The 72,089-nt window shown below is 42.7% G+C and overlaps 1 protein-coding gene across 2 annotated transcripts; it reads right to left on the reverse strand.

Moving 5' to 3' along the window:
* Positions 1 to 591: 591 nt before the first annotated feature.
* Positions 592 to 42,846, reverse strand: snx7 (sorting nexin 7). 2 transcript variants are annotated; one of them, XM_070852851.1, is made up of 9 exons: positions 42,700 to 42,846; positions 36,177 to 36,365; positions 34,893 to 35,003; positions 32,048 to 32,206; positions 31,663 to 31,858; positions 29,942 to 30,141; positions 28,624 to 28,710; positions 22,989 to 23,141; positions 592 to 2,079 (listed from the first exon to the last, which is right to left on the reverse strand). In XM_070852851.1, exons 1-9 carry the CDS (start codon positions 42,781 to 42,783, stop codon positions 1,999 to 2,001), a joined length of 1,260 nt encoding a protein of 419 aa, XP_070708952.1. In that variant the 5' UTR covers positions 42,784 to 42,846; the 3' UTR covers positions 592 to 1,998. The 2 variants fall into 2 exon arrangements, with proteins under 2 accessions (XP_070708952.1, XP_070708951.1); XM_070852850.1 differs by having other exon boundaries at positions 31,663 to 31,861; positions 42,700 to 42,845.
* Between the last annotated feature and the right edge of the window lie 29,243 nt (positions 42,847 to 72,089).

Genomic DNA, 72,089 nt, shown 5'->3' on the forward strand with positions numbered 1-72,089 from the left:
CCAAAGCAATTTAGAAATGTTTTTTCTCAAATAGTTTGGAAAACTTTTAAAAACTGCATTTAGTTAAAAAAAAAAGCTGAAGGTAGTTTATTAAGTGAGATATTGAATGATATAAGGAGAGAAGTCTGCTGACACAAACCCAACAGTAGTTGTGGAAATTGCTTCAGCAAATCTTTTCTTGAGCTGCTCTTGAAGTTTTAGATCCTAATCATTATAGGAGACAACTGTTGTGCTCCTGAAAGACTGATCAGCTTAAACTCTGTGTGTGGAGCTCAGCTCCAACACAGCAATTTATTGATTTATTTCAACAGCTTAAATGTTTTTAAAGGACAAAGACCTGGAGCAATAATCATTGTGAGCACTTCTCACAAACAAACATCAAACATTTTGGCTCAAATCGATATGCCGTCATGAAGACGGAATAATGGCAGAGAGCTGAACATCGCTGCTTCATTCACCCTGCCAAACTACGGTAAGACACTTTGACACTGGAGAAGACAAAATTGTTTGCTGTGGTTAAACAGAAAAAAAAAAAACATCACTTCTGCTTCTTTTTCTGCCTTTACAGTCTACAAATAGAATCCAAAACAGTTTACAATGTGAAATCTGTCTTTATTAATGTCTCAAAATCAATTTATTCATTTCTTTTTTTTTACAAATTCAAGAATGATAAAAGCATAAAAGAAGAAAAAGATGATATCAGTATAAAAAGGTGTTTTTAAGCATTCTGTTACAAAGACATTGCAGATAGTGTAGCTCGTCATTATCAAACATGTAAACGTGAAATCTCTATTGGCACAAACAACCAAACATTCTTAAGGGAATTTCATGAAGCATTTAAGGCATCTCTGTTTAAACGGATTAAAAGTACTGTGCATTATTAACACTACTCTGATCTCACATGTTAGCCTGAAAGCAAAACTCGAACTAAAGGTGGATGAAAGGTGTCATCTAAACGTGATGGTTAAAGCATTTTTGGAGTTTCTTTGTGATTAATGCTATAATTGTGGTTTTTGGTGTACACTCTTTGCATAAATCTGCCCTGGCTGATTCCTCCTCAGTAACTGAATGAGAAAATGGATAATAGATACATGGTCAGTTAAAGGTGGCATTTCAATGGAAGGTTTGATCATTTACAGACTAGACAATATTTTAGATGGCCACGGTTTCAGATTAGGAGATTAAAAATTGTTGCTGTGACTTGGCTGACAGACATAGCAGACTTCAAGTGGTGTTATCATTTATACAGAACAGAGACCATGGAACTATTCAGAGGGTGACGTCACACCCACAGATGTGATTATTTGATATAACGCTCCTGACCGCAGGGTGATAGTGAAAAGTTCAAATGGTTCACTAAAAAGGAATTTATTCACCTCTCTCTTCAGGTCACTGGATGTTCAGAGAAGATTGTTTGTCAAACTATTATTGTAAATTTCAAGAATGAAGCAAGAAACATGTCGCTAACTGAGCACCGTGAAAATTGTTTGGTTAAAATTTGAGAAACAAATGGTGGTCATGGCTAAACTGTTATGTCATATAGTAGTATAGTATAATAATATAATAGTATATTAAGGACTGGAATAGATTATGGTCAGTGACACAGGTCCACGTCATTACTCAGTGGTACCACTAGCTATCTATTCAGGAGTATCTGTTGAAGTCTGCATTTTAGAATGAATACATAAGGGCTGTTCATTTTTCAAAGATACAACCCTAGTTTTGGCTTCTGTGACTTTGGGGGTGTATACACTGATTTATGAATATTTGGATCACAGTTTTGGTTTTAGTGATGCACAGTCATCACTGGAATGGTGAAACTGGGATTAACCTCTTTGGTCAGACAGAAAGAAAAAGAATCAGAGAGACAGAGTGTGCTGGCTTTGTACATGATGCATGTTTGCGTAAGTGGACATTGGTCTATATTTGGATGCGTTGGACAGACAACAGTGGGTGTGACAGAGCAGTTGATCTCCACGTTTGCATTATCTCCACAATTTAAGAGGCAGCTTCCCCATCTCTCTGCTCGCTGGGCTCCACTCTCTGAGACAGCAGGAACGACTCCCACACAGCCAGGCACTGAAACAGAAGACACAGCATCATCAGCACCATTTCCATAATATAGCTCCTCGTAATGCGCCTTTGAAAATGAAGACCTCTGTATGCTTTAGATAAAGTGGTTGTTTGTCGGTTGTCTAAAACTGTCCTAAGACCATGTTGCAATGACAACAATAAAATCTGAAAGGTGGTGGCTGTCTCAGATTTCTGCCCTACACATATGACCTGCATTCCTTCTGACGGCTTTAGACACTGAAGAGGCTGAGAGCGCACCTTCTCCTCTCTCCATCAGTCAAAACAGTTTAGACACCAACAACGCTGCTGTTGTTCATGTGTATTCCTTTTCCCATTTAACAAAACTTTGTTTTAGAGACATGACTAATCATTATTTTGTGATCTTGAACTCGAGAGTTGCCGATGCCTTGATAAATTAAAGGTGATCAGAAGTATCACATGGATACAGTGGCCAGACATTAAGCAGTAGACATTAGATTGGGGTATGTGTTATATTTAGCTGGAGACAACAGTCCTGTTACCTTGTGTGACTGTACTCCAGCAGCCTCCCACTCAAACTAGCTGTCCATAAGGAGCAACAGTCACCAGCATCATGAAGCTGTTTACCACGCTGACACTGAGCATTCATGTATCTTATGTGCCTCAGATCTCAGTCTGAAGGATTTTGAATGACATAACTGGCTGATTTGCAGTAGTTTCTCTTATTCCCACCACAGGGGGTGCATAGCCTGGTTTGGTCTATCCTATTCTTGGCAAGACAGCAAACAAGTTCATCCTCCAAACTGGCAAAGTAAAAGAGTGTTATTGTTGCACATAAAATTCCTGAGTAACGTGTTATGTTACTGAGTATGGCATTACTATCCAACACAAGGGGCATGGAAAAGAGACCCGACATCCCCATAAGACATAAAAACTTAAGGGGGTTCTTGAAAAACTGCTAAATTATCAACCATATTTTTATTAAGATGTCCTTTGTCCCTGCCAATGGTAGGGTGGGCGTAAGGGATATCTAAAGTTAGGTAGACACTGCATCGAGTACTGAAGTTATGACAGAAGAGATGTGAGGTGGTCTGGAGGATTCAACAGCAAAGCTTTGAACAACATGAGGTGCCTGTTTCTTCTTGTCTATAAGGAAGTCCATCCAACCTTCTGGTACAGAGAGCAGTGATGAGTCCTGAATTTGTGATAAAGTGTAATGCACTGTGATACACAGGTTTAACTGCTGAAGAGTTGATGGGGCTGAAGGACAATACAGAATATCGCCATAGTACAGAACAGACATAAAGGTTTGCACAATAGTTTTACGGTTGGATGGTGACAGACAACCTTCAGTCCTATACAGGAAACCCAGTTTGATTTTTTTTTTTGAGTTCGGGTCAAATGTTGAATGCAAGTCTTGAATAAGTATTTGTATGACTCAATAAGACTGCCCTTTAAAGTTTTAATGGTAAGATAGTCAGAGTCACTGATGGAGGTGGAGAATACCATGTGCTTTCTTTTCTGCATTCAAAAGCAGTTTATGATTAAAAAGTGCTGCTTGGAAAGAATCAAATGCAGACTGAAGACGAGTCAGGGCCTGGGCAGGGGTGAAGCCTGGGGCATATAAAATGGTATCATCAGCAGAAAATTGGACATTGAAGTATTGGTTCAGAAGAATTATGTTATTTAGAAATAATGTGAACAGAAGATCAAGGACAGACCCCTGTGGCACCCCCTTTCTGATGGTATGAAGGCTTGACTGTGAACTATTGGCAACAACAGCCTGAGTCCTTTATGTCAGGTACGAGAGGAACCAGTTAAGTGAAGCTTCATCAAGACCTATAGACTGCAGATTTGGAACAGGATATCAGAAATATCGACTCATTCCCCCATTTTCAAATCCAGACCCCAGTCTGGGGAGGATTCATGTATCAAGCCTTGAATATGGTCCATTTTTGGGAGCAGGCTTTTTGATATTCAAATGTAAAAGTCCAAGGCCAAGGTGTAATTCAAAGCCTTGAGATGTTTCTAGTGTGACATGTTCATTATAGGTAGCAACCAGTGGAGAGGGTTGAAGGGTGTCAATTTTAAAAAGCTGGGGTCTGTTTAAGACGGTGGTGAAGTTGTCCACAAAGGGGATGTCTCTGCTACTGCAGTAACGCTTCAGCCAGTTATGACTTTAGTTATGAACTTTATGTCACCAAAACAAGGGGCGGGGAGCGGATCAGAATTAAGTCCCTGCTTTCCGGTGTCCAGCTGACTGTTCACAAGGCACACAAGTCCTCTTTGAGAGTCTCTGACAGCTGCTTTTGACCAGGATAATGACAGAAGAAGCGAAATTGAGCTCCTGAGAGAGTTGCAGAGTAGAACCTGCTTGTCTTTCGCAGACTCCTCGGTAGCAGAAGATCTGGCCATCGCGCACCACCATGTGCCAGACCAAAGAGGTGCCAACAACAAGCACAGAGGGTGGGCACTCCTGATCTCCTGGGGAGCAGGAGAGGTGTGGCCAGCATGCTCTGTCGATGCCCAGTAAAGCACACCTGGCCTCCCTGGACTGTGGGCGTGGGCGACAGCAGGCGGTCCACAGCAGTGGAGGAGCCACCAGGTGGCTCGGAAACGGAGGCTCGGGCAGACGATGGGTGGTTGCCTGACACGTACAGCACTGGAGAGTATAGACCTACTCCACTTTCCAGGGCCTGAAATGTATTACTCAGCTGCAGAATATTCGATGCGCTTTCCCAAACACTTATCCCAGCACTTGTCTCACCTCTCTCTTTTTATCTGTCTCAAACTCCCTCGCCATCTCATCAGTGAAGGCATGTTACTGCACCAACATTGAGAGAGTCCCATTGTGGATGTGGTGTGTGTTGCAGGGGACGTGACAAAGGAAATCATATTTTTATGGCATAAAAGCAGTTATCTAGATAGCAGGGAGGGAGGAAGCCCTTCAACCAGAGAGTGAAAATGACAAGCACACACCAACAGGCACCCTCAACTGCCAATCTGTGAACTTGGGTTCCACTCTGTCAGCACACATCAATAAAGAGCAGTCACTTTTTCTGTTTGTTTAGAAGCAGCAATAAGTCAGAGCCTTAGCGTGTCATCCCTCCATTTAACAGCCAATTTCGTACAGACTGCACCTTGATAGCGCTGTGGCAGTGCAGGCTGGAGTTTTGTCAGAGAAATTATTTCAGAAGGCAGAAATGTCATTTGTCAAGTGAGACCATGGGGGAAAGAGCCAACAAGTCCAGTGGAAAAGTGAGCGGTTAAGACAGAAAGCTCGGCTTAGAGTTCACGCCAGGAACAAATGATGACTAATCTTACTTCTTATACTGACTTACTTAGAATTTAGCATCACTTCAACATCAAAAAAATCAAAAGGTTCTTGAATGAACATGATCTCTCACTAGCTTCCCACCTGTTAGCACTGACAATTGCTGGGTGTACTGCAGCCAGGTTTTAACAGTGTTTTCCGATGGTGCAGTTTTAATTCACATGGTTTGAAGACCTACTACTAGTCAACCAACTGCCTCTCTTCACAACAGTCTGTAAGGTTTGCCCAACCTGTAAAAAGCTCCTGCCCTACATCTAACCACCTCCCTTCACTTTTTGCTCAAAGCCTAAACTACATTGCTCAACACAAAAATGCCAGCAAAGTTATTTTAAAAATATTTTCCACTGTAGTAAAAATGGATCTTTGCTGGCTTCATTTAGTGTGAACAGTAGCTTTACAAATTATCATTAGCTTACCAATGCAAATGTGAAGGTATTTTTGCTGAAATAACACTATCAACAACTCCATGTGATTTATATGATATTGATTTAAACGTGATTTTCTTCCTCTAGATTTACAGAATGAAAAACAGGGAGAGATTCACAAGCCATTCAGATCTCGGATCTGCTAGTTCTGCCTCAGCCTGTTAGAGATTTAAAGAATAGAGGTGCTTCACAGCAGGCTGTGGTGGGAAACAAACAACAAGAGAACCTGTACATTTATTCAACTGATCTAACAACTTTGTCACCAGCTGACACTGTGCTCCTCATTAACATTATATCCCATCACAACAACAACCTCCAAGATACAGAGGTTATTATCATCAGCTGCACTGGAGGTGACATTATGGTGTGACGTCAGCACTCTTACTGAGCACGCCACACTGGCTACTTTCAGCTTTAGTAAACTCTTGAATTTAGAGAGCATTTAGATTTCAACACATATCAGCTGTAAGCAATGTGATTAAAGTTAGTACCAATTGTTGTCTTTGCTGCATCATTTTAAAAGAATTGCTGCTACTGGCTGCAGGGGCAGATAGAGTGTTTCGAACAGGGCCGATTCCGATGTTCCAGTGGAGCACTAAATCTGTCCAAGCAGCCCGGATTTTACAGGCTGACGACTCAGCACTGCCTGCTTTAAGGAGGACTGCTGAGAAAGCCAAGACAAACAAATTGTAGCACATTAATCTGACAACAACAGAAAGTGCTGCTAGAAAAGGAAAGAGTTGATTCATTTCCAGTTCACACACAGAGGAACGATTCAGGGTGTTGCATTGAGGCCTCAGACTAGGTGGAGTCTGGATTTCTTTCAGCTCTCTGGATACCCTAGTGAAATATGTAGCATGTTTGACCAAGGGCGCTGCCAGACTGAGCTGAATTCTGACCATGCACAGAGATGTCTACTACATACACATCGAAGGATGTTGAAGATGGCGCGATGGGTCAAGCACACTTCCGAAATCTCAACAATCCCTGTGAGGGCATCAAGCAAGCTGATTAGTAGATCCAGCTCTGGTGAGGAGTTTTGCAAGTAGTCAAAGTATAAAAGAAACAGCAGCTCCAGCCATTGGTTCTATCAGGTGTTATGTGGCTAGACTCAGCAAGTTACAGTCTGAGATATGGGAACACAGTGACAATGCTAAACTGCAGTGTAACAGGGTGAGAAACAAGCAGTCAGACAGGCTTGTTGCCCCCCCCCCTCAGTGGACCTGTTTTCAGAGATAAAGCCATGTTCTGAGAACATTGTTCTCACCAAAGTAACTACAATCAGACAAACAAATCTCCAGGTTACCTAAACTTATTTGAAACACATAACAAAATTCCCCAAACTCCCAAGCTGTCCGTTATAAATGTATTTATTATTTAAAGTACCTTTTGTACTTACTGCAGTGTGTACACACTCAGTTGCAATAAGGAATTATTAGCAGCATGATGGCTGCACTCACTTTGAACATGGCTTAGGTCATGAGGATAAACTGTTTCCTGCTGGTCTGGTCTGCTGCTGCAGCACAAATGCTGATGTCACTGTATTCCAGATGTCAATTACTTTGATTTGAGTACCACATTATCATACGTGAAAGAAATGTTGGATTTATCTGGATTTCTCCTTTAAGCGAGTAGGAGTGCGGTAAGTAGTAACAAAAATACATGCACTTATTAATTAAATACACCAAGACACAGCAGCATGTACACCGAGGGTTAAAGCTCTAATTACATGGCTCATTAGGAAAGCTGAGGCCTGATCAGCCAACAACTATCCTCCAGGGGCCACTGGTGCTGAACAGGTAAACACAGAATCAGGACAAACATGCACACACACACACACACACACACACACACACACACAAAATAAAGGTAGACCACCTTTTTCATGGCAGCAACACAAAGTCCTGTCTGAACCAAGTTCATCAGCACCAGCAGGTATGATCCAAAGTCTGCCAGCTGATCTTCAGAGCAACAGGAGCACAGCAGGAAGTTAGCACTGAGCTGCTAACTATCAAGAAACAAAGTCTACGACCAGATTCCTCCAGCCTGCAACCAGGACAGCAAGGACAAAGAACCAGAACCTTCTTCCAGCCTGGTTCATCAACAGGCTGAGAAAGCAGCACACTGAAGGACCTTCTTCTTCCCTTTGAGGACTGGGAACAAACTCTAACTGGGCATATATAGCAGAGCATTACTGTATACATGGCTAAGCAATGGTTTAACCTTGTTAATGTGTTGGTATTGATTTGCTTTAATGTTCACAGAGTTTGATTATTGTGATGATGTTGATTTCCTTCCCGAAGAAGGAGGGTCATAAAGGGCAGGTGATGCCTCGGACTGATCCACCGGACTGATCCATTGGCCTCATTAGATTGTTTGTTCGCTTACACTTGTTTATTTCAGTGAACTTTGTAAAGCACTGTGAGACACTCTGTTGTGATATTGGGCTATACAAATAAATTGAATTGAATTGATGTGTTGTAGTTTACTATGCAGCAATAAAGTTTAGTTGATGTTAGTTTGCTCACACAGACACAGAGTCTACAGACTAACCATCCTCTCCTAACCTGGTACCTTTATCTACACACTCACACATACAGTTTTTACAATAGGCCTCGACATCCATCAATCCATCCATTGTCTATACCGCTCATCCTTAAGGGGTAAGCAGGGAGGGTAGAGCCAATCCCAGCTGTCATTGGCGAGAGGCAGGCTACATCCTGGACTGGTCACCAGTCAATCACAGGGCAAAATCAGAAACACATGGATAATAATAACCAATTAATGGACTTCAGGATTCATATTGACCTGCCAGAGACGACCAATATGTTCAGACCACATACAACAAGGGGCGGTTGTGGCTCGGGGGTAGTGGGTCAGGACGTGGGTTGGATTGTCCCTGGGTGTGGCCAGTGGGTTGTCCATCAATCAGCTCCAGTGTCCAAGAAACTGAACCTCTTGCTCTTGAAGCATAGCTTCAGTGTGAAAGACTAGTCTCAGAAAGGGGGAATGAGGATGTAATGTAAAAGCGTTTTGAGTGGTCCCATTGACTAGAAAAGCACAATACAAATAGTGTTTTTTTTACTGTAAGGCTACCTTGAGTGCCTTGAAAGGCGCCTATAAATAAAAAGTATTATTACTATTATTATCAGACCATTTACAATGACATAAAGTACGGTCATACACTGGACAGGGGAACAGCAACAGTGGACATTACATATTACTACATAGATGGTGGAGTTAGGATGATGGGGGCAGAAGATCAGCCGACTCCCTGCTCCCCTGCTCCTCCAGTCTACGTGTCCTTGCAACTTGCTTGCAACAGCTAGTCCGATGTCATGGCGACAACAAAAATAATTCAGATTTGTTGATCTGAAATAAAAGCAACATCCCTGTATTTATATCAGTCTCATTCTCCAGCAGAGTCTCTGTTGCTATGAGGTAACCATGGCAATGCTGACAGAGCGCTCCCTTTGTCAGCCATCAGCTCATCACAAACCTGCATCTGACTAATAATCAATAACTGCTGGATTTGAGGAACGAAAGCTTCATGAGGTTTGGAAACCTGGCAGCTGATAATCAGTTCTTTGGTTTAAAGCTAATTATTCATCACAAAGTTCACTGATTCATGTGCATTATATTCTAGTTCATCCTTGTTGGTCAGGGCTTCTGTTTAAATTTCATGCATGACAACAAGAATCATGTCATGTCTGTTCTTCCACTGTGCTGATTCTGCTTTGAACTTGGACTTCGTCTGTACTGTCTAACAACATGAGCAATAACCTCACAAGACGTTACTGAATCAATCATTAATTCGGGCTTTAAAATATACATTTACTGAGATTATAATCTGAGTGGGCTGAATGTTTGCCTGACAGGCATTGCTGGTTATTTCTGGTGTTAATGATGGACGGTGACTTGTCTCCACATGACAATATGCCGACTGTGCAAAAGGAACAACTGGGATGCAGACGAGCTAATAGAATTGCAAATATCAGTGCATCCTCATTCTGCTGCGCCCACACACAGCAATCTGATCGCAGCTCGGTTTAGACCTAATATACAGTGTCACATGTATTTCTACCAGCTAGTGTATACTGACACATTACAGCAGCAGATGGTTGTTGTTCCTGACATTACAGATAAGTCATCAAATTGTCAGCAGGTTTGTCACATCCATGCTTGTGAATGCTCCAGAAACACAGCAGAAAAGCTGCAATTTCATAAAATTCACCCCCAAGATTGACATATGGCAGCTACTGCATCATTAAAAGTTCAGTAGGTAACTTTTCTAAAAATAGCTTTTTATCATATTTGCTGAAACTGTCACTATATTCTGACAGTTGTACAACAGACAGGTAATCTGTGAAAAACAACAGGCTCCTTTGGCTCCTCCTCGTGCTCCTAATGGCATTGGCAAGAATCCCCTGCACCTGAATGAAAACAACCAGTGAGGTCTCCAACGCAGCGTCTGTCACTGCTGATGCAGGTGCTGAGCAGCTCCTCTCCAGCTTGCACGCTCAAAATCTTCAGCATGCAGCTTCAGGAGGAGCAATACATGTAAATAAACTGCTAATTTACAGTCTGACCATATATTTTGTTGCAGCAGCAAAAGTGCTAGCTAATGTTAGCGAAGACAAAAAAGTCAATATGAAGCAAGGGAGGGTGGGTCAGTGATGTCCTGGAACACACATGCTGCATGCTCTCATGTACACCGCAACTGCCTAATATAAGATCTGATCAGAATCAGAATCAGAATCAGAATTCTTTTATTGTCATTGTGCAAGAAGCACAACGAAACTGAAATGAGAAATGCTGCTCATGCTGCTCATGCTGCTTAAATCTTTAATGCTAAAAAGCACACTGAGAGGCCAGAGAAGAGGCATTCATGGACTGAAGAGGCAGAAAGAGAAAGAGAAGAGTTTTTTTGACAGTCCACTGATGCAGCAGCCTACTGGTGTTTGTCCGGGTCTGCCAGATGGCCACTACAGCACTGATATGAAGGTAACGTTAATGCAAGTTCAGAAACACTAATGTTACAGTTGCACAAAGTCAGACTGCTTATTTGAAAATAATTAGATAATGAAATGAGAACCAAGTATCCAGCTATATAATAAAGCCAGACTACAGTCATTTCTTGCTGTGTATAGTTCATCTTCCATTTGTACTGACGTGATTTGTGTGCTTACTAGCCTGCACGTCTCCACAGCAGGGAGGGGTAGGACCTGGAGGTTGTACTCTTTCAAATTTTCCACTCTCTTTTCAATGTTAGTAAGTGCAGCTTTAATAACTGGTTCAACATTTTTTGTAATTAAGCTTTCTTACTGAGAGTAAGATGAGAAGATGGACACCACTATCATGTTTGTGTGACAGGTATGGAGATGATATGAAGTTGATGAATGAATATGAAGGATGCTGAATAAAGCATCCTCGATGTACTGGCACCAGATATCAGATGCAGTAGAAAGGAAGGTCAGAGTGGTCTGACCAAAATGTTCCATGTACTAGTTAGCCTCAGTGGGGGAGATGGGTGACCCATGGCTGTTTCTGTTTCATCGAATATCTAATGTGTTGTGGTACAAAGCAAATGCAACAACAACAAAAGAAAATGGTTGTGTAAGGTGAGGGTAAGTTTGTCCTGCCATCCACTCCTCGCTCCTCCCCTGCCTGCTCCTCTGTCACTCTGTGTTAATGATGCATGCATGTCATATGGGAGTAACTGTCACAAGGACTTGACAGTTAAATGACTTTATGGTGTCTAAGTGTTGATCAATGTCTAAATCCCTCAAGATGTAATGACCAGAGTTCTTTGTAGACGGAAGTTTTGTCCATAACCATTTTCATCATCCAGTAGTGTTTTAATCTTTCAAAATTCTATAAAGCTATAAAGTCTATGAAATGACAGAAAATATGACCATCACAGTGTTCCGAATCCTCACATTTGACAAAATGTTGAACAGATGATAGAAGATAGATGTCGCAAGGATGAGCTGCTGATTATTGCTGACCACTTCAATATCACAGTCTCCAGACAGTCACTGAACTTATGGCTCAAGTTGTAGACAGACTAGAAATGGGGGTTCTTGATTTATTGGCCTCTGCCTCCTGAATATGATGTACAGGACCGCAGCACCCTCAGTGGGGTAGCTGTAACCCTGTCGGGGTAGAAACACCCAGTGTTCCTGCTGCTGCACACTCAAGCTAAGTGATTTACATCAAGATAGATGAGCAGGTTAAAACTCTGGTCACTTTACCGCGATTTGATCCCTTGTCATCGCTCTCTTTAGGATCTTGTGATGGAAGTACAACTTGAGGCTCAAGAAAAAGCACAGGTCTGACAAGCGCAGATACATTTCCAGCAACAAGTTAAAAGAATGGAAACTAAAGCGGACCCCATAGCTTGATCAACTTTAGTAAACACATATCATTGGTGCCAATATTTAGAGAGACTGAAGTGGACTTCTATTTTGGTGCCTTTGAATGCATTGCCATGGCCAGATGTGTGGGCTGTGTTGCTGCACTGTAAGATCCATTGCACGGCTCAAGAGGCAGTCTCAGCACTTCCCTTAGAGGACAGTTTACAATGTGACACAGTAAAAGCAGCAATCCTGCATGCCTATGAATTAGTTTAAATGCTTAAATGAGCAGAAAGTCTAAATTCTCCGTGTTGCTGCTGTGTTAGCTGATGAATATGTGCTAACGCATAAGACCTCATTCCCTATCTCTGCCGCTGTAAAACTCCACTCCTTAGCCATTACACAGAGCAGTGCTCCCAAAGTGCCAGCTCCCCACATGGAGGAGAGGGGAAAGCTTTTATTGCCACAAGACTGGGCACATTGTTGCAGACTGTCTGTCAGGAGCAACAACAACCACCACCTAGTATACTGCAGCCCAAAGGCATAGGTTTAATTCAGTCTAGATCACATGAAGTTCCACTTTGCCAGAGTGAACTTGAGACCGTGGTATCGTTGATGGGTAACCCAAATGATCAGCGACCAGTGCACATTTTGCATGACAGGCGGATCCCAATCTGTCACTTTCAAAAACCTTGTCATTTTCTGAGCAGTTCACCTTAGGCTTAGTGCTCAGTGGCCTTGAAACAGGTTATATGCCACATCCATGTACAATCTAAACTAGTTACTGGATTTTTCCTATTGCCGTTTGCCCTGCATTGCTCATTCATGATATTGCTTTTCTAATGGGAAACAATATTGTGGGTGGTAAGTGGCTCGGGCACAAAAACGAGCAGGAGGTAAGTTTATCTAACAGTGTCCAGTGTCCAGTGCTTCTGGGCAGTGGTGAGTGAAGATAAAATCAAAAAAACAGAACTGTATGCTACTTTGTCGATCACGGCGTGTTGATGCGCAAATGGACACCATCCACAAGTAGTCCACCAGATCATTGTACCTGCACAACCACCTGTTGCCTCCAGCTTAGGTTTGATGTCTTCTGATAAATATGTCCTTGATTATGTCAGCCTGTTCTGCCAATGTTTGCAGCACGCTTGGTCCTTGGCGAAAGATGCGCTTGCTAGCTTCCAGTCATATATGAAACGCCAGTTTGACCTCTGCTCCGTTCACAGTCAATATGAAGTTGGTGATTAAGTGCTAGCTCTTTTCTCATGCTTTACTGAACCCACAGATTACACAGTCAGTACACATGAAAGTGCAAAACTCGTGTCCATCACATTGACATGTTGAGGATGTACACCTCATGCGACAACACTGCCCAATCACTGACGAAAGATGAGGGCACCCTGCTGCTCTGCTTTGAATGTAGCCGAGACCAGCACTGACTGTGAGGGTCGTCTGACTGTTCAGCATCCCACTCAGAGCTATTGACAAAAAAATGTTAAAAGTCCTGCCATCCTAACGTGATCATTTGAGTAACACACAAAGACACCATATCAAAGACTTAGTGGCCCAATTCCCATGTCTTTTTGCCGATATCTCCTCACAAACTAGTGTGCTAAAGCATGAAATTGACTTGAATAATGCCAAAAACAACATCCATACCGCATCAGTCTGATTAAAAGAGAGCTTATGAGGAAGGGGACTGAGTATCTGTTATAACGTGATTTGGCCAAACCCAACTCTAACGCCTGGAGTTCCCCCTGCCTTCTGGAATCTCAATAAGATGGTTCACCTTGATTTCTTACAAAGTTCAAGAAGGTCAATGCTGTTTACTGTGCCTGATTCTTACCTTTTACCACGCATGGAAGATTGTGTTGACAATCTATTCACTGCTAACTTTGTCATTGAATTGGATTTGTTAAAAGGCTTCTGGCAGGTTCCTTTTAACTGATCATGCCTCTGCAATTTCTGCCTTTATGACTCCAGATAGTACACCTGCAGTACACAGTTATGTTTTTTGGAATGTATAATGCGCCTGCGACATTCCTGAGACTGGGAAACACTGTTCTGGATGGTGTAACAAATTGTAATGTGTATCTAGACAATCTGATTGTATTCCACCACCTGGTCTGAGAACCTAAAGCCCTATTCAGCCACCTTGCCCAAGCCTTGCTCACCCTCAATCTGGCCAAATGTGAATTTGGGAAAGGCATTTGGGGGGACAGGTTGGTCAGGGTCAGGTTCGCCCCATCAAGGATAAAGTTGCAGCCATTGCTGAGTTCTCTGTTCCCCTCACCACGTGTGCCCTGAGGTGTTTCCTTGGTATGGCCGGCTACTACAGGAATTTCTGCATAAACTTTTCCGCCATATTTCACCTAATATACAGTATATAATATAATCTCATCAGTCCAAAAACAGAATATTGATTGACCCTGAGTGTGGACATGTATTTGAATGTTAAAAAATTTCCCATGTAATGCTCCTGTCCTTGCAGCTCCTGACTTCTGTGTCCCCCCCAACAACTGTTTACATACTTAAAATGTGCCTTTGTTTGAAGTCAAAGCTCTCATTTCTATATCTACTTACTATCCTGTGTCTACCTCTTGCTCTTTGTATCTTTGAGTCTCTTGCTTCCTCTAAAGTTTCCCCACACTCCAATGCGCCTCATCCTTTATGTTACCATCTCACCTCACACATCACTCTTTTCCTTGATCTCCCCATCCACCCTTATTTGTCCTCCCCCTACATTTCACAGTCTCTCCCTTCACCCCACCTAGGTGATATAAAAACCCTCCCAGCTGCAGGTGTCTTATTAGATACTTATCTATGGTGGTCTCTCTGTGCTCCACTGCAATAAATCATTCACAGGCCCTGTGCCCACATCTGCACCTTAATAACAATATCAGCACATAGCAAAGAGTGATCTCATCCTTTGGGATCACTCTCAGTAGAATTATTGTTTGCTCAATGTGCGCTATCTATGGTTCAACTCAACAGTGCTGCCAAATGAGTCACTGAGATGGAATCAGTTTGATGTGGTTTACTTCAATTGTTTTAATTTTACAGTCTAAAACCCCTTTGGACAAGAATAGCCTTCTTAATTGAGGTCAAATTAGGAATCCAGGGTAAGACGATATAAGATATTCCTCTATTAGTCCCATGACGGGGAAATTTACAATGTCACAGCAGACACGAGGAGATATAAAAAATATGTACAGTTACGGTAGAGGAAGTATAAAAATACAAACAGTATAATATACATAAGGGACTGTAAAAAAAAAAAGAAGGGAGAGATGGAGGTGAATGGCTAGAATGATTTGAGTGAAATGAAGAACAGTAATTTTTGTAAATTTAAGGGATTCTTGTCTTGATGTAAACAATTATCTAACCTCAGCAAACATAAAATGTAAAATATTGCTAATTACAGTTAACATTTTGACTAAAGCTCCAATCCTTGAGGATGGCCTTCTTAATGACAGAGAAGCCTATCCCAGGAACACAAGAGAACTTGGATGGCCGTAGTGAAGTCAGCTAAAAACACCCAGCTGATGCTCATGCTGGGACCAGCCCATCTCGCTTGTAAGTGAATGTCCTGCTTATGCATAAATGTAAGATGGAGAAAAAGAGTAGTACTTCTGTGAGTGTTGTCCCGTCTAATTGTTATGAGACAAGTGATGATGATCAAAGTATTCTCAACTGCATGAAAGAGGAGAGTAAAGAGGATACTATGCACATAATGGTAGCAGTTTGTTCAGTGACGTTTAGTTGCATTTTAGAAATATGGGTAAGTCAAGAGAATTGTCCCAAAAGTTAAGAAGGGAGATCATTACCTTGCGCAAACATGGAATAGGATACAAAAAATAGAAAAGGCACTGAATGTTCCTAGAGATACTGCTGAAAGCACATTTTACAAGTTCAAAGCTAAATGAACACTGGCTGCACTACCTGGACGTGGCACAAAGAGGAAGCTGAATGCCTCCATGCCTGAATTCCCAGACGTACACCACTACTGACCAAAAAGCACAAGACAAGTCAGCTCCAATATGCTCGAAAACATATATATATATATATATATATATATATATATACGAAAACATATATATATATATATATATATATATATATATATACGAAAACATATATATATATATATATATATATATATATATATATATATATATATATATATATATATATGACACAGAAGTTTTGGGATTCTGTTCTGTGATTCACTGAAATAAAACTGGAACTTTTCAGGTCTGTGGATCAGCGGTATGTCTGGAGGAGGAAGAATGAGGCAGACCCTGAAAAGAACCCCCTGCCTACAGGGAAGCATGGTGATGGCTCAGTGATGCTCTGGGGCTGCTTTGCTTCTTCTGGCTCTGAAAACCTGCAGCGTTTGGAGGACAAGATGGATTCAATCAAGTATCAGGAAATCCAGGAGAAAACGTCATGCCGTCTGTGAGGAAGCTGAAGCTTGGACGTCACTGGACCTTCCAAGAGGACAATGATCCCAAGTACACATCAAAGTCCACCAAGGCTTGGCTTCAGAAAAAGTCCTGGAAGATACTAGAGTGGCCGTCACAGTGATTTGACTTGAATCCCAAAAAAAATCTCTGGTGGGATTTGAAGAAGGCAGTTGCAGCACGCAAACACAAGAATATTAGAGAGATTGAGGCTTTTGCCCAAGAGGAATGGGCCAAGATTCCTCAGAAACGCTCTCAGAACCTGGTGTCTGGCTGTGCATCATGTTAGCAGCAGGTCATAACAGCAAAAAGGTGCTCTACTAATATGCCGTAGTCATTAAGTGGCATTATGTGTTGAATTTGGAGAAACCACCTGTAATATTAGTTGCGTCAAGCTTTTTATGTTGTTCATTAAACTACACCTAATTTGCAATGGGGTTGAATGATTTTGAATGCAACTGAATTGTACAACAGTGGAGAAAGTCAATGGAAACATGGTGACTGTGGCACTGCTCTTCTGGATATGCACAAAAACTTTGCTCTTTGTATCTTGGGAATATGGAGATGAAACCACTTCAACTAATACTACTGTGATTGACTACATGATAGGTTCCCCCTTAATATTCGGTAGAGTGAAGCAATTTTTTGAGCATTATCTTGATTATCTTGTCTCAGATAAGAATTGTATTATTGAATTGGTTTGTGAGGAAAACATACAGTTTACGTGGAGGAGCCGGTGAATCATCATGACAGCATACAGGACTCTTTTTAACAGGCAGAAATAGGTAGATGGCATAAAGAGAAAATAGAAAAAAGTATGTAGAAAACACACAGTTAAGTAATGTGGATAATCTGATTCATGTTTGTGGATGAAAAAAACTGATGAAATATGCAAAATCATGATTGACAGTGTGTGAGCTACTTTCCCAAGAAAGACAGCATGGTTTAATTTTGAGAAGCATTATTAAAAGCCAGGCATATTATAAAGCGAAGAGGATGGATAATAAATGTGAAAGTATGGAAAGAAGGGAAACCTTAAGAACTACAATTATAGAGAGAGCTCATAAAAATAAATTTAACAATGATCTTAGGAAAATGAAGGCAAAAAACTCAAAGATGAACTGGTATATGCTGGCTAACAATAAGGATAAAGAATGTCCTGTTCAGTTCAGGGATAGAGGATCCCAAAGGGATACACCAGCAGCCCTTCCACTCTTAATTGGAATAAAAGTTTTGAATGAAGATAAAGTTTTGAATGAATAAATTAAGAGCACATCTTACATCTTCTTACCTGTTTATGTTAAATTGTTCAGCACAATCTTGTGTTCGAGGATCGTCTCTAAAAGTTGGATTACAGGTCTTATTGTTCCAATCTAAAAGGAATGGGCATATTGAGGATTGTCATAAATCTCGGGGTGTTACACTTTTGAGTTTTTTTGGCAAGCTAATACACTGAATGTAAGGTTGTACAGGCTGTTTTGTGAAGATAATAGTACTCTTAAGGAAAAGCAGGCAGGTTTCTGAAAAGGGTAATCCACAGTTGTGGAACTGTTTGTCTTTAAGAAAGAAGCCTGTTTTGTTCTTTCATTGACTAGAATAAAGCTTTGAAATGAGATGGAGAGATGCACTCTGGTTTATGTTGCAGGAAGCTGGTATTGATGGTTGATTGTTTAATGTCATTGTGAACACATATTACTACATTAAGGAGCCACATTTGAGGTTTTTGATGTCTTAATTGGGGTCGGACAGGGTGAAAACCATGCCAACTATTATTTACATTATTTATAAATGATCTGGGTACAAAATGGATGCAAGCAAGCTGGACGTGTGCTGGATGGATCATTATGGCTACAACAAAAGAGCGACTAATCAAATGTGTTATTTTTGTAGGAGATAGAGGTTAGGCAAGTTATAATATCTGGCCATCATAAATCTGATGTTAAGAGGTAGAAATGTCTCTGTGGTGATGAGAAGAAGTTAGAAATTGTACATAGTGTCAAATACATGGGTACTGGATCTAAAGAGTTCATTTTAAATCGCTATCGAGGAACTCTGAAAACAAACAATCCAAATCCAAGCAAGTGTAGAAATTTTGATTTCCCAACAGACTAGAACTTTTAGACAGGCCAGTTATGTTGTAAGCATGTCAAGTATGGAAATTTGAGAAAGCAGCCATTTTTGAGTTTTTACATTTGAAATGTACTTTCCTCAAGTATGCATTAAAAGTTAAAAATGAAACTATAATCATAATATGGAGGTGTCACCAGTGTATTTGGAATTTACAAGTTTCTATTAGCAGAAACTTAAAAATGATCCTAAAACATCAGGAAGATACAAACGTGTGGGCAAAGAATAAAAGGTTTTCTAATTTATGCAATGACAACTGCTCTGTTTGAATGTAAAGCATGAATATTGTTGAGAATAGATGAGGTATCTGCCAAAATACTTTGTCTACTCTGTCTCTATGTATCAGCCCTGTGACTGACTGGGGACCAGTCCAGGGTGACCCCGCCTGTCGCCCAGTGTCAGCTGGGATTGGCTCCAGGCCCCCCTGCAACCCTTAGGGATAGTCGGTATAGACAATGAATGGATGGATGGATGTCATGCCACTTCACTTTAATTACAAATAACAGCAGGACTACTAGCGACTACTACCAATGAGCACTGAATATGTGATATTTTTGCCACAGTTTGGCATATTGATTATACACGGTCCAGCAATTTTCATACAACTCTTGCTAAGCCTATTTTTGTTAGCAAACTCAATAATAGGAAGTGCTGCTTTTCATATGCAAAACTTTTGTATATATTTGCAAACGCTGGGTATTATTCAGACGTAAGAAATTCTCAGAGGACCGACAAGTGTGCCAAAACCCAGCAGGTATTTGGGGCTGTAATTAATATCGGGGGAAGGGAGCGGAAAGTCATACACACACGTGCTCTGGAAGGGATGGAGATCACTGAATATGCAATGTTAAAATCATCCTACCGAAGTGAACTAAATCATGTCTGAATAGGACTTCAAATTTGAACTCAGTGACAAGATGTTCTAACCGAAGAAAGGGGGAATATCATTGATTCACAATGGGATGATACTACAGCGAAGGATTCTCTTGCTGGAAATAGCCAGTAAGAAAAGAAAGCCTTAATCTGGTATAACCCTGCTTTGGACAAGGTATGAAATCATCCTCCATGGACTGATCTCATGCTTCACCAAAAGATTTTGCATTGCAACAAGAGCTTTGCTGAGCAGACATGCTCTATTTTAGCCCTTTCACACACACACACACTAACAAACGTGCACACACATCAGTACTCGTTTGTTGTATGTTGCATTTGCTCGCTGAAGGCCACTGTGCTGGATGATGAGTGTTTGTGTCAGGGCTGCTGCAGGGGGAGGCCAGCAGAGATGGGCTGACCCTGCACAGAGACGCTGGAGAGAAAACCCAAATATGACAAGGACACACACACACACACACACTGCCTATTATTATTACCATTGTTAAAAAAGTTTAAAACAGTCTACCCAAATACCATGCTCTGCTGATGTGCTACCAGCACTAGAAACTATGAAACAAGAAAGGCTGACTGAACATTCTATCTATCAAATCTATTTTAGCAACACCAACTATTACTAAAATAGATATATCTCCATTTCACATGACACAGATAGAAGTACATGAACGCTCAAAGTATGTAGATACCCGAACACATATACTCATTTCTAACAAGACATCCCAGAATGACGGGCATTACTTGTGCTGCTCTTCTGGCTTCAGGCTTTCCATGACATATTGGGACCTGGCTGCAGGGATCTGTTCCCAATCAGACGCATTAGTTCCAACACCGTTACAGCTGAGGTCTGATTCTGTACGGAGCGATCGACCTCTTCCATAACAAACTGAGGAAACTAATTCCTCATGGGAGTTAACAACCGCGGTTAGCAACACACCAACTCCCAACTGCTGACATCTCTATACATGAATGCATGTGTATACTGTTTGTGCACGAGTATATTTCAGACCTGTGTGTGAATAATAATTGCAGTTCCCCTGGTGGGATTAATGACGTGGGCCTTCTTCTTTCTTCTTCCAAAATATCATTGTATAATGAAGCATTAAGATGTCTCTTCATGGGAACGAGGGAGCCTGGAATAAACCAGGAAAAACACGCCTGACTTTTACAAACATGAAAATTAAAGTGTGCGACCTTTAGTGGCTCACCCAAACGTCTTTGTTCGGTCATATAACTGATCAATCCAGTCATTTTTTAAGCCTAAATACCCAAACATCCACGTCTCACATGGCAGCTTGTGCTTGTGTTCTTGCTCTGCTGTTACAGCAGACTGAATATGTGACATGTGACAGAGGAAGACATTCACACATACCTCACTTTGGACACTGTGAACTTGTGCTGACATTTTATAGACCAAATGATTAAACATTTAATCCAAAAGATTCTTGGCATACTAATTGAAAATGTACACGCTCATTAGTTGCAGCCCCACTCTGAATTTCACAGTCCAGTTTGAGCAACAACTTGAACTTTTACATCCAGAAATGAGCGTGGTTATATAAATATAGGGCATTTGGATTCATTTCTATTTGATATTGTGAACCCTATAAAAGGTTGATAACATTTGAGAATACTTGAAATGATCCGTTTCACTCTAAAGGGGTAACTTAAAGTACATCAATTCTGATAGATGGCTTTTTAAGTAAAGTATTTCAGTCCTATAGATTCAGAGCAATTTAAATTCCAACATGAAGAACTCTGACTATCAGAGGGTGTTAAGACAAAGCGTATATAGTATATAACCAACACGTAACTTGGTCCTGGCTGGGAACCTTTGTCTCAAGCCACCCCCTCCCTCAGACCTTTTATTTCCTACAGGTATCTCTACTGTCACTGTTACATAAAGGCAATAAATTCTCCACCTTCTTATAAAACATATCTTTTCCACCTGCTTCCATAAGCACCAACCATCCACCAATGCCAAGCAGAAGCTCTGACTGCTGCAGTCAGTTGAGAAACGAGTCCTGCACAGAACAGCCATGAAGCGGACATTTAGAGTGACTGATTAAACAGGACAAAGGACACATGTCTGATTACTGTTTCTGATCACCAGCAGACTCTGAAAAGGCCTTTAACTGTTGAGAAAGAGCTTCCACAGGAAATATAAGACCGAACAGCCCTCTGCCAGCTGTCTGATGAGAAATAAATCTAAAGCAGCGCCACCCTCTGCTGGCAGCACTCCAGCCCCCCAGAACCAATACATCCAAAGCAAATGGAAGAACATCTTTGTCCTCACTGCTTGCTAAGACTCCTGCTGGACTTACAAAACCTATACAAGAGTAAATGATTGTTAGCGTAACAGCTTCATCGTCTCATTCACCTCCTGCTGTAATGTTCTCTCCTTCCAACCAGCTCCATTGTTCTTTGTCAAAATCTAATTCCCTGCCGTCTCTGCTGGGCTGCCGGCTCGTTAATCTGGATGTATGATTGTTTCTTCTTCACTGCAACTCGCACTTTCTGGGTTCCCCTTTTTCCTTCTGTTTCACTGTCCTACTCTCCTCTCCATCTAGACCTGTATCCTCTCCTTTCAGGTTAAATCCTCTGAGATTCACCTCAGAAGACATGAAACCAGACCAGTGCCAGTATTTTGTGCTGATTCTGAATATTAGCCAAATGTACGTTCTTAGCTGGTCACATACGTCTGTGGCTTCGGATGTCAACTTCAAGTGACCAGAGTTCCATATGTGAGTGATCCACCTCCATGACAGCTGAGCAAACTTCCTCCGCTGAGGAAGACTTTGAGGGATGGAGGGTTGAAAGCTCCGGAAAAGACAGAAAGTGGACTTTGAGTCGAAATCAAGCTTCAACAAGCAACAATCAACAAGCTTTCACACTTTGGTGAACAGCTGGAGGTGAGCGTCAGGTCAAAGGAGACATCAAAACCAACGTGAAACAACCAGACCCACAGGAAGAAATCACTACTTCCATATTTAGGCTAGTTGTTATTTTGCATACACACAAAATGGGATTAGTAGAATAAACAGTTAACCAAGCAAAATATTATTTTGGACATTTGTCATTCTGTCTTTATTCTCAGCTGATGGAGCGAATGTTTGTCAGATTTCTCGCTCAACTGAAAAGTAATATCATTATTATTATTTTTGCATGCATGTTGAATAATTATGGGTCATTTTGCTTTTCATAAACTAATAAACCGTTGTTCATAAACCCTGGACTCCCCTGATAGAATTATCTATGTGATTGACAGTATTAACAATGATATATCTATCAATATATTCATGTCTATATTAGTTTTAGAGCACAGTTGTATCTTTGGACTCACCCTTTCGTAGTACTCCACGTTATTCTCCGCAGTGGCTATAAAGGCTGATTTGAGGTCAGTTCTCATGCTGTCCTTCCAGCGGGACCAGTCTCCCTTCAAGGTGCTGTTGGCCACCTCCACCCGGTCCGCCAGCACATCCACCTCCTCCTGCAGCTGCCAGTCAAACACACAAACTGATGACTGAACACTTCCACAGAACAAAAACATCATCATTTCTACAGGAAAACAAATGTGTCGTCAGCGTGCTGCCGGCGTCTCTGTTATAAAGTCATGATTCAAGCCCAAGCTGGAGGGGAACTCCACCATATTTGACCAATGAATGAAAAGCACCTCATCATCCATGACTATAGGAGTTATACCTCTTCAAAGGTGTAATAGTGGATTAAATGCCTGTGTGTGATGTGAAAGCCGTCACTTTAGGGACACAAATATGACTCCAAATGAAAGTTAATGTTGCTCTGTGTGGCTACATTATGTCAATGATGAATCAGGTGCAGCTGCAATCCAAATCATTGGAGCCCTTAAACTGTAAGACATTCTGCTAATGTTAATACAGGTAACTATAAACAGTCAAAGACGGTTTAATAATATGGCAGGTCATTACAGTTTTTCATTTTCATTGTTCATTACAGACAATTGTAATTTAAAACAATTCTAAATCTTCAGAAAAGCTTTAGTGAGTACATCCGACTGGATATGTGGTGCAGAGACGAACACGTTCTCCTCCCACAGAGCACCTTATGTAGGCACATGTGGATAAATCTAATATTAAATAATTGAATGAAATGATCCAAAAAGTAAAAATGGGCAGTGGTGAGATCTGGTGGCTTCCTATCCAAAATTGGACTTGCATGATTAAACTGTACTTCATCTAAAGACACTTCAAAGTAGAAACTGCTTGTGACAAAAGTTAAGCAGTAAGTTAAATGTTGAAAAGAATCCAACAGTAAGCAGTTCTTTTTACTTCTGCAAGATGAAGTATCTGTTTCAGTTACTGTGGCTTTGCTCCTGCTCTGAACACAAGGTTACTACAGCAAGACGAGCTACAATCAGTGGATAATATGTTTTATTACACAGTGGTATTAGTTAGTGGCCTCGAAAACATTACAGCAGCATTAAACCACTAGATAATTACTGGGACGCTGAAACACCCACCACATCAAGCAGCTTCGCTTCAGTGACTCTGAGTTGATTTCACAGTTAGTTTTTATTAGGTACGGTGCCTACTGTTATGTGTATTTCAGCATAATTAAATGAAGAGTAAAATCAGCCTGAGACTGCGTGAAGAGCCTAAAGAACACAAGATATTAGCTCTGGTCAGAGGCCGGGCAGGGACAGGCTGTCTGACATTTAGATAGACAGTGGCATTTACTCAAGTCCAATAAGAAAAAGCCTGCTTAACATGGGCTTATCCACACAGAGAGAATAAACTGTGGGGATCTCAGAGGCCTGCTTGTTACTCCACTAATATTGATCCGGACACCTTTCAGGGCTATGGCCGAACACAATCTAGGGTGTGTGTGACATTACACGTGTAACATTGGAGCCAAGTGGAGATACAGCTGTGATGAGATGAGATGAGATGAGGATGCTGTGGAAATGTACAATGTCACAGCAGACAGGAGGAGATAGGAGAATAAAAATAGAATCAATACACGTACGGGGAATATAAAAAAAAAAAAGAATGGGGAGCTTTGCCGTCCTCCTCCTCTGTCCCACCCAGGACCCAGGACAGAGCTGGCCTTCTTGATGAGCTTGTCCAGTCACCCCTCCCCCCCCGACACACCACTCCATATAAAATGCCTGATGCCACAACAGAGTCATAGAAGGCCTTAAGGAGCCCCCCCCCTGCACTCCAAAAGCTCTGCTCTGCCCTTTCCTATAAAGTGCATCTGAGTTGTTGGTCCAGTCCAGTTTATTGTTCCGGTGAACACCAGGTACTGATAAGATGTCACCATCTCCATGTTCGTTCCCTGGAGGCTCACCGGTGTCGGGGGGCATGTGTGTTTTCCCCACGTTGATCCGGAGGTGGTTCCTCTGGATCCACAAAGTCCTGCGTTAGCTCTCTGTGCTCCCTGTCATCTCCATCGGTGATGAGACCGACGATGCAGAATCATCAGAGGACTTTTGCAGGTGGCAGGTGTGCGAGGTCTGCAGTGTGGAGGGTGAAGAGGAACGGAGCCAGGACCGTTCCCTGCGGGGCCCCCGCACTGCAGACAACCATGCCGGACACACAGTCTGTGAGGACAGTCCTGTGTCCTCACAGGCTGTGGACGGTTGGTGAGCTAGTCCAGACTCCAGGATGTGAGGTGATGGCCCACACTGGTGTTCCCCAGCTTGTCCCTCAGACGTGCTGGTTGTATCGTGTTGAAACAGTTGGACAGTGTTGGAACTATATAGTGTGACAGTAAAGACTTCTTCAGCGTGCCCTGAAGCACCCTGTACTAGTAAAAAGTGCCAATAAAGTATTTTATTGTGTTTCATCACATCACACTGTGCTGACTTGTGTGTTGGTTGGAGTCCAAGTCCATCTGAGATCATATTTAGTCATCCCCTTTTTGTTGTAAAAAATGTAGTGTGTGTGTGTGTGTGTGTGTGTGTGTGTGTTTAAGTTAAGTGTGTTTTGGGGGAAATATCAGAGCCGCTCCTGTTCTCCTCAGTCAGCAGAACGAGAGACAAAGTCCTTCATGTCACAGGCAGACTGCTGGTGCTGAGCAGTGACGATCACAGCAGCACAAACTGGATCAAGGTGCCAATCGCAGGTACAGTTTACATGCTGTTTGACGCATGAACGCCGACATGTGGGACATCAGTCATGCACAGCGCTCACACTGGAGATACTGTAGAGCACAATGTGAAGCACAGCAACACCAGTTACAATGCACAAACATGCATACTATGAGGCTTAGATCCAGTGGGTGTGTTGCCCTGGTGTATGCTGGGAGGATTCCCCACATGCCTGCCACACAATGTAAACTCACGCACTGTGTGAGCTCACTAACACTGAGGTGCACGTTAAAAATGACAGTTAACGTCTTACATCTGACCATACTTTTACCACGTCGTTTCGTCAAATTAAACGCGCTTCACTTTTCGAATCCTGCCTCAGAACAAACAGGAAGTAGTTGGAAAAAGTTTCTCTTTCTTTTTTAAGGCCTATTTTTATGCCAGATAACTGAAGCTGCTAAATTACTCAGGACCATATTTGACTTTTAAATCCATTCTAAACGTCTTTAACGAACTCCTAATACTAAACTAGTACCAGTAAGAATTTGAATTATTTTGTCTCCACCACCAGCTTATTCCAGATAATAACACTTTGCTCAAACTATTAAATGACTATTTTTAACTACAGAAGTTTTGGAAGAAGTATTTAGGACATAAGGTTCATAAAGAGCACCCATATAACAATAGAAAACGATTGATTGAAAAGTAAAACTCCTGCATCTAACTGAATATTACTTACTATAACTCTTTACAGACGCTCTCTAAATAAGAGCAGAATCTGCTTTGATAATGATGAACACTTGCTTCCACTGTGTGCTGCTATAGTTAGAGTAACACCGCCCCCCCCTGGCTATGTGTCATAGAAACACATTCAGCCTGTCACTGGATGCTGACTCTAGTCTAAGTAGTAAAGTCTAAGCGTTCTCTTTGCATGCAGGTGGAGTAAATGTTTACAGAGGGGAAGAATGTAAAATTCACAAAGACTTGCATCATACTGGCCGGTGCAGCTCTGACTTACTGCCAGCACCTGGTGATTCTGGGGGACTCTGCATATCTTTCCCAGCCTGCAGTCCAAATCTGAGAGCAGAGATCTAATATGTTCTGAAGGTAAAGACACGTGTTTCAGTCATGGACTGGGCCTCCAGTTCTGACAAACCAATCAGACCAGCTTTCCACTGCTGTGTGTCAGAGATCTCTGTGCTGACAGTCAGACAGAGACATCAGTAAAGGGGAGCTAGCAGCCTTGTGCTGAGGGTGGCTCTACAGCACAGGCCCTCAGAGATCCACAGCTCTGGATCCATAACGTACCTGTGGAGTACTCACACTTAATAGAGAGGGCCGTTTTCTCACTGCAGCAAAGGTGAACATTAGTAGGGACAGAGTTAGAGGACAGGTTTGGAATTTTGGAGGTTATCAACTGCTGCAGCCTCATGTGGACTTCAGATGGACAATAGAGAGTACCTTTGTGCAAAACAAACAAGTGAACTAACTTTGTCCCTGATCACCTATATTGGAGGAGCTTTCCTTTAAAGAATGTTACTGAGCAGTAAGAGAATATGCAGAGAAGGAACCACACTCCTTCAACATGACAGAACCTCTGGTTCAGGTAGAAAACGGTGAAATAACAACAGCACATCTCCCTAAACTGAGAGACGTCTTCAAACCCCAGCAAACAGACTACCTACAAACATCTGATACATCTTCAATAAGCTCATTCAGAACTGGATTTAGATTCTCTTATATGCCAACACGCCTCGTCCCTTCTCAGACCATGAGACCATTACAATCCATGTTAATTGCCATCGCTGGACCAAAGGGCTGAACTGTCCGACAGGTTTGGGTGTACCATGGTGTACCAAACTGTGTTAAACCTCACAATGGAACAACCAGCGGTCCGGGCCCCATCACTCCCTCAACACAGACCTTTATCCAGTGGAACAAGTGGCCTCCTGAGCTTCTTACCAATCAACATAATTACTGTGATAAATAATGAACACAATGATTATGTTGAGAAAAAGCAACAACAGGCATGTATTTGACATTTCCTTTCTCATTAGTGCAAATGTATTGAAGGCAGAAGCAGACTGACACGCAGTAGAGCTGGAGGACTGAATTAAAACTGGGCTTCACTCACTAACACACACACATGTGCAGGCCCATGTGTGTGTGTGTGTTAGTGAGTGAAGCCCAGTTTTAATTCAGACACACATGTGTGTGTGTTAGTGAGTGAAGCCCAGTTTTAATTCAGTCCTCCAGCTCTACTGGAGCCTGCCCACACACACACACAGCTAATTAAAGCAGAAATACAATACAAGTCTGTGGGATAAAATCTCAGCCCTGCTTCTTAATTAAAATCTCACAGATGGATTTTGATATTGGCTGACTGAGGGGGATACACACCTGCAAATCTACATTTACACAAACACACGCAACAACACACAGATGCAAACACCTCAAGTAACATGTCTAAAAATAGCTCTGTCCTTTGCTTTCCTAACTCTCCGTCTTTGTCCTTTGTCTCCTGACATTTGGAAGCAAGTCGTCATCTAAAGTGGATATGGGAATTTTCATTACGCCACGATTAGCTGCTGAGCTTACAGTGTGAAATAATATTGACAGCTCTTATTCCCACAGAGCGGAGTACTGACTTCCAGCCGAGAGGCCTGGATATCTAGATAATCCTCCCAGGAAGCCCCTTTTTTCCTCCCCAATATGAGCTGAGGGCGGCTCTGTGGGAGAGGCACCACTGCATGCTTCACTTTATTACACCTAATCTCTGGGAAGATGACTGGAGGACACACGAACACATCTGCTGGTTCAGAGGGACGCAGGGAGGGAGGAGGGGGGTGTGTGTGTGTGTGTGTTGGATTCTCTGTCGGTGTGTGTGTGGATGTAAAATTGCACTTACTGCTTCTTGGTCAGCTTTTCTGGATGCCAGGGCCTCGTTCTTGGCTTCAAACTCAGCCTGGATGTTGTCTCTCCGCCTCGCCACTGCCTGAGACACACCAGCAAACACTTCCTTTTACTTAAACTTGCTCAAAGTCACATTTTTTTTTTTTTTTTAAACGCAACCCACTAATTACCAAGAGGACCGTTTCCCAGAACAGTTAATATTGGTGAGTATGATTCTACAAAAGTTTTCACTCATGCCCCCCCCCGTTAAAGGCATGTCAAAAATCACTGTCGACAGTGTTGGAGAGGAACCCGTTTAAAGGAGTGATGCTGTGTGAGCTGCCTGTGAGTCGCGATCAGGGCTCTCACCCTTTTAAGATCCATTTCTAGAAAATATGATATCAGTCAGTGTGTGGCTGCAGGTTTGGGCCTTCACGCAGCTCACAGGCAAAGGAACGTACCTCTGTAGGTTTGACCAGTGCTGGACAGAGTCAAAGAGTACAGACATCGTGGAAAAAAAGTAACTTATATCCATGTTCACCAAACAGACCCAGGAAATAAACTCAGTCAGAAACCCAAAGTTATCTTTAAGCACTTCTGTTTGTGTTCCCTCGGCATTTAAAGGATTAGGAGGATCACAGTGGTTACAGGTTTTGAGGACCGTGTCTTCGTCGGAGGTGACATGATGAAGCAGCAGCACGGTCATCAGTGTCGCTGTTAACGTTGTGTGTCTCCGGTGTTAAATTGGATGATGCAAAGGAGTCACACAGAGCTGGAATGACAGTGACAGCTCCAGAGCACCAACCTCCAGCGCTACAAGGGCGCCATTAATGTCTCTCTCGCAATCACACACTGCGTTTCTCACTCGAGCCGCACCAGTGGAAGCATCAGTCGGTTAGACCACAACTTAAACACATCCATCTCTACATCTGTAAGATGCACTCATGTCCCCTTCAGCTTTAATCACTCTGGTGTTCTGTTCACTTGACCAAATACCTGCAAAATGAACGACATCCCCATCAGCCTCAGCTGCACTGTGTGTTTAGTGCTAAGTACCAAATGTTGGCATGCTAGCAAGCTAAACTCCGATGGTGGATGAATGTGGTGCTGATGAAAAGACTTGAAGGTTTTTGAATATTGGCTGCGTATGTTTTCAGTGTTTTAACAGCATTTCAGTGACTATGTTGACATTTACTCCACAAGGAACTATGTTACCACTACTGAACTATAAAATGCTGCTCTGAAAATGGAAACCCAGTTTAACCCAGATGCCTTTTCAGCTAAATCACCGAGACCAAGGAGCTCAGATGTGAGCAGTGGGATCGGGGGCTCACCTTTAGGGTCTCGGCACACAGGACGTACTCGTGCAGAGCGGGGACCAGGACTTCGGACATATGGTGGATCCTCTCCTCGGTCTCCTTACTGCACCGCTCCACGCAGCCGGCCACACCTTTCAGCGGCTCCGCCAGCTCCTCCTCTGACCCCACCCACTGGGTGTAGGTGGAGCTGTACTGCTTCAGTTCATCCAGATACTCTGAAAGCACAGAGGACACATTTAAACATAGCCCAGCTGGTTGGATCTGTCGGTTACAATCCACAGTTTGTTTATCCAGTGTGCCTTACAGGATAACTCTGACATTTTAAAAACTGGCCTCTATTTCTTTTTAAAACATATTTTAGGTTGAGGTCCGGTAGATTCCCTCCGCCGGCTGCTGAGAACAAATATTGAGCAGGCTGCAACGTGATCCTTTGGGACAACTGCACCTGATCACAGTAGGTCCACTAAAAGAGCTTGTTTGATCCACTGACAGGCTCAGAGTGTTATTCTAAGTGTGTGACAGCATCATGGAAAGGATCCCTACAGAGAGAGACCTGGAAGATCCTTTTGGTTTAACCACAAACAGCACACACACCAGACTACATTCACTAAAACAGGGATTTTAGCTCCCAGTGACTGGGAGTGACTAGTGTACTGCTGCCTTGATCGGTTAGATCGCTTGTGTTATTGTGTCGAACCCTTTACGACACCAAAGCCACACAATAACACAGACTAACTGATCAAGGCAACTGTAGAAGTCTCCTTGTCAGACGGTCTTAGAGCTCGCCAACACCCGGAAATACACTTTAAGAGCATCACTGCAGAGTTCTGGACCTGCTGCTGCCGGGACCGAAGATCTGCTGAGACAGCTGATCAAGGCATTATAGTAGTGGAGGCACGAAGTAATAAAAGCATGGAGGACTTTTATCCAAATCTTCAGGCTGAAGGAAGGGAATGATTTTTGCAGCGTTCTTTGGATACAGCAGGGTTAGGGCAAGACATTTCACATAGAGCTCAAATTTAGATTGGAATAAAACATAGTGGGTTTAACATTTAAATTTGACGGATTGTGCTTAAAAGTACCAGACAAACAAAAACTATTTCAGTTGTGTCAAAGCTAAGCAAACCATTCTTCTACTGGCAGTAAATAGTCTTTGGCTTAATGATTTTATCATTAGGATTGACAAGAGAGATCCAGCTGTGTGTCATCAATGTGATAATCAGAGGAAATATCAGAGTCATGACTTGTGTGGTCAGTGAGCAGCATGAACACGGAGGACCACACACACACCACTAATGATGACAAAACTCCTCCATCTATGGAAAGAATGGAGGAGAGCAAACTTAAAACGGATAAAAGGACGGATGAAAAGTTAAAAGCTGAAATTGAAAGCATTTACACAGAGAGAGTTATGAGACAGAAGTGTAGAAACGTCTCAGATTCCAGCTCTTTTTTTTAAACTTTTTAGACTTAAAGGCATCACAGTGGAAAAGAAGGACTGGTTCCAGTTTAGTAGATTCAAGGAGCCAAAAATCAGGAGGTCAACATGATTTACTTAAAGACATTTTAGACATCACTGTTTTTCTTTTTATTCCCATTGCCACTCTTCTTCAGTGTGCCACAACATTTGGGCCTGCTTCCTTTCTATAGATACAGTGTTGTATTTCATCAGCTTGTACCTTTACAGACGGTCATGTGACATGTGGCAGACGTCCTCAGTGTGTGTGCTGGAGTACCTCTCTGCTCCTTGATGATCCTCTGGGTGACTTTGTCCACAGAGCAGATCTTGTTACCGAAGTCCTCCACATATTCCTGCATCATAGTGAACTCCTCTGGCCGGCTTCTCAGGCCTCGTACCGAGTTAGCCACCGCCCTCACCGTCTCCCCCATCCTGCTCAGGAAGCCCGGACCCTGTTTCTTATGAGACAGCAACTCCTGCCAGACACCAGGGCTTTAATTAGGCTGTGCTCCAGAGTTCATTCAGCTTTTAAATGTCCAGAGGTGGTTAGCCTAGTTTAGCATAAAGACAGGATAAGCCTAGCCTGGTCCACCTACCAGCACCTCTAAAGCTCACTGATGAACTGGAAGGTGTGTGTGTGTGTGTGTGTGTGTGTGTGAAACCTCTGCAGTGAGGAAGACTTTGAAGTGCTGGCTGCCGGCCAGTATTGGATGCTCAGAGATCTTGTTGAGGAAGCGGTGCAGAGCTCTCCTCCTGGTCTCGATGAAGTCGTTGTTGAAGCGCTCCACCATGCCCTTCATCACAAACTTCTCCGGCAGTGGCTGAGGAACACAGCAGGAGACACCGATTCAGATCTCATATGCTTGTAAGGCAACATTAAAAGCGATGCTTTCTCTGGAGCTTGAGAGGGTCACAGTTCTCTTGTTTTTCTAACTTGATGCTTAGCTGCTAAACGTCTGATGCAGGTGTGCTGTTTTAATGATTTGCTTTGTTCTTGGGACTAACAGAGTCAGGTAGCGGAGCTTTTATTTCCATTTTGTTTCATTTAGTTACAGTTGGTTTCAGGCTGATTTAGGAGTCCTCATTTGGCTCTAATTGATTTGCTTTGAGCAGCAGCTGCAGACCCACGTCCTCTGTACTTCCCTTTGCACCACTGTGTACTGTGTACATTATTTCACCAAACCCATCTGTGTGTTATGTGTCTTTCCCTTGGAGAGCTGGGGCAACAGTATTAAAGCCCTTTATGTATCGTAAAAAATATGTTTTAATTCATTTGAGGTAACTTGGGAAAAGCATTCCACTGACTGGGCGACACTCATTTCTCTTCACAGGCTCAACTATTTAAAAAACGTTATGAAAAGAGCACAGACAGCCAGGGTGGTCAGATAAAGAGAAACTGTCCTGCTTACACAACCAAACAGCCTGGCCGGTCGCCTTTGTTTCTTCTTTGTGTGTGTGTGTGTGTGTGTATGGGGGATGTGGGGGGAGGGTGTGGGGGTATTTCCCACAACACTAAATAGCTACCTAGCTAAAAACAGTGAACTTACAAAGATCTAATGTGACTCTTTTGGCTATGGAAACATAAAGCTGATCTGTTCATCTCTGGCGTGTAACACAGGCTCACCGTCTGATGTGGAAGCATCACTTACTCTCTGCCTTTACAGTGAGTAGTTACTACCTACTACCATCGTCTCTGCTGTGACTGAATGTGAAGCACATCTAAAAGATTGTTTTCTGCTGCCATTTGTGCACCTTTGTACTGTACTGGACACTTTCAGCTTCAGCTGGCGACACCTTAATGACACTGAGTCCCAGTCAGTGTGAGAGCTTTGGCAGAGCTGACCATATCAATAATAATGACCATATCAATAACTATACAGTCAATGTGTGTCCTTGTCACCAAGTGGTGACACAAGTTGGCTACATTTCTTATGCAGAGTTTAGACCCTGACAGATTTGGTGGAGCTCAGGACTCCGCTGCTTTTTTCCAAAAGGTCTGACTGGATAGACTTGTAATTTCAGCGTATCCGTCTGACGTGCAGAAAAGTACTTTAACAATTATTAACAATAAATGGACTTACCGCTGTGACTGATATGCCTAAAGGGGCCCATTCTGAATGTGGAGACATGCTCCTGCTGCTGTGTGGTGACCACAGGCATTTCATGATTAATATAAATGACGGGGTTATTCTGATCATTCTGGACTATCATTATTAAACCAAAAAAATCTAAAGAATTTCACGACTGAAGAAACTCAAGCAGCAGTACGTTCACATGTTCTGAGGCACTTCTAAATTACAAAACACATTCAGGGAAGAAAGCATCGATGGATCCTGGTTCTGTTCCTAAAACATTTGCAAACACACTCTTTGTGAATGACGTCCACTGTGATTGTGATGGGAACAGGCTGAAGTGCCACTGAAAAATGAGAACGTTTCCACTTTTGAAGCGGTCCCTAACTTCAGCCCATTACCTCCCGTCTTCTGTCAAGTCGGGCACCGTGGCAGAGGTCATCATTTGACCATATGGTAAACATGACGCATGCAGAACATCATTCTGCACAACTAATCCAATGAGAACACAGTGAGGAAGAAGATCACTGATGATTAATCTGATGATTATGGGACAAGATCTGATGAGGTCATAATGGGAGCCTATTTATATGAATTCTAAATGGACCTCTATCTTTGATAAAAGCAAAACTACAGTATATTATGTGTGTGTGTGCGTGTGTGTGTGTGTGTGTGTGTGTGTGTGTGTGTGTCCTGACACTGAAGTCCTCTCTGTACAAGCAGGCTCTCAAAGTGCCGGATGATCAGAAGACCAGATGATCTTCACTGCAACATTCTTATGGCATCCTTAATATAACACCCTCAGTAATGAAACTGACACGCCTTCAGCCAATCACGCTCTTCAGTCACAGCTTCTCGAAACACTTACCAGAGCGGCACATAGACTGTCTACGGTCTAAGGCTGTCCCATACCCTGGGCCTGTAGCCAGATGGTCAGGTTTGCCCTGTCTGTAAAGGATATTATAAGTACTTTGCTAACAATGTAGTATGAGCTTCAATGGGTGGGTCAACCCAATAGAACCCAATCTTACAACTCTGTGCTGCATGGCATATGTTCCATCTATGATATTACCAGTTTATTACCTTGTAACTGCAACTTAAGACATAGCAACATTCTAATCGTCATACTTTGGTTATGACCCTTACTTCTTGGCTGTGTGCATTATCTCTGTATATGTATTGGTTTTCTGGATACATCCCAATCATATGTCTAAATGATAGAATATGTAAGTATGTTTATGTAAATGAATGAAAAACCAAAGGAATCCTGGACGGTGGGAAAAATACCTCCGACTGAGCGTTGGAAAAATGGCTGGCAGCAATTATGTGTGACTTGTGGTAAGCTGAAACATCCAAAAACCGTTTTGTTCCTCAAGTGGACTCTTCAGCAGCCCACAGATGTGTTAAGCAGATGGTGTCGGGTGCTGATACATACGTGGACGATGAGGGTCGGGTGGCTTTCTTCCAGTCTGCTTCGGAGCCACAGGAAGTCCTGGTAGCGCCGGCGTACTTCATACTCACTCGAGTCAAACTCACTCCGCGTGGTCTGAGGACAGAAGATACTTGGCTGAGTTTATTAGTGCCGGAACATGCCAATCCAGAGTTGAGATCAGGAGGCAGAGCTGCAGTCCTACCCACTTCTCTGCACCTCCATTAGAATAGTTACCCACCCAAAACCCCATGGAGACTGTGTCTGTCCCCCGACCACTTAAATCATCTGAATTTCTCATATCTAAAGTAAACAGAAGAGGTGTTATATAGAAAAATCTAATCAAAATTAATACCATAACTGCCAAAGTTCAACAGGTTATTGTGCTCGGCCCTAAACACCTTAGAAACACCTTTTCTAACAACATAACTACTCTGGATGGCATTACTGTGGCCTCCAGCTCCACTGTGAGGAAGTTATCTTTGATCAGGATTTGTCCTTTAACTCCCACATAAAAATTTCCAGGACTGCCTTTTTCCATCTTCATAACATTGCTAAAATCAGGCCCATCCTGTCTATGAATGAAAAACTAGAAAAAACTACCAGGTTGGACTATTGCAACTCCTTACTATCAGGTTGCCCAATGTCTATGAAGACCTCCAGCTGGTCCAGAACGCTGCTGCTCATGTTCTGACGAGAACTAAGAGAAGAGATCATATTTCTCCTGTACTGGCTTCTCTTCATTGGCTTCCAGTAAAATCTAGAATAGAGTTTAAAATCCTTCTCCTCTTTTACAAGGTTCTTAATGTTCAGGCTCCATCATATCTTAAAGAGCTCATAGTACCGTACTACCCCACTAGAGCACTGTGCTCCCAGAATACAGGTCTACTGGTGGTTCCTAAAGTCCTCTAAAGTAGTGATGGAGGCAGAGCTTTCAGCTATCAGGCTCCTCTCCTGTGGAACCTCCTTCCAGTTTGGGTTCGGGGGGGCAGACACCCTCTCTACATTTAAGAGGAGACTAAAAACCTTCCTTAGTGATAAAGCCTATAGTTCAGGGCTGGATCAGGCCTTAGACCAGCCCCTAGTTATGCTGCTATAGGCTCACACTGCCGGAGGACTCCCATGATGCACTGGGCTCCTCCTGTCCATCTCTATGGCTGTGTTCAGAATGGGATACTAACATACTGCCTACTAATATGCAGAATATTATATAATGAAAATATTTGGCCTGTCTGTACTTATTTTTATCACGCTGCATACACACAGACATGTGCTGTAAGACTTCCTCACTTTGGTCACAACTCTGTACATGATGAAGGTTTCGATGGCAGTGACATGGCTCTCCGGGTTATCAACAGTGATGAAGATGTCTTTGGTGTTGGCATCCTGCTGCTCCTCCTCATCTTCGTCCAGTCTGTACTGGTTGACCATGGAACTGGGAGAGTTCGGCATGGGATTTCCATCGACCAGGGACATGTTCTGGAATGATGAGATGATAGCACTGTTAGCCCACAGTAATGAACACAAGTCCTACAAGTTCTGTCACTTTTAATGAAGACAACAGAGTTCAACACTGTGAACGTCTTCCAAGGGAGACACTCACTGTGAGTGGAGCCATTAGAAACCGCTATAACTACTTTTGCCTTTGGAAGTGGTCGGACGACGCTTCATTCAAACTAAATTATTTCAAACTTACCCCTAGTCTAAATTCATCACTTCTGATTCATCACTTCTGACTTCTACTACTCCACGATAGACAGATTGTTGTAAGTTTTCATTACCAAAGATAATTTTTTCTAAAACTTGATTTAGAAATGATATGGATTTTCTGTAGAAAGGTAGTTCTAAAACAAAACAGCAGCCAAATATGTATGAATACAGAATAGATTTTTTTTTTTTAGGTCAGAGGCCAAAGGTTCACCCTCGCAACTGTCGAAAGGGGGGGGTGACAAAAGGCCGCTAGGGACAGTGTACTGAGCACTACAACAGTTAATGGAAACCAAAAATCCCCAACTGACTGAGGGCTGGATTCAAAATCACACCGAAAATCAAAGAAAATAATTTAAATCACTTAACTGATTTAACTGATCATGTGACTCAGTATTGGCCCCCACATGCCTGTATGCACTCCCGACAACGCCTGGGAATGTTCCTGATGAGTGGATGGTATCCGGGGGGGATCTCCTCCCAGACCTGGACCAGGTCTGTGCCACCCTACACGGATATGCCTCCCCAGACCATCATTGACCCACCATAAACCGGTCATGCTGGATGATGTTGCAGGCAGCATAATGCTCACCACGGCGTCTCCAGTCTCTGTCACGTCTGTCACATGTGCTCAGTGTGAACCTGCTCTCATCTGTGAAGAGAACGGGGCACCAATGGTGGACCTGCCAATTCTGGTGTTTTCTGGCAAATGCCAATTGAGTTGCACGGTGCTGGACTATGAGCACAGGTCCCACTAGAGGATGTCAGGCCCTCATTCTACCCTCATGGAGTCTGTTTCTGACAGTTTGGTCAGAAACATGCACACCAGTAGCCTGCTGGAGGTCATTTTGTCCAGCTCTCCTTGTGTAATGGCCCGTCTCCTGGTATCTCCTCCATGCTTTTGAGACTGTACTGGGAGACACAGCAAACCTTCTTGTGATGGCACGTATGGATGTACCATCCTGGAGGAGCTGAACTAACTGAACTCCCAGGAGCTGCAACCTGAATGGGCTTGCAAGTACTGCCTCATGCTACCAATAGTGACAAGGACACCAGAAAAACACAAAACTCAGGAAGGATAAGGAAAGAGCAACTGGACCACTGTGGCCACCACCTGCAAAACCATTCCCTTTTTGCGGGGTGGGTTGTCTTGCTGTTGCCTCTCCACTGCACCTGTTGTCACTTTCATTTGCACCAAAACAGGACAGGTGAAATTGATTCACAATCGCTTAAGCTTCCTAACTGAATAGATTGACTTGATGTTATACTGTGTGATTAAAGCTATAAGACCATCTCCAAAAGATTCTAGTCTCATACATCCACTGTTATACAATTTACAAATGAAGGCATTCAGCATGACTGCAACTCTGCTTAGACGTGGATACCCATCAAAACTAACATTAAGAAGCACCAGAAAAATAATAAATCAGGTAACGGTCTACCCACACGTCACCTCTAGAGTTGCAGACCTCTCTGACAGCATCTGGGGTAAATGTATGCATCTACAATCAGATGAAAATTGAATAGACATGATATTCATGGGAGTATTACTAGAAGGAGGCCTCGCTCTCAAAAAAGAACAACTTTGCCAGAGAGCCCTTGGACAAACCAGAGGCCTTCTGGAAGTCCATTGTCTGGACAGATGAGTCCAAAATAGAATTATCTGGCCAAAATCTAATCTGCCATGTTTGAAGAAAAGCCAACACTGCATACCAAGAAAAGAACCTCCTCCCAACAGTGAAGCACGGTGGTGGAAATGTGAAGGTCTGCGGCTGCTTGTCTGCCTCCGGAGCTGGACGACTCCATATTATCAATCAAATACTTTATTAATCCCCGAGGGGAAATTCCGTTTACAGTGGGGGGGAAAGTGGGGAGGAAAACAAGAGGAGAGAGGGGAGGAGAAAAAACATGCGACACCAGACTGTACTCATGTGGAGTGCAGTGTGGGACCGGTAAAAAACCTCAGCACAAATTTTAGCACATCACATGACAATAACAACATTGCAACAGGGGAGGGGAAAAGGGGAGTAGAGATGTCCAGCACCGCAGGAGGCAGGCCGCAGTCTCCAGCCCGGTGGGCGAGCGCTTTAGACCACGCCTCTCGTGCTGGAGGGGTGGAAGCTGGCGAAGGTGTTGGATGTAGGGCAGGAGTAAGTCCTGATGTGTTGCTCATCAGTTCCCCAAAACCCGCCTCAGTTCATTCGCGGGCATCGGCGATAACATGGCAGTTGCCATGGAGACGTCCCTGGTCTGGTTCCAGACAAGCCAACAAACACCAGGTGGATGGGGAAGAGCGTCCCAGCTGCAGTGAACTCAGAGGGGAGATTGTTCAGACAGTGACCTTGGCCAAGGCCACTGCTTAGGGGAGGCCAATTCAGATTAGATTATTTGGGTTAGAGCGAGACAGCCGAATTCAATAGACTTGGCTTACTCTATTGTCCATTCTGGTCACTCAATCGCTCCAATCGATCCAATCCGTTTTGCAGAGCCGAAAGCTTCTCCAAGATGTTATCAGTGCGGTTGAGAACCGCAGCCTGAGCCCTGCCTAAACCCTCAATCAACGGAGTGGGGCCCTTGACTGCTGCCACCAGCTCATTATACAGGGAAACATGAATTCTTAGGCCTATCAAGAACTTCTTGATCAGAATCTCCTGCCAGTCAGGGAGTTGAAGCTGGGCTGAAAATGGGTGCAACAAGACAACGACCCAAAGCATTCCCGCAAAACTACCAAGGAATGACTTAAAACAAAGAGGATTCGCCCTCTGGATTGGCCTAGTCAAAGTCCAGACCTCAATCCAACAGAAGTGTGTGGCTAGACCTGAAGCGGGCGGTACATTCAAGATACCCTTCCAGCCTCTCAACTCAGTCCTACAAGGAGGACTGGGAAAAAAATCCCCAAAGGCAGATGTGAGAGACATCTCACAAACATAAGCATTTGTCTCCAGAAAAGCAGGACTTTGGTCAAATTTGCTTCTTGGATTGGAACATTGTGGCTTCCATACCCTGACTACTTCTCTTTGGATGACACACGCTCTGTTCAGACCTGCGGCATTAACATAACGACATTTGTCATCCGTCTATGGTTTCGTTTCCAGTGGAGCAGCACATCCACTCACTAAGCCCCATTAATCAGCAAGTGAATTTTAATCCTTATGTCTCTCTTTAGATTTAAGTGATTCAATCTCATTGGATAAACTCACCATCACTGACATCAGTAGTCACACAGGAAACTAATTTAGAAAATAATAGAAGAGGTGGACACATAGAGGGGACTGTGTTTTACCCACTGAGTTTATCATTGGTGCAGAATAAAGCATTTTTGTTGTTGCCGTGGTTACCAACAGTATAATTTGTTCTACCTTGCAAACTGTTTCAGAATTGAACTGATTCTGACTGAAAAATCATGATGTATGCCGTTTTAAAGGCATAAGCCATGATTGTTAAAGTGCACATTTTGTATTTATGATGGTTTCATGAGATTTTAAATGACATTTGCATCAGCTACCGACTGATCAGACTGGAAAACATGTGTTTTATATTGTGATATTTAGATGTTTCTTTAGTGGAAATGATCCGATCCAGCCAAGAGCAGCAGGTTGTTATTGTGGATCAGCTCTCTGTGACCGTATTCAGGTTTTTGTAGTAAAATGAGGAGCTATCGTACAGATACTTCAGAAATCGGGCGTCCGACAAAAGTTCAGCTCCAAACTCGCTCACTCACTCGTGGCCAGTTAGGACAGACCAACAGGAAGCCGGGCAATCAAACTGATGTTGTTGCTGACGACTGCTTTGTTTGCCGTTAGGACGCGGTGTAACATCCATTCTCAGGTCACTGTGACGCACACATGTTTAGATCTGTGTGAGAAAACCATCTTTCACGTCTCTTGGTAATGTAATTGGCTCTAACAACAGGATCAGTGTTCACTCATGCTCTGTGATGAGCCACTTTCCCCTCGCTTCAAAGTCTACTGGGGGAAAAGAGGCTCATTATTAAATTGCAGATGTTAATTTTCATTTTTGCAATTTTTTTTTGAACAATTTGAATTTCCTCCATTACCAAATCATTTGATTTTTAGGTCTTTTTAAATCTGCAGTTCTTGTTCCACAGTAGATGTCACTGTTCACCCACTTCATTTTGCGACATTATGAAATTATGCGTTAAGTTATATGTACATATATATATATGCACATATAACTTAATGCATATATAGGTTGCAGCACCAGTTCAACCATGTCCAACAACCTGTTCTTTTTTTCCTGACAGGCAGCCTAATATAAATACTGGCTGACAAAGCTCCGTCTGTGACAAAGGGGGAAGTATAGTGTAACAGACATGTTAGGGTGTGGTTGTGGTGGATGGTTGGATGTTCTCACCATCCACTCATCAATGGTCTCTTTAAACAGTGAGTTTATGACTATACTGTACTAAAAGTGGACAAAAAAAGTTAATTACGAAGAAGAGGCAGCAGACTTTTTATCTGGTGGATCTACACATTGTGTCTCCGTCCATACAAACGCTGCAGTGAGCTCATATTCCAGCCATCTTTACATGTCATGCAGCACATTCACCATCAACAGCACAAATTCACATATTCTTATGTGGTCCACCTTCACTAAGTGGCCACTTTATTAGGAACACCTGCACAATCTGATTCAGTTCAACGACAGCCAGCAGCTCAAGCCCAGTATGACACCTGTTGGGTAAAGTGAAGTCAAACTCTATCTATGCAGCCCAAAATCACAAACCAAAATTTGCCTTGGGGGGGGTTTACAATCACTCGACAGCGTCTATCCTGACGAGGAGAAACTCCCCCAGAAAGCTTTGATGTGGAATAAGTTGAAGACACCTCAGGAAGAGTAAGGGAGGGACAGACACGACATAGGTGTGTACAGATGTGTGTTAATGGAATGAACCAACAAAATCACAGTATATAGAAATTCTCCTGACCCCCCCTTTGTTCACCGTCTGACCTAAACAGCTCCAGCACAAACACACAGACAGCAAAACGCTGACAGCAGCCATCTTCACCCTGATGCACACGTTTGTCTAATGCCCAGTACACTGCTCACAGATTAAAACCTCACACTGAGGTGAATATCAGACCTCACAGTGTGCACACCCAACACCCCCAACACCCCCAACACACCCCAACACACCCCCAACACACCCCAACACCCCCAACACACCTCCAACACCCCCAACACACCGCAACACACATCCAACACACCCCAACACACATCCAACACACATCCAACACACACCCAACACACACCCAACACACACCCAACACACCCCAACACACCCAACACCCCCAACACACCCCAACACACCCAACACCCCCAACACACCAACACACCCAACACACACCCAACACACATCCAACACCCCCAACACACCTCCAACACCCCCAACACACATCCAACACACCTCCAACACCCCCAACACACCGCAACACACCTCCAACACACATCCAACACACCCAACACCCCCAACACACCCCAACACACACCCAACACCCCCAACACACATCCAACACACATCCAACACCCCCAACACACCCAACACACATCTAACACACCCAACACACCCCCAACACACATCTAACACACCCCAACACACATCCAACACACCCCAACACACATCCAACACCCCCAACACACCCCAAAATACATCCAACACACCCCCAACAGACACCCAACACCCCCAACACACATCCAACACACCCCAACATACACCCAACACACCCCCAACACAGGGCAGGGCTAAGGTTCAGACCCACGGGGCGAAGTGTTGGTGGCTGTTTTGGAGCTAAACAAAACTGAGAGGGTGGGGGCGGGGTGGGGGGCTGATATATGGTGGGAGGCTGTGCAGGTCAACTAACAGACAGAGAAGTTTTCACCAGCCGAGCGGAGTTCTGCTTCAGTCTCCAGAAGAGCCTGAGAGTCCTAAGGTCAGCTCCTCAGCTGATCCACCACTTTTAGCTCCCCCCCCCCAGCCTGTCACCACAGCCCGCACACTGGGACAGTCACTGTTAGTGCCACGGTCAACTCCACGTAGCAAGAAAGCCACTAGGACTGCTTTCTGCCCGCGGTCTGTGGTCTGTACCTTGCTGAACACCTCCAGGTCTTCGTCCTCGTCCAGGTCCAGCATGGGTCCGGAGAAGTCCGCGGGGAGCGGCGCTGCGCTCATGTCTCGGTCCGAGTTTGGCAGGAGCTGCGCTCATGAGACCTGCCAGGTAAACTTCCAGCTCCACTTCACAGCGCACACACACACAGCACACATACACACACACACACTCCACGTCCGCTGCGGCTTTTCAAAATAAAAGCCGCGCGTAATGACTCCGAGTCAACATCCCCAAGAAATAGTTAGCAACGTTTATTAACAGCCGATTTATTGGTTGAGGAGAATTCACCTCTCTGTCTCCCCTGTCATTCAATGTTTTATACATTTTTTTATTATAGTTTTATACTGCCAACTGCTTTTAATACTTTTTTTTATTTATTTAATTTCACATATTCATGCAGATCTAATGTTGGATGCTGTGACCGGCAACTTTCTGCCAAATGGATAAACTGGTCATTATCCAGGGCTTTATCATTCTCCATGGAAAACTGGTTTGCAGACTCTCCAAACATGATTTAAACATGTTGCATCCCTACTTTAGATACTTTGTATGGATGATATGTGAGTGAGAGTGTGTTGGTCCTCCACGTGGCTCTCGATCAAATATCTAGTGCTGTCAAACAACTAGAAATCAGTTCCCTACTTACCGTGGGACCGAGCCTCGTTCTGGACGACCTTAACGGAAACTGTTATTTTGGTGAGACGTGGAGGTGCTTCCGGTAGAGGTTTTCCCTCTTGCTGCAGTGCTCTTTAGAGCGCAGAAGCGGAAGGATCCGAGCAGGAATCAGTCCCTCCGTGATTCAGCTGTGAGGAGCAGAGCACCCCCCAAGACTGGACCCAGAGGAAGTGACACCATGAAGGGGGTGGTGTCTGCTGCCACACCTTCATTCAGTAGAAGAAGAGATGTGTGAGAATAGTGTGGCCTATAAAACACAGAGTGTCTGTTGGCTCTGCAGGTCAAAGGTTCACTTCACTTCAGACATGTCCCGTGCAGAGGTAGTCTGATGAACCTGAGGGCTGGGCTCAGAATGAGGGGGGGGGGGGGGGGGGGGGCACCGGGACCCTGCTGTTCCTGTGCAGCTTAGATTCATAATGCATGAATGTTAATGTACAAACATCAGTTTCATGTCCATAATGTGATGTGTGGATGATAACGTCAGCCGTATTTTATGAACTCTTGTGTGCGTCTAGTGTAGTATCTGATGGATGCATTTAAGAGTGGTATTTATGACTGTGTCCACTTGGTGTTTATGGCTGTGCCTGTTGGTGTCTGTCTATCTAAATGAAGCATGAACTCGACAGGAGTGATTGATTATACCTCCTTATTTGGTTACAAATGGTTGTAAGTATTTTGGTTGTTCCTGTACCTTTCTAATGAAGACATCAGCTGTTGAGCTAGAAGGTCAAGAAGAAGTATAAAAGATGACCAGAGAATGGGCTCAGGAGAAGACAGGGGACAGAGGCAGCAGATTTGGCCGGGGGTTACGCTGTCTGTTCCTACAATTGGCTGAACGTCTTCCCAGGCTTCCATGGTGCCTGTTAGACAACTGACCTCGTTGCAATAAACCTATTTTATTCACTAAGTCGTTGTCAGCAGAAGTTTCCTTTCATCAACTGCACATCATCGGCATCAGAGAAGAGACACAACACTAGCATAAGAGGGAACTACAGCTGCCAGATGAGTGGAGGGAAGTTAAAGGGACGGTGCGTCCCTGTAAAGTGCAGCGGAGGAGAAGAAAGCCTCGAGTACAGAAGAACAAATTAGTGCTGGAGCGCTTTACTGTGACGTTCCTGCTCACTGACAGAAGCTTTTCTTCTGGGCCTGGCTCTCTGTGCAGCAGCTCCATCAGCAGCAGCTGAAACCCAAATGTGTCCACCCAGTTTGACCTGTGTGTGTGTGTGTGTGTGTGTGTGTGTGTGTGTGTGGCAACTATAAAACAAAATGATGGGAAACAAGCGAAGCCTCCAAAATACAACAAGTCTCAACCTGTGACTATTTCCAAGTGCAGGCTTGTATTTCCTGGCCTCTTCCGTTCACCTGTGAGAGCTCATTTCACGCCCAGCCGTCACACTGCGCCTCAAACAGCAGAACACACTCCTGCAGATTTGTCAGAGCAAGACTTCCCATCACCCTCAGCCTTGTCAGCACATGGCTGCACAGTCGAAACCCTCTGTCGCCTCGAGGACTCAAATAACTGTCAGAACACAAAGAGAGAGCGCGGGCTAACACGAGGGAGCTGTGTACAGATGGAGCAATCATTTGCATAATGTGATCATAATCTTTATTTACTACCGTGCGGCTGGCCGGGAGGCAGCTCCGACACGCAGCCTCAGCCTCAGCCCACCAAAAGATGTCACTGTTGCACAAGCCAAGCCGTGAGTCACGCCTCGGTCTGTCCCCCGTAGGTGCCCCCCAGGCATCAATCACAGCTGCTGCCTCACACACTCACCATTCCTTCACTGCACAGCAATCACCGCTCCTCATAGAAGAAGAAGGGCTTTTCATTTCTTTACATATTCCTCTGGAAGAAGAAGAGAGGAGATTCCTCACTTCTTCATGTAGTCCCTCAAAAAAACAAACAAAAGCAGTGACAAATCTAGGAGATTATAGAGCGAGAGAGAGAGAGAGAGAATAAAAGCAAAGTAAGCGACTTAAATACACAAGTTCACACATTATTATACTCAATTATGTGCCAACAGCAGTAAACTCATTTTCTCCTACTGTTCACAATCTCAGAGGACAATTAAAAAAACAACCAGCAAAACCAATCACATAGTAGACAGCTCACCTCATCAGCAGTCCACACAGAAATGGTATGTTGTTCCCACATTTCCAATATCACAAAGTATTGTCACAACAACAACAAGTGTTGGTCATGAGTGATTTATCTGTATACGAAGGATTTAGTGTGGCGTGTTTGGCAGGAGTGACACGTGTGCTTTCTAATATTTCTCTTATGTCTTATGTTATCTAATGGCCATTGAGGTGGGGGTGTTAGCTTGACAGGAGGGGACATTAAGTAGGAGTGAAGAACTGGAATAACTGGAATTATTAATGAAAATGTTTGAAAGAAACAACGTGTTTAAGTGCATGGGGAGGGGTGGGGGGGTGTTTCTATAACACAGCTCCCAGTTTATTGTCGTGGTTGAAGTGCTGGGACAGCTGCTCCTGAGCCCACGGACCAAAACAAAGAGAAAGAAAAGAAGAAAACTGTCTCCGTCTCTCACTGGTTCCAAACGTAGCATCTGAAGCGGTCCACATTATTTGATGAGTGTTTCCATGATTCCTGCGTTCTTTGGCTTGTAGCCACACGATTGAATGCACTAAAGTTTGCTTTGGATAAAAGCGTCAGCTCAATAATTGGACCATAGTCAAGCCAGTGAATAATGTTTAATATTGTTGGCTTTTTAATTCAGAGGGATGATTTGCCAGTGAGATAATTCCTTATTAAATAAGATAAACACAGATATCATTCCATTTCAAGTGAAACAATACACAAATACACATTCTGGTAAAAAAAAAAAAAAATTCATGAAGGAAGAATTGGTTCCATCTAACATCTAAATAAATTATTAATAATTATTATTAATAAATCAAGTAATTAAATAAGTGAATACATTTAATAAAATAATGATAATAACATTTTTAAAAAGGCACTTCAGATCAAGAAAAAGGTCCCTGGTTATCTGTTTCACAGGAGGAAAACAGCAAGTCTTCGCTTGTATTGATCGCTGCGCCGCGGATGATCAAGTTGTGACGCATCAACTAAACTGACTGACTGTCAAATTGTCCATTTTTTGGAATCGATATTGTTTTACTCCCAGCTAACTTGTGTCGATGTGTCATTACGGCGCACGTTCAAACATCACCAATTATTCCTAATGGACAGAGGATAATCAATACTTATTGATCTACAGTAACAATCACTGCTCGTCTTCCACTTGCCTGGGTCACATTGTTCAGCCTGCACTCAGCACACGTACACAGTCAAATATGCACACACACACACACACACAGCGCCACCCATAATTATCTATTCAAACACTCCACGGGATATTCTTTCTGTATTTCCTCTAAATGCACTGTGCCAATGGCATTACAAACAATGTGGCGTTCCACTTTTGGCATTTTGCAATTCAAAACGATGCGAGTGCTGCCTGAGCGGAATACTGAGGAGCCCGGAGAGGCGTTCCAGCCAGCAGCATTAACATACAGGAAGCCATTATCACATGGTAAATGGTAAATGGTGTGTATTTGTAGAGCTCCTTTCTAGTTATTTCAACTACTCAAAGCGCTTTACATGACATCCTCATTCACCCATTCACACATCATTCATACAGGAGGAATGTAATTTGGAGGAGACTGTTCTTTCATACTCATTCACACCCTTAAACCATGCTTCAGGAGCAAGTTGGGGTTCAGTGTCTTGCCCACACATCTATCACATGTGGCCTCGCAGCCAACAGGAAGGCTGCTCTGTGTGTGTGTGTGTGTGTGTGTGTGTGTGTCTTCCCGTCCCCCACCTCTCAGATTAGAGGCCTCTGTAATGGTTCTACAAAGGTCAGGCTTTTTCAGTGGTTGGGATGTAGCGGCAGGCTGTGTTTAAAGGTCACCACACCACACCATTGCATTATCTCCCTGCCATTTCATACCAGTTTGTCTGTCTGATTGATTTTTAAAAATAAAGCTTCACCTCCTCCAAGGCTCAGTGTGGCTGCATCTTCTTTCACAGTTAAAGCAAGGTGAACGGGGAGGGAGAGGCGGGGGAGGGAGTGTTGTTAGAGCTTTGTGAGTGTTAGACCGGAAGAGAGACGTCTCGTTTCCTCGCCTCTGATGGCGATGATGACGAGCGCTCGCTGCTGCATACGGGTGACTTGGCTTTCGTCTGGGTTCACTGGGACGCTGTGCGCTCTATCCGAGCAGGTGTGGAAATCAAACGCCATGTCGTTCAGCGCTCTGGCATTAACATGGGAGCGTGTAGCCCTCCAGCCCAGGGGGGGTTGGGGGAGACCTGTTGGCTCACAAGACAATTTTCAGATATTTTGATTTCAGCCCAAAAATTCTAATTTGATCGTCTTTACTTACTGAATCTTGGTACATAGTTGTTTTTGTTTGTATCATTGACATTTTGTCACCTAGCTTCTTTTGCTATGTGAGAACTACAGTTGTTGTCCCATCTTCATCATCTCGATGACTCTCACACCTTTAATGTGTTATCCCTATGTGAATGTGACTTTGCTGTTATTGTACATGGCAGTGAATCGGTTGCTGATACCTTTTAAACACCAGGCTGGATTTATCTATTTATTTGGCATTTGTTATGGTCTTTGTCTAGATCATGACCAAGATTCTCTTCAGCGAAACCAGACATGAAGTGATGCATTATGGGTTCCACCAGACAGATGTTATGACTGATGAATCACATTTTGATTGTGGTTTTACATTTAACCCCAATATGTGTGGAGGTGGATTGAAACTCTCTTCCACCCATCCATTATCTCTACCGATGTCAGCTTCATTATATCACCAAATGATATCACAAACCTTTTATTCATCTATGTCACCTGAGATTTAAGTGGTCAGAAGTGAATACACTGAGACGGTGTGAGGCGGGTTTCATCACACAGCAAAATGAAAATGGATTGATCTGATATAGAACAACAATGATAAACATATTGATTGCCTGTCAATGTGACAGAGGAACCTCATCATGGAGCTGGACTACAGCTGACCCTTTGTAAAAGCCTGCTATTGACAAAGGGATGTGTTGGTGTAACCCTCCCCATCTTCTCCACTCACCAGTTAACTGGCACAGTATCAGGATCCATGCACCGCCACCAGCAGCATCATAATCAGATCAACCAATCGCCAGGCCTCCTTCAACAATGGCTTATGTAGATCACTGCTGTCAAGCTGCTTTTACACACTGTCACGGCCATTAGCCCGCACAGGCCTGAGTGGCTTCTCACTAAGACATGAGGAAAGAAAAATCAAAGCAAATGGAAAACATCCACAGTGACTGTTTGCCCTGCACCACATCCAAAATGACTAAAGTAGAAATGCATTACTCACAATTATGGCACAACTCTTGTGTTTGTCAGTTTCCAATGTTTTCTCTCTCCCCCCCCCCCACCCCTCTCCATCCATCCTCTCTGTCTAATGCTGAATGAATTGCTCTTGTTCAGGAAATTGCTGCTAACGGTGGCAGGCAGCTCCAAACATGTTCCACTTAAACAGAGGCAGAAAGGCAGACACAGAGAGAGATTAAATGGGGGAACTTGGCCACCTGGATGAATGCAGGGACTGAACAATTAAAAATCAATTTACCGTCAAAAAGCTTTGCCTTCTAATTAGGACCGCATGCAGGCCAGCAGGGCGTTTCTGTTGAAGGGCACCGCGTTTTTTCTCCCCGCACATTGTTTCATATTTGTGTTAATGTCTCTCCCCCCTAACTATCTCATTGTTTTTCATCCTCTGCTTACATGCCCACATAATGATAATGCAGTGGTAAATAGGGTATTATTCAGACATGGACAAGTACAATAGGCCTAAATGTGTCTGCCAAAATGGAGAGACGTTTGTTTGGATTTCTCAGCAGGTGTGCAGTGTTTGGACCAGTCTTCGTACTGATGGAGATGACAGTCCCTCGTACAGCATTGAGAGTCTGCAGTGGTGTCTCCTACGGCATCACCAGCACACACCAGCAAACACACAAATACATGTGCGATAAATAAATGTTGCAGGAAAACAAACAAAGGCATGTTCAGTGAGATCTGAGCAGCCTGATCCAGCGCTCCAGTCCTTATGAGAGGTGGTTTGGCTGCCATCTTATTGATCTTCTGAAAGTGATAGAGTGCTTTGTTTGAACCGTTGTGCTTCATAGTTAAACGCAGCAGCGAAGAGGAATACACACAGTCAAGGAAACACAACATTCTAAACACTCAAACATTCTTTACGCTCTCTTCTCTCTGATGGTGGAAAGCAGTCATGTTTATCAAGTGCTTCTCGTGCTATGACGACCCACAGCGTCTGTTGTGAAAAAGGTGTAGCCTGCTACAAGCACAGTCTGTACATGCTCACACTGATTTTGGAAAAGGACGAATGAGTGAAGACGATGAAATATGAGTTAGATACGAGGTGTCTGAGGCCCTCTCTCCACTTGTCATTCCAAGTGTCTCTTTCAGTCCGGTTGGGATACTTCGCTGCATATCATCCCTTCTCCCCGGCCTCCCTCTGTTTCAGTCATGTCTCTACCATCTACAGTGTAATTATCATGGCCATGGTCAAACATGGTCAAAGTGCGTTTGTCCTTATATGTGGTTTTGCAGTGATTTTCAGTGACAGCTGTCCACTGTTCCAGGGGAATAGACATTGGATGTCTATGGAAAACAACATATGGAAAACAGGAAATTGAAAAGCTGGAATAAAAACATAACTCTGGTTCCCTGAGGATGATTCTTTATTTTTCTGAAGACCCAGTGACATTTTCTTTAGGTTCTAGTCCTTCCCCCTTACCCATCCCTCTCCTGGCCTTAGCAAAATAACTTTTTAACTGATAGGTCCTTTCTATAACAAATGTGCAACACATTTTAGTCCATTTTAGACCCATTTTATTTGGTCAGCTTGGTCTCTGGGACCTGGTGTGTTTCCCCTTTCTGTGACTGGACTTTTCCTGGCATGTCTTTCCTGCTCCCCTTTGCCTTTTTTAACCTATTCCTTATCAACTACCCTCACCCTAACCACACCCATAGCTCCAAACCTCAACCTGAGCTTATTTTCTTTTAATCAGATGTTTTATCACCAGAGCAGTTTTACTTGTGCACCCTGAGGAAAACTGTCAACTTTGTTTGCAAAATATGTCATAAAAAAAATGGACAGATTTCTACATAAAGATTTACTTTTTTATGCTGTTTTCCGACGGCTGAACAACTTTGATTAAGTCAGTAAGTCCATGGATGCTTGAGGCTATCCCTCATAGAGTGAATATGGGTCCTTGCTCAATGCAAACTGAGAGGGCATCTTCCAAAGGTGCAGCCTGTTTTGTGTGAAATTCCATCTTTGTGTTTTCACATGTTTGCTCTCTGACCTCTGAGTGATATGTATTGGTAGTCATATGTAAGTGTGTTGCTGGGACACATCATTCGGGGAACCAACGTTGATCAGTTTATGCACTCAGGAGTTTTACTGCTACAGCCTTACAAACCAACAGTGTGTCAAACTCACTATTTCTACTCCCTACCAGTGCCTCTCAGTCCCAAAGCCCATTGGTTGCTACTGAAAACAAAGTAATTTCCTATAACAGCTGGTCACTGTAGTTTGTATCAAACATTACGCAAGCAGGAGGAAATAGTCAATTTGTTTGGGACTATTTTCAGCAGCGGATTAATCACATTTGGTGTTCTAGTTCGTTTTTTTGGCAAGAGAAGAGTGATTGTGTGATTGAGTCCAAATAAACTACAGTAACAACAGTGTGACTCACTATTGTGGTTTTTGTAGTTTTTAGACAACTATGGAGCTGTGTGACACAGAGGAAGAAGATATATCAGGCTTTGATACACCCACAATACTTATTAGTAGCTTTAGTTCAGCAAATGTGTCCATAAAGAAAAGTTTCTGCTGCTGCTGAACCTGAGTTTTTCATGATTAGAGTCAGGGTTCAGTGTTCAGGACACTTCGACATGGACTGGAGGAGCCAAGGATCGGATTCAGTCTTTTTCTGTGGCTTTTACACACTGACGCGCATAATATCTATGTGGAAACAATAATGTGGGAATAAGACCTCCCAGTACACACAGGGCATCAGTCCTGATTCTAATTGGGAGTTTGGGAGTTGGACAGACAGATGGTGTACGCCACTTAATGCTTTTTTTTCACTGGCGCTCCCTGAATATCCCAAAAGGTACTGATGCCAATATAGTTGAATATGTGCATGTAAACTAGAATAATTTAATAATCAAAGTTTATAAATGTGCAGGTAAATAAAGTTTAGGAATTTATTACGTGCCTTTGTGTGACCCACGTGCATGCTGTCCACTCCTTCAAACACGCTAATTATTTACAACTCAGACCAGTTTCACTGACAGGCCTCAATTAACAGTGGGTGTAATTATCAACAGCTCTCAGAGAGTTGCCCTGTAACCTGCGGAATTTAATTAAGTCCAAGATTTGTTTGGCAGAAACAAACAAAAATAGACATGACAAATCAGTTAGTGAGAAATAAGCTAAATGAGAATGCTCAGAGAGGCGTGATGCAGAGCTGAAGAGTTGAGATAAAGATTTAAGAAAAAGAAGACATGGATCCACATCCAGCTGCTCTCAGCCGCCACAGAGAGCAGAGAATACACTCCTGTATCTGTGTGTGTGTGTGTGTGTGTGTGTGTGTGTGTCCTAGTAGACACATCAGACAAAGCTTATAGTCCCACTTTGGGAAGGTCTTCAGAGCCTCCTTCTGAAACATTTGGGCCATTTAAAAACAATGTCTTGCAGTTTCATAGTAGATTTGCATAAATGATGCCCCTAGTAAATTGTAGCACAGTAAAGCACCGTAACCCCAAGGTTAAAATGTTAAAAACATGACCTCCATGTCCACGAAGGTCTGTTCTTTGTCTGTAGCCATAGCCGCTGACTGCTGAAGTGGACTTTTAATCAAGCAGTCCTGAAAATAATCTGGTAAAAAACCATAACAACAACTCTGACATAGATCTAAATGAGAGGTTACTTTTTCAAAATCACAATGGTGAGATAGGAGTGGGGGCTGTTATTTGGTAACGGCAGGGGATAATTTGGTCTCAGGCTGAACTCCAACTGTTACAGGGCCTGGACAGGCCTTGGTCTGCAGAAGGAAGGCTGTCTGGGAGTCCTCTGTCTCCAGCAGCAGGTCTCCTGTACTCTGGCCAGTGGCTCCTGTCAGTCGCTGGAGCCCCTGTGTTGTGCAGTTGACAGAAAATCTTCTTAGGATGGATTGTGTCAACAGCAAGTCTTAAAAATCAATACTTTCAACTAAGGCCAGGCTTAGCAGTACAGAGACACATTCACACACACACAAGTGACAGCCCACAGTCATGTTTCATTGTGTCGGCCATTGTTTCTACACTATGTTTACCAAATGCTCTGTATTTGTATTTGTACAGCGCCTTTATAGTCATTTCGACATTTCGACAACTCAAAGCATCACACCCATTCACCCATTCACACATCATTCATACAGGAGGAATCTAAGTTGGAGACTGTTCTGTCACACACACACGCACATTTCACTTTCATGGCTTTAAAGTTCAACACTCCATCTGACAGTAACTGATGCTGTTTCTATAATGCGTCACCTTGTTCCAGCTGTTCATTGAAGTTATGCTTTCTGTTAACATAGAGTGAGATATTCAAGCCAAATACACCATCAGTCCATCAAGTGGAAATCTTCTTGATGACCCTGAAAATAAAGTCCAGAAATGGTAGACGTTCTGTATGTGCTGCGTGGGTTCCAGAATGAAAACAAGTTTGAGATCATACTACGTGTGGCCCAACAGAATTAGAGACATGTGATTGTTTTCAGAATGGAACCAACATGATGCCTGACTCTTGCAGCCATAAGATCAACATGTAGGGAATGTTCTCCTCATTTGTGTGGATTTCTGGACATCTGATTTTATTTCAGAGTACTTGCTCTTTGCTCCTTTTCTCTCCGTCTCTCCCTTTCTCTCTGCCTCCCATCCTGAAGCTTTTGACGGGTGTTTTTATGACAGATGTGTGACTTTTAAACATTTGTAGCTCTATCAGCTATATGCTTCGCTGCTCGTTGACATAAGACGTCTAGTGAGCACCCTGGAGACATTCTCTCCTGCTGCCACCTGCAATTTCACCTCTACTATTCTATAGTAAAATCCAGGTCTGTCATCCATGTAAAGTATGCCAAACATGTTTTCCATGTAATCGCACAGCACCAAAAATGTACTTCACTTCCAGTGTGAACACACCAGGTCACAGACCTGTCCTTGGGAATCAGTGATCAAATCTGACCAAATTCACAGCATAAAAGAAGAACTCTTAGTTAACATGTGTACGTTGTTGACGAGAGAGAGAACAGGTCATGAGGGCAAATAAACCAGATTAGTTTTTCCATTTAATCTTCCTCTAAAATATGCTGTAACCTCCTCAACATAATAAAAGGGAGAACGCCTCCAGGCACCTTTAAAAAAACAGAGTTTGTGAGTTGTTGAATGGTCTTTAGGAACGAAATGCTGTTGATGTATCTGTCTCCTCTTGTAAATTTGGCAAATGTATAAAAAGCATTGTGTCAGCATGTTGCTGTATCAGCGTGTCTAAAGTGTGTTTTACCTGCCAAGATAAGCAGCTGTTTCATTTCATCATTTACACTAAATATCTGAAAGAAGATAATTTGATAAAAACAGTAACTGTAGTTTGACCGTGTCTTAATAAATTAAGTCATTTTATTGTGTAGAAGACATTTTGTCAGTTTGTCCTGTGGTCTGTTGTCGTACTATTGGGTTTTATCATTTCACTGTGTTGTTTCATTTGTATCTACTGTTCTCTATCTTTATTATTTTTTATCTATGCTGTTATTATCTGCTGTGAAAAGTTTAATGTTCTTATTTTTATGATTATATTCAATAACTACTAGTGTGTCTCCTTCAGCCTTCTACCTTACTCACTGTCTACATTTGAAAATCCTTTATTTTAGATCAAATAAAAACAAATATCTCTATCGGTGTTTTACAAAATGCCTCAGCATAATATGTGATAAGTCACTAAAAATATGCTCTGTGTGGGAAGCACACTCCCTCATGCACATCAAATATGATAAGAACAGCTGACTTCAGGTGGCCTGAGTCAATGAAAAGTGGTGTTAGGCAAACGTCAAGTGAAATGTTCAAACTACACCAGTCTGAAAGCGATGAAACGTTTCACAGTCAGTGCTCCTCTTGGTGGACAGATAAAGTATCACAGCTGCTCCCCACACGTGCTCCTTCGTAACGAGTTGGGGCAGCATTCAATACAACATCAAGGGGGGGGGGGTCTAATTTCAGCCAGGACTCAGCAGGGATCTACTAAGGATTTGCATGGGCCTGTCACGTACCAGTCGGCAAATTCATTTGGCTACAGTGCTGCTCCACGTACTTCACACTGGGATCCTAATTAAACCAAAAAAAGAACCATGAACAAAGCAAAATGTGAAAAATAGCAAAGCCAGCTAGTAACGCAGGCACTGAACATTCCCACTGAACTTCTCATAACAGGACCACAGTGGGAGTGGACGTGCCCAATGCTGTGGCTGCAGCCATTCTCTTCTTATGGCTATAGCAGTGGCTGTGGTTGCTATTGTGCTATTGTGGTGGCTAATGGCTATTGGCTGTAATGGCTGTAACTATGTAACTATGTGGCTTTTGCTATGGCTATAACTGCATAACTCTATAGCTGTAACCATGATTGAGACTCCACAGCCATTACCTACATTACAGCCATGTCCATAATCTAATCACAGTCATCAGTGAAGCAGTTATAGAAAATGTTTTGAGAAAAGACTGACTCAGAAGAGATTACTGCTTGTGCTTCCTTAACCTTTGGACCGTATTGTAGCGATATGGTTGTGTTTTCAATTATACAACACAGACTGATTGGTGAATATAATTGGTAAAAATGATGGTCAAAACTCTTAAAACCAAAGTTGTGGTCAATTGGAATTGTCCTTTAAAGAATTCAAAGAGTTATGAAGTCTCTGAGGTTCAGAGAATCATGTATTCATGTCTTTGTCCCACTGACCATCCTCAAGCTGCACAGAGTTGGCACCACACTCACCAGGCTCACCAGGCTCACCAGGCTCCACTGTCTGACACCTTTGACCCCAATAGATGGTCTGGATCGTCACAAACAGGTGTGTCCTAAAGCATTTTAGAAAAACAGAATTAATTTAAAAAGTTTCAATTTAGAAATCCTGAATATCATGAACATCATTTAAATGCCATTAAACAGAGACGTAGACAGAGGTAATGTTTATCATCAGCATATGGTGTGTATGAGTCATTATTTACTGTTTAGCACCTTGAAGCTTTGCCATATGAACCGGGCCTACTTATTCCACTCAAACTCACACAGGCCAAGAGGACAGAGCATTTGCTTGGATCCTGCTCACTAACAATGACAGAGACTGCCATCTGCTTACGATACTTGTTTCTACAGTTATAACTGTGAACAAGCACATTGCCAGTAATGAATTCCTGACAACCTGTTGAGGTCCCTTCCTCAGTACACTGCTCCTATACATTTTCTATAGTTTATTCAAAGCGTTATTGGGTATACTGCGACATATATTACTCAACTGTTTATTGAGTTATGCATGTACAACAAGTATCACCCTCTTCATGGTAGTGATCCAAAGCCCTGCCTGAAACAAGTTGATTTAGCGCCAGCAGGTATGACACAAAGCCTGGCAGCCGACTTTGCAAGCGAACAGAAGCAAAAAAGCAAGTTAGCACTGAGCGTTTCACTAGCAAGAACAAAGAAGTGAATGGTTTCCTCCCATCCGAACACTGGAACCAGAACACTGCACAATAAGGATAAAAGCCACCTTTTGACTGCGGCACCACAACCTTTTTCCAGCCACGGCATACATGGCATAGCTTAACTGTGTATCCAGCAAACCTTCCTTTGTCTGCCTCTGACCCACACACCAGGGGGTCTGGGGGCCATTTTGTAGGGAGTCACCATTTGGTTCTCCCACCTTTTGAAGCCCTCCATGTTACATTCCTTTACATATTCACATGTGCACACCCTCTCACACACATAAACACATACACTCCGTCTTATTTGTTAGCTAGTCACACTTAGTTTTTGATTGTTTGTATGTTTGGTTTTGTCATGTTAAATGTTTTGATCCACATGCTGTCTTCTTTAATATTGCACAAGAGTGAATACTGCCAACCTCTACTCTGTCAAGAACTCCAAAATCCTTCAACTAGCTGTCAACATGGTAATTCTGGTAGTAGTTGATTATTAATTATAATACCAAATTGATAGTTTAGTATTTCATGAGACTGAATAATCTAAATTTAATCTAAATCGTTTATCGAGGTGATACCCCAACAAGGACTTTACGCTAAATCCCATTAATGCATAAGATTACTAATTATCTTTGATAGTTATTAATTATTTTTGATAGCCAAATAGCCCCAGTAATGGTGCAAAGCCCAACATTTATTGGTGCCCCAGAGTACTGAGCACAGCCATGGGCAGGAAGCCTGAAATACATACCACATGAACTAATAACAAAATTGACGAGACATAACACAGCTTCATTCCTCAGGCTATGAATCTTCTAAAAAAATATATTCTATTTATATATGTAGCAAATTGGACTACAACTTTGTTGCACAGTGCAAAAAAGAAAAAATGGTAATGGTTTGTAGAGCTCCTTTCTAGTTATTTTGACCACTCAAAGCTCTTTTACATCACATCCTCATTCACACATTCACACATCATTCATTCAGGAGGAATCTAAGCTGGAGGACAATGTTCTTTCACACACATTCACACACTGAAGCTGCTTCAGGAGCAGGTTGGGGTTCAGTGTCTTGCCCAAAGACACTTCGACATGCTGACTCCCAGGATCGAACCTCTAAGCTTCCGACTGATTGACAGCCCACTCTGCCCCTGAGCCACAGCCGTCCTGATGTCAAAGTTAATGTCTTAATGCCTTGTGGTTAAGACATTTTAAATGTAAATGTAAACTTGTAGGTGTTCCTTAGTGGATAAACTATTTAATAGAGGCATATCTTTCCTCACTGACATGTCTTGTTACTTATCTGCTGATATGTATGCTGCTTTCGATATATCTGTGTCAAGATAAAATCTGCAGCCCCAGCTCGCCATGTCAGTCAGACCAGGATAACCTATGCAAACCTGCAAAGATCCATCCAATATTCTGGCATGGAAAAAAACCCAAAAGCATAGGACAGGGCTGAAGCATCACTGCTGTTACTCCTATAAAATGGAGTCTGCAATACCCAGTGGATGGACATGGAGGCTGCTGTCCTGGACTCTGTCACCACAATCCCTGTCCCACATTGTAATGTGTGTGGACACATCACTGAGGCACCTTCCAATATGTTTCCAAAGCTTTTGGTAAAATCAATTTCTACCTTAAATGAAGCCGTGCTCTAACCATCCCTGGTCACCTTGTCCCACACAGCAGCCTTACCTCTTCTCCATCCAGCCACCTCTGCATCGATATGACCCAATCATTTTCATTCCAATCAGTAGAGTATCAGTCAAAAGTTTGGACACACCTTCTCATTCAATCTCATTCAAACACACTTCCAAGCTGTGCGTGGGGTATTTGACCAAGAAGGAGAGTGATGCAGTGCTGCATCAGATGACCTGGCCTCCACAATCACCCGACCTAAACCCAACTGCAATAGTTTGGGATGAGTGAAGGAAAAGCAGCCAATAAGTGCTCAGCACATCTGGGAACTCCTTCAAGACTCTTAGAAAACCATTACAGGTGACGACCTCATGAAGCTGACCGAGAGAATGCCAAGAGTGTGCAAAGCCGTCATCAAAGCAAATATATTCTGGCTTGTTTAACACTTTTTTATCTACTACATAATTCTATATGTGTTCCGTCATAGTTTTGATCTCTTCGTGTTAATCTAAAATGTAGAAAATAATAAGAATAAAGGAAAAACCTTGAATAACAAGGTGTGTCCAAACTTTTGACTGGTACTGTATATCAATAGTGATGCTGAGGTTTATAGTCTGGTAGTGTCACGTTGAACCAAACAAGATGATGACACACTACAATAATGACTACATCTTTCCAAACAGAGTGCTTAAGTGTTTCTATTGACTCTGACCCTCCAGAAGTACAAGACAAAACAGGGGAAAGCAACGAAATAATACAAGAATGAGAAAGCAGCAGAAATCTCAACAAGCATCTAGCAGAGATGGCAAATCCTGAGGAGAGATCGAAAAGAGATCAAGACAGACCTTCACTCCAAAGAAGCTATGAGACTCTCAAACGAAGCCATCCAAAACATCAAGGGCAGGATGACAAGAGAGATTAAGCAACTCTTTTGAAAGGCGGTATATAAATTCAAGCTATTATTATTATTATTATATGTGACTGCTTCAGCCATCACTGACGCAGTAGGAGAAAGGCCAAGACAACAACAGAAACTGAAGAGAAAACAGTTTGAAAGGAGAAACTCAAGGAGATAAAGAAATTGTGGAGACAACTATCACTCCTGAGTGAAAAATTGAAAAAACCCAAACATCAAAGAGAGAAAAAGAAACAACTACAACAAAAGCTCAACATTCAGATGATATACAAATATTATAAGAGGTGCTAAAGCAACACATTCAAATATAACAATGACCCAGAAAATTCAATCAGAGAAGCAAATTCTTGAGGCAACAAGAAGATACCAAGAATTTTTACTATGACCTAGGAAAGAAGACGATAGACAACAAACCACCCACTATCGAATGTGGGAGAACAAAATACACAATAAGGGAGCTACATGGACCACTTAACTGCTCTCGAAGACAGAGGAGAGATAGAACCCAAAGAATTACAGACCCATCACCTGCCTACCAACAATGTACAAGGTCATTACCTCTATTATAACACAGAAGACCTCAAGAGTCACTTATGGAAAGCAGAATGACAGAGATGTAAGTCAGATAGCTACAGATGCAAGGACCAACTACTCATCAATAAAGCCAAAATGGTCAAATGGAGGTCAAATCTAAGAAAAACAACTTGTCAACAGCATGGATTGACTAAAGAAGACATTTAACAGCCAACCAAAACCAAACTCTCGTTTTTCTGTAGGGACCCTTGAGGAACCCCCACATGTTATTTTTGTTTGCTCAGATTAAAAATGACCAATTGACACAAAGTAGTCCCTATCCTGTAAGTAAGATTTGAACCAGTTTAACACAGTGCCACCCACTTTTCTAATCTGCCCAACAGTATTTTATGGTCAACAGTATCAAACACAGCACTGAGATCCAATAAAATTACAACAGAGATTTTTGATGCATCGCAACTCAGATAGATGTCATTTAAAATTTTTAAAACTTTAAGTGCAGTGCTGTGGTGTTAAGGAAGGAAGGAAGGTGTTAAGTTGCAGGAAAAGAAAACCCTTTCAATGACTTTTCCCAGAAAAGGCAAGTTTGATATGGGTCTGTAGTTATTAATCACTGAGGCATCTAGATTAGGCTTTTTCAAGAGAGGTTTAATAACTGCTGTCTTCAGGGCCCTAGGAAAAAGGCCTGACTGAAGGTAACTATTGACAGTTTGCAATATATCTGGTGCTAAGCAGTTAAAAATATCTCTTAAAAGAGTTGTAGGCAAGGTATCAAGGCAGCAGGTAGTGGGTCTAAGATTACACACAATGTCGGTCAAGGCTGCACAACCTACAGTTTGAAAAAGTGTCAACTTAACAGGAGTGGTTTTACAGAGATGACTTACAGATTTTCTCTCTGATCTTTACTATTTTCTCTGTAAAAAAGAATGCAAAGTAGTTGCATGATTTGGTGGATCTTAGTTCAGGGGGGACTGACGCTGAGGGGTTTGTTAGTCTGTCAACAACAGTAAATAAAGTACTTGCGTGACAGTTATTTTTGTTAATAATCTCAGAGAACAAAGATTGTCCTCTTTAAAGTTATCATAGTGCACCTGGAGTTTGGTTTAACGCCACCTGCGTTCTGCCTTTCTACGCTCTCTTTTATGAGTTTTCACCAGTGTGCCATTCTTCCATGGTGCTTTCCTCTAACCAGAAAACCACTTTAGTTTTCAAAAAAATTAGTGACATTAAAATCGAAATGGTCAACAAAGTCAATGACAGAAACTGAAGGTGTGGTGTGGGTGTAAAGGCCTGGGTGAATAACATACTGGTGTTTTTGTCGATATAACGCTTTCTGATCGTTTCAGCTGAACTTCTACTGATGTCGTCAGGAATGGTCATTTTAAAGAAAACACAGTGGTGATCAGAGAGGGCAACATCAGTCACTACAACCTTGGAGATGAGCAGGCCTTCACACGATTAGGTCTAAGGTATGCCCCTTATTGTGTGTTGACTCTGATACATGCTGAGAAAGTCCAAGGTTGTCGAGGATGTACAGTTCTTTTGCACTGCCATCATTGGGATTATCAATGTGAATGTTAAAATCACCCACTAAAACAACACAGTTAAAATCAACACAGACTGTTGACAGCAATTTGGTAAAATCCTCAAAGAGGTGTGCACAATATATTGGGGGCCAGTAAATGGTCACCAATATTATGTGACAGGAGGATCTCAGCTGGAGTGCTACATTTTCAAAGGAGGCTGTTTGCATTGGTAAGTATCATTAAATAAAGTGGCTACTCCTTTCTTAATTATTCTATAAATACTCTAGCCTCACTGATTCAATAAGGGCTGCTGCACTGTTATTTTAATTTAGCCAAGTTTCAGTTAAAAACATAAAATCAAGGTAACAGAAAAAAGCTTAACGTTTGCAGAAGAGGTAAATAATTGTCAATAAATGCTACATTTAATGCAATACAGGAGGACTGCATCCATGTATGGAGGCTGAGAGTGCCGCTTAAATGACCCACGCTGTGACTGATTGGAGGAATGGGACTGGAAATAAAAATTATTTTGGCGTTGACTATAAGGGGGTCCAGGGGTTTGATGAAGTCTCTTTTTAGAAGTTCAGAGGTCTGATGTGGAATGTCATTACATCCTATGTGAAGGACAAAGTTTTGGGCTTTGCTGCGCCTGGCCAGGATGGTGGGAAGCTTTCCCATGATATCAGCAACTTTAAGCGCCAGGAAAGCAAACTTTCTCTTAAGATTCCTGATGATTGAGTCGTTGGTGGGGGCGCCTGTGAAGACTGAATGGATGGAAAAGGACGGTTAAGGGCCCTTCATGGCGCTGGTGTGAAGTATGGTATGGAGCAGCGGGAACTGCAGCAGGAGGAGCGCCCAGGTCCAGCAGGAGGAGGCAGCATTAGTGAGCTGTGGGACCCACGCAACGACAGGGGAGATCACTGTTCTCTGTACCAGAAGGAAGGATGGACTTCCCTATAGATAAGAAGAAAAAGACACATCTCTTTTCTCACTTAAAACCACTAACCTCAGTACTCAACCCAGTGTCTACTTACATTTAGATATCCCATATGGCCACCCTAACGTTGGCAGAACTGCTCTAAGGTAACATTTTTTTTATTTTTAAATGAAATGTGGTGCAATCTGCCCTCAAACTGGAGTCACTCATTACCCTTCTGACTGCTTCATGTAACTGGTTTTTATTTCTGTTATTGTGTACATTTCTTGTTGTGTTTTCGTTTTGTGGTTTGATCTGTGTGTTTTTATGATTGTTGAATGATTGTTGTCAGGCCTCTCTTGTAAAAGAGATCTTGAGCTCCATGAGATTGCCTGACTAAATAAAGATTAGGTTAAATCAGACATGTCAAACTCAAGGCCCGCAGGCCACATCCGGCCCGCGATACAATTATAAACGGCCCGCGAGATAATTTCATGTGACTATTAACAATGGCCCGTCAGTAAACAGCACTCCCACCTCTAATACTACAAATCCCAGAATGCACTGAACAGCTGCCATGCTAGTCAAGACCCTAGCTGCAGCCCTCCTCCCGCTGGTATAATGACACACTGATCAGCGTATAAATGTATCATCAGTGCTTTTATAGCAACACTTAAGCTAGCCCCCCCAAAATAAATGGCTAAAGGAAAAGTGGACTTTGAAAACAGAGACTTTCACAGCAGGTGGCTGTTTAAATTCATATTTCTGAATAAAATATATATTATATTATATACTATAATAAAATAGTCACTTTTAGAGCCCATTTGGCCCGCGGCTTAGACCGTGTTTTAAATTTTGGCCCGTTCTTTGATTGAGTTTGACCCCCCTGGGTTAAATAGATGTGAAGCTATCAACACCCTAGTGTACAGCGCCAACATTATCAACTGAGAACTTAACAACATCAAGAGACTGATGCCAAGACAAGACAGATGCTAAGCATAAAGAAGATGCACCACCTGAAATCAGATGTCGATAGCCTGTACTTACCTATAGCTTCAGGCCTCAACCAACTTCAACTAACCTTCAGGACTATTGTTATCTGGCTGGACCTGACAAAAACAAATGGCCCACTCATCTGAATAGTAAAATATCAGATCTACTCCATCAAGAAAGAAGCTGTACAATTAAATGCAGAGGTTGATATCCCAGAAACCCATCAAAAGAAAATGAGGAGACAACAACCTAACGAGTGACGCACAAGACAAAAAACTATGGCCAGCACCAACTGTAGAAAACCTGGGAGGCCATACATGGGTAGTACCCAAAAAGGATGAAAGAGGCAGACATGGACCAGCCGACACACCAGTGGCTGATCAGCACTGGACTGAAAGCAGAGATGGAGGAGCTGATAGTCGCTACACACCATCAACATTGCGTCCATACAGATGGCACAGACATACAATGTAGATTCTTTGGAAAGTCTAAGGAAACCACCGACCATATTGTGTCAGACTGTCCAGAACTAGTGAAGACTGAATACATCTACAGGCACAATAAGGCAGTCGCACACACTGGAAGACCTGCAGGAGTTATGAGATCAAGATGACGAGTGGTAAAAACGTCACCTGAACACGGTCACAGAGAACAACAATGTCACCACTTTCTGGGACATGCCCATCCACACTGACAAACAGATAAAAGCCAGCAAGTCAGACATTATTATCAAGGACAGGAGAGAAAGAGATGCATGCCTATTGACATAGGAAATGCACCCTAAAGAAACACCTCTGTGAAAATCAAAGAAAAGCTGAAGACCTGAGCATTGAAATCTACAGGATTTTGAATATGAGGATCGATGCTTTAGAACTCATGAAGAAGGGAATGGACTGTATCCTAGGCAACATCAACATCATAATGATAGTAATATAATAATAATACTTAACAAAAAGTCTGAACTCTAACCTCTAAGGATGGCAGTGTTTATGTGACAGTCAGTTGGTCCACCACTTTGGATTTGAATGTTGAATGGACTGCCATGAAATTAGTTTCACACATTGTTGTTCCCCTCAGGATGAATTTAAATCACTCTGCTGATCCTGTGACTGTTCAGCGCTATTACCTGATCAGAATTTAATTTATCCAGCACTTTGGTATCTCAAATATCTAAACACTAAGACTAAGACACATCCATCAACCACATCATCATCACATCAACTGTACTGTCATGATTTTCCAATAATCAAAATGTCTACTTAAAAGAAGAGCTGATCTGTGATCTAAAATCTGTATCATAATGAGTAGGGTCTAATATGCATCATGAGCAACCATAGCTCAGTAAGTAGTTCCAATTAGTTTGAACCTGATCAAAACCAAGTTCCTTGGCATCACCCGTGTCTGTCGGTTGATAACCAGCTGGCCAGTCCTCTAGATTATCTTACTATGACTGACTGTTGAACTTCCTTTAATGACAGATGCTGCTGAGAGTATTTCCTCTATGTAGAGCCCAGAGTGAAACCTGAGCCTAGGCCTACATACACTGATACAGCACTGAGAACTTCATCAGGTCACCTCTCACCATCACAGATCCCAACAACAAAGTTTTGCATGAATGCATTGAATGTCGGCCGATAAGACTTGGCACAGCGTGACTCCAGACAAAGAATGTATTCTGTCTGCCAAATGAAGGGATGGCATCAATAAGGATGATGAGTAAAATGAATTTAATGAGTAAATGTAATAAAGATATCTACATTCCATAACATGGCCCAGTGGGACTAATATTGAACGTATAATATTCCTCTTTCTCTTCCCTCTTCACCCAATCTTTCCTCTTCTTTCTTCATCCACTGTTTATTCTTCATTCCTCTCAACTCCTCGTTGTCTTCCTCTGCTCTTTATCCCTCCTCCTTGCTCTCCTGTTCCTCCTCCTCTTCTCCTGTCCTCTCTGCTTACATCAGTTACTTCCCATTTTCTCTTCTGTACCTTGCTTTATTTCTCTTTTTCTTCTTACCACTTCCTGTCCTACCTCTTCACATCCTCCATCATCATTGTCATTGTCATCGCCCTCTTCATCATCACCGTTGTTCCTGTATTCATCATCATCATCATCATTTTTTTCATTATCATTGTTTTACACAATAAATAAATACTGCTCCCTTGGCTCAGATTAGAATTTGATTAAAAATATAGATCAAGGATATCTTAAAAAGTATTAGCCTTGTTTTACGAAAGTTAGGTAATTCAAACAACAATAGAACAACAAGCAAACAAACGACTATCAATCAATCATTTTTTGTATAATAGGCCAAGGTCGTTAAGAAGGATGTTTTTCATACTACCTATGGATGGTCTGGTTTTTCATTCAGATGGTAATTGTGTGCAACAGAGGCACAACAGTATTACAGCAGTGATGTTTGGAGAGCTGTTTAATTATTCAGGAACGCAAAATTCTGCAGTCCCATCTCCAGGAGATCCAGTCATGTTTAATCTCCATGATGCACAAAGACACAAAAAGCCCACTCATAAACATTGTTTATCTCTATTCATTTAATATTTGTAGCCTCTGTGTAGCCATTACATTTTATTGAAATCAAAACAAATTTCATTTAAATTCTAATGGAGATAAAGTGTCCCAAGATACCAAATATGTCAGGCTTTTGGGGAAAAGAAACGTTACGTACAGGACATGTAGGAGATTTCCTGTTGATAGAATAGGGGTGGGAATCGCAGACATACAATCATGATATTGTGCATTTCAGGAATTTCATATCATGCATCCACGGTCCACACCAATTCTCAGAAACCTTTGTTTCAGAAATTGGATCAGACACTGTAAGGTCTAGTCGATGGGTTTCTCTGAAAGTTGAGGGCAATGTCCAACAATGCAGCTATGCATACTTGCTGTATTTCCCGTGTATTTTAGCTGAGCTTGACAGGTGTTACACACCACACGTTCAGATGAGTTATTATTTATTTATTGTTATTTATGAGTTAATTATTGTTTGTCATTGTACCTTAACTGTAGAAGATCTCCAGGTGCTTTGGCAGTCGGAATGACTCTATTTGTAACACAAAATAGGGAATCTTCAGAGTAGCCCTCCACTTGCCAAAGCTGTCTCAGTTTTCCTGTCATGTTTTCAGGAAGGGCCATTCATACACGTTCATGGCTCATGATATGGAGCACATGTTTCACATTCTAATGTTAGCATTACTGGACAGTACAAATTAAAAGTAGTAACCTACAGTCGTAATACAAACAGGACACCGGTCAGTCACTCTCTACATGGAGGCAGGGTATGATGACAACATTTCCACCAAGAACATTTGATAAAATTGAATGAAACTGAAAAAAGTGGAGGTGACTGGAGTGAGTGGAACAATATTTCTGTTGGATGAGAGAAACTGAGAGCAGCAACCACAGTGGTGAGTAAAACACCTCCATGATGGCTGTAAACTAAGGGGAATTAGTGTTGTGAAAATGCACACCATACTGAATTTGTGAGTCATTATAGTACAAGTAACACCACGTCCGCTTCATTTTATTTTATTTATTGTCAACATCATCATCATTACTATTATCATTTGGCATTTTTCATCTTTATCAGACTGCTTAAGAGAGTGACGGGGCTGGCAGGAAACGACGGGAAAGAGGGTGCAAGAAATGCAACAAAGGTAGGCGAACATCATGGCCATGCAGTGAAACTGGCTACCAAGGCATGTTTTTTTAACCTTTAGTTGCAATCTGCTCTTCTTTACTCGTGCTTTCATTTTATCAAGGCTTACACCATTATTAAAATACTAGATTTTATTGGATAGATTGTTGTTGTTGGATAGATAGGTTGTATGTCCAGTTTTATGTAGACGCACTGCAATTTGCTCAAGTGTCTTGTACTGTATTCTACCTTTGAAAAGCCTACCTTTCTCTGTGTGCCCCTCTGTGCTCTGGTTTGAACTCAATACACCAAAAAGCCAAAGACTTTTTTTGGTCGTATTCATGGTGAATCCAATGTGACATGAATGCAGCATAAGTGGACCCTGCAGCTTTTCATCTGCTCACATTAGTGTGTTGCTTTAGTTTAAAAGCTGCATTGATTACCAACCATCAAAGTCGGGGTTGAAACACTCAAAAAGCCATGTGATGCTACTTGCCCGGACTCAATGCAACACTGGAAGCTGGCAGCCAAGCAGAGCGCTCATCAAAAGACAGGAGGAGCCTTCAGACATCATTAGACTGGAGTGCTGTACAGTGTGTGTGTAATAGTGCTCTGTGTGTGTCAGTGCAAACACTTTGTGTCTGTGTCTATCAGTCAGTCAAAGTGTAATGTATATGTATGTGTGTGTATTCTTCAAGGGTAAATATGTTAGTGGGTAGTAAGTAGAAGAACCATTCTGAAGACCATGGTGATGATGAGGAGGTGGTGGGTTTTGCCAGTATGAAGTATAAAACAATAAAAGAAGGCCAGATATGAAGACAGGGGAACTTGTCAACAGAAACTCTTGCCGCTTTTCCATTTGATTCTTGTGAACGAGTCGTTCTCATGACGTCACTCCCTGGCCAATTAGTGGCCTGCAGTCTGGTGACGTCACATTTTCGGCTCGACTCAGCTCGCTTGGAACCCTGGCCAAGTAGGTACTAAAATAGTACCTGGTACCAGGTACTATGTCTAGTGGAAAACCAAAAAGACGAGTCGAGCCGAGTAGGTACTAGTGGAAAAGTGCCATCTGTCAGATGACCACTACTGGTCGCAGAGGTCCACTCGTGGTCGTCCATGGAACGAACACACTGGGCAGAAAACATGCCCTAATCAAGCTTCAAGACAATTAGGACAAACAACAACAAAACTACTGGTACTGCGACTAATATGCCATTTGTAATTGCTCTTTAGAGCGACACAATAGTGGACATCTTCAAAAAATGTTTAAAATCAGACCATAAATAGTCTGAGCTTAAAGTGAGCTTTGAAATAATGTGAATCTAAAGGCTTCTTACTTTACTGTGCATTGGAGTGAAACTGCACTTAACTGTACTGTACTTTTGAAACTCAAATCCATCATGGACAACCCTCCCTGCACGAGACTGTGGGGGCCTTCAGCAGCAGGCTGAGGCACCCACCCTGCAAGAAGGAACGCTACCGCAGGTCATTCCTCCCATCAGCCATCAGACTCTTTAACAGCAGCATCACTGCTGTTAACACACCGTGATTCACCTTGCTCATATTACTGTATTTTTCTTTTTGTAGAAATGTCCTCTTGTTTTAAAGGGGTACATAGTGTAAATAATAAGCATTGTTATTAATAGTGTGATTGTATTTTATCAGTCTTTTTTGTCCTGCTTTCCTACTATTGCTTATTATCTTGCCTATGTTGCTGCTGTAACATGCAAATTTCCCCCGATGGGGGATCAATAAAGTCTTATCTTATATATCTTACCTTTATTGGAATAAAGTTTGAGTGAATAGAAGTCCTATTCAATTCAATTAAATTCAATTCAATTTTATTTGTATAGCCCAATATCACAACAGAGTGTCTCACAGTGCTTTACAAAGTTCACTGAAATAAACAAGTGTAAGCGAACAAACAATCTAATAAAGAGTCCAGCAGTCGATGAGGCCAATGGATCAGTCCGGTGGATCAGTCCGAGGCATCACCTGCCCTTTATGACCCTCCTTCTTCGGGAAGGAAAAACTCCAAAAACCCAGTGGGAAAAGAGAAACCTCCGGGAGCACCACAGTGAAGGAGAGATCCAGCTCCCAAGGACGGACAGGCTGTAGCCTTGGACAGACGCACATCCATTGGCTGGTGGAGAACCACAGCAGGAGAACCAGGACCAGGACCCACAGGAACCAGGGAACCACATCAGCAGAACCAGGTCCAGGACCCACAGGAACCAGAGAACCAAATCAGCAGGGCCAGGACCAGGATCCACAGGAACCAGAGAACCACATCAGCAGGGCCAGGACCAGGATCCACAGGAACCAGAGGAACCTACACTGAGTCTTTCTGTTTCGGCCTGTGAGCAACAGGACTGGCCATCAGGTGATAGAGGGGTGATGACCTCCTTGTCTTCCTCTTCCTCCTCTCACCCAGCTCCCTGATCAGACCTCTGATCAGATATGATCTGACCTTTCTTCCACGCCTCCTTCTCCCCTCCTCCTTTTTCTGTGATTCCTACTTGGCATTCTTTTCTTCTTCCCTTCCCTCTCAAGCATCAGCCTCTTCATCCCCCATTTGCTCCCTCTCACTCTTCCTCAACATTGTCCTCTCCCTCTCCTCTTTGTTGCTTTTCCTCCTCTGTGTCGTCATTTTCCTCCTCTACTTGCTCTTGTCTACAAGTGTCTCTCTTTGAAACACCCTCTCTTCATTTTCCCACTCTCCTTCTCCCCCTTCAATCTGACCTCGCTTTTTGCCCCACCCGTCCACTCCTTCATCCCCCCTCTTTGTCTGTCTTCTCCTTCCTCTCTTCTCCCACTGTCCCATCAGGCCTGGCCAACCTAATTAGAAGTGTTGTGCCTGTTTGAGGCCTCAAACACCACTCCCTTTATTGCAATTAGCATGGTCATTATAACAAATACTTCACAATACTGGGGGGTGCCATGCTTTGCATTATTTATAACGTCGGAAAGGGGGGAGGAGGGGGGAAGGGAGAGCAGGATGAGCTCCTGTCTTGTCTCCTGGCTTCCTGTTTTCCTTTCCTCTCCTCCCTTTCCTCCTCTTACCGCTCTCCATCCATCCCCCACTTCTATACCATTAGAGAAAACCATTCAAATCCACACATGGGTTTTGCACTGTTTTGAGGCTTTTTCTTCCCACAGAATCAGACAGAAAGTCTTGTCATTTATTCTGTTAGAAAATAGAAAATATGCAGACACGTTTATGTTAATACATTTATGCTTTATTATCATTAAGTTTTAGCCTGATGCAGGACTGTGTGATAGTTGCTGTGACCTTTACACAGACCAAAGAGATGTGTGTTGGTGTAGGATGTATCAGACTGTGCTTGCATTCTTGAGATAAAGAAGAGTTGGAGAAGGCCTTGAACAGTGAGAAGTCAGCGCACCTGCGCTTCCCATCAACCGCCCCTGCAAGGAGGAGAGGGAGCAGGGTGCGGCAGAGGACTGCTGAGAGGAGGAACTTTGCATATACATGTTGCATATATGCTTGAAAGACACTGAGACTGCTCAGTGCAGATGTAAATCCTTGCCTGTACTCCTTGGAGTCTCTGGGAGTTTATCTTGTGTGTTGGGAAATTAATGGTACGAACTAACAGCGAAAATACAGTTCTTGTCTTACAGAAATAATTTCCTGACATATTCTTAGTCACTAGTGCAACTGAGGTAAACAGGGAGTTTTACTTAGATGTTTGACAAGAGAATCTCAAGGTATTACTGTAACTTCTAGTAATAAGCACCTCACTGTGCTATACTGATACAGAAACCTGAGTTCTCCTGCTTGTGGGACCCCAAGTAGTGCCAATAAGTTTCTGGCTTTGATAAATACGGATGAATATGCAAGACAGGACCTGGTCACCAACTGTGTCACATGACAGCGAGGGACAACAGATTTGCAGCAGGAGAACTCTGATGTCTTTGTCAATATAACAGCACAAGTATTTATCGCTTTAATTGAACACATTTACCATGGACACTGATAAGACATCCACATAAATAGTGGCAAACTTGCCCTTTTAGAAAGGCTTTTACTCATAACACATGATTTGCATCGAGCACACGGAATTTTTCATGTCAGTCAGTTGTCGTGGTGTGGCAATACCATCATGAAAGCCAACACGAGTCCTTAAAGCACTCCATCAGATCAGATGTATTTTGTGCCGGCATGCTAACCAATCTGATCTCATAAAAATATGTGCTATGATCACAACCTCTTAACATTGTACTCATTGGTGGGGGCACGTAATGTGTTAAAATGACGTGCCACCACCACCACAGAACTAATGTCAATGGAAATCAACAACCCAATTCATTGTGAACAAATTGTTGTGAAATAGTCTACTTTTCTTTTTTTTTTTCGTGTCCCTGCACGATTTTCACATTAATGTGTTTCTATGGAATTACCTTTTAACCTGTATCATGTATTTCTTCTGTCCGTAGGACTTCTGCAGGTCACGGGAGCACAGCTGTCATTTTATGTTCATTTTTTAGAACGACATTGCCCAACATTTAACTTCCATATTTTATCCTTGTTTGCCTCCATATTATATCAGTCTGCGGCGGTCAGGAGGATCTGCTGCCGTGACGTCTCCCTTATAAGTCAACAATACGATCGGTTAATTTTTGTCAGTTCTTAATAGTGGAAGCGGATCAACTATAGAGGCGAAGATTTCTATGGAGGTGAACACACTTTCCCCCACTGATGCCACTTCCTGTTAAACACTTCTCAACAAGACTTAGCAAACTGAAGTGGATGTCCTCCACTTCGTTGCAGCCCCAATGCTGCAGCTGCATCTCTTCTCTCACCTGGGTCCTCCCTGTGGCTGTTTTGTCATTGAGTTTAGAAGTCTTCTGGAGAACTCACATGGAGCACAGCCCATCCCATCGATCGATCAATCAATCAATCTTTATTTATATAGCGCCAAATCACAGCAGTGTTATCTCAAGACGCTTTCCACAAAGAGCAGGTCTAGACCAAACTCTTTAATTAGAGAGAGACCCAACGATTCAGGAATTCAACATTAAGGATTCAAGAATTCCCACATGAGCAGCATCAGATATTATATTAGGAAACAGTGGAGGAAGAACTCCCCTTTAACAGAAAGAAACCTGGAACAGAACCAGGCTCAATGTGGGCGGCTTCTGTAGGGGTCCGTGTTGGGTGGAGGTTGGACAGAGAGAGAGAGAGAGAGAGAGAGAGAGAGAGAGAGAGAGACAACACAAACAGCAACCAACATACTAACAGTGACTATAGCACTGACAATAGGAATGTAACTAAGAGATTAGCAGTATGATATGCATCGAGCTGGGATATTGAAATACGAGTCTAAAATGACATGGAACAGGCTAGAAATGAATTGTGGAACTGATAGAGTCATAGACTGGAAAGTTTATTTCATTTATTTATCTATTTCATTATGCTGAATAAGCAACACAGACTGAGTCAACCGACCAATCCAGTGTCTTGTGGGAGGCCAAGTGCTGTTAGACAGAATGAAGCCTCAATAAATCCAATGGGAAAATTAGGTTATATGCAGCAGCAACATATGATAAATAAGACAAAGCTAAATATGATATAAATCCAAGTAGTGCAAATGTGGGATGTAAAATAGCCTACATAAATGTAAGCCACAGATAAATCTAACAGATGCGACTGAC

This window comes from Pempheris klunzingeri, chromosome 21 (assembly GCF_042242105.1).
Source record: "Pempheris klunzingeri isolate RE-2024b chromosome 21, fPemKlu1.hap1, whole genome shotgun sequence".
Classification (NCBI taxonomy): Eukaryota; Metazoa; Chordata; class Actinopteri; order Acropomatiformes; family Pempheridae; genus Pempheris; species Pempheris klunzingeri.

Coding starts and splice junctions, on each gene's coding strand:
- snx7 (XM_070852850.1), bottom strand. CDS start 42,783: ATGAGCGCAGCGCCGCTCCCCGCGGACTTCTCCGGACCCATGCTGGAC. Junction 36,366..42,699: donor ACCTGGAGGTGTTCAGCAAG/GTACAGACCACA, acceptor TCATCATTCCAG/AACATGTCCCTGGTCGATGG. Junction 31,862..32,047: donor AAGTCTTCCTCACTGCAGAG/GTTTCACACACA, acceptor GGTGTCTGGCAG/GAGTTGCTGTCTCATAAGAA.